The sequence below is a fragment of the Colius striatus genome, chromosome 21 (assembly GCF_028858725.1).
Source record: "Colius striatus isolate bColStr4 chromosome 21, bColStr4.1.hap1, whole genome shotgun sequence".
In the NCBI taxonomy this organism is placed as follows: Eukaryota; Metazoa; Chordata; class Aves; order Coliiformes; family Coliidae; genus Colius; species Colius striatus.
In genome coordinates this window covers 5,795,668-5,866,529 of record NC_084779.1, presented here as the reverse complement: position 1 = coordinate 5,866,529, position 70,862 = coordinate 5,795,668, and the positions used below count along the sequence as shown (strand labels likewise).

At 46.4% G+C, this 70,862-nt stretch overlaps 3 protein-coding genes across 3 annotated transcripts; 1 reads left to right on the top strand and 2 right to left on the bottom strand.

Moving 5' to 3' along the window:
• Positions 1-31,374: 31,374 nt before the first annotated feature.
• On the top strand, positions 31,375-37,088 carry TARDBP (TAR DNA binding protein). The gene is made up of 6 exons (XM_062013010.1): positions 31,375-31,679; positions 32,116-32,368; positions 32,983-33,146; positions 33,783-33,923; positions 34,605-34,775; positions 35,156-37,088. Exons 2-6 carry the CDS (start codon positions 32,131-32,133, stop codon positions 35,684-35,686), a joined length of 1,245 nt encoding a protein of 414 aa, XP_061868994.1. The 5' UTR covers positions 31,375-31,679; positions 32,116-32,130; the 3' UTR covers positions 35,687-37,088.
• Positions 37,089-47,428: 10,340 nt separating this feature from the next.
• Positions 47,429-49,769, bottom strand: MASP2 (MBL associated serine protease 2). The gene is made up of 4 exons (XM_010210686.2): positions 49,765-49,769; positions 49,274-49,493; positions 47,824-48,001; positions 47,429-47,613 (listed from the first exon to the last, which is right to left on the bottom strand). Exons 1-4 carry the CDS (start codon positions 49,767-49,769, stop codon positions 47,429-47,431), a joined length of 588 nt encoding a protein of 195 aa, XP_010208988.2.
• Positions 49,770-65,286: 15,517 nt separating this feature from the next.
• CORT (cortistatin) lies at positions 65,287-70,056 on the bottom strand. The gene is made up of 3 exons (XM_062013152.1): positions 69,997-70,056; positions 68,670-68,795; positions 65,287-65,496 (listed from the first exon to the last, which is right to left on the bottom strand). Exons 2-3 carry the CDS (start codon positions 68,769-68,771, stop codon positions 65,287-65,289), a joined length of 312 nt encoding a protein of 103 aa, XP_061869136.1. The 5' UTR covers positions 68,772-68,795; positions 69,997-70,056.
• Positions 70,057-70,862: the final 806 nt, after the last annotated feature.

Below are 70,862 nucleotides of genomic sequence, written 5' to 3'. Positions count from 1 at the left end.
GCCTGCCAGGCTCTTAATGGATTGGCAACGTTCTTCAGGGACTGGAATTGACACAGAAACCCATGTAAAGTATCCCCTCTTTGAAGGGGTTTGATCATGGAGCACTGACATGATGGCAGATCACACTGCCTACGCAGAGGCCACACACGACAGGGCAAGCAGCAGCAAAACATCACTCATTAAAATTAATTCCTTTCTCATTTTCATCTTAAAAGGAATGCTCAGATTTAGTGGTCTCAGCTGAGTCTCTGATGTATAGAGGTCTGCATTAACAGAGCCCAACATACCCAGTTAGGCTTGGTTTGTGCTCTGCAGAATGGATTAATTTGGTGACTTTTCCAGGAATAAGAAGCAGCAGAACAGCCCAAAACTAGAGGAGAACATTAGAAAAGACTTTGTGAGTCATTCTGAAGTTCCTATTTCCATATATGTCCACATTGTATCATCTCCTTGTTAAACCTAAAGTGAAGCTATAGGATCTCAGGGAACATGCAGCCTCAAGGAATGTTCATCATCTGAAACGTCTGAGACCTCTCAGTTTGACAAGGAACTCAAGCAGCAATAGCACCTGGATGTCAAAATCTGAAGCCTTAATCAAAATCAGGGAATCGCAGTACTGAAAACAGTAAAAATGTACATCTCCCTTTCTAACATGTTTGCAACCCTAAAGAAACAAATGGTGCTACGTGGAGAGAAAAAAGGGAAAAGGCATTTCATAAGTGTAATGCACAGAACAAGTGATGTGCCTGAGATACATAAAGCTTCAACAGTTTACAATCAAGACTGGATGGCACATGTGCCAGCACATTGCCTTAAGCACGAGATCCTGGTTCTGAACTCCAAATATACCTTTGGTAAGAGATGCAGTATAAAGGGCTCTGAGGAGCATTCAGCACCCAACATTACACTAAGCTTTTGGTAAAAATAGTCAGGTCTTAGGCATGTTGTAACTTCTATCAGTGTGACCTTCTGTGTTTAAGGACAGGATAGTTTAGATGCCTTGGGAGAGTACAACAGACTGAAATGTCACTGGTCTTACCCAGGTACAGCAGTTCCACATTTCCCATGAGATCTCATTCCCAGAAATGCTGAACACCATCTTGGAAACTCTGCACACAAGAGATGTCTAATGCTGGCATTATTTCTAACACTAACAACTCGTTAAGTTTTTCCACTGTGCATCTGTATCAATATTTTAACACAACTGTTACAAGGAAAATTGCTTTTTTTGTGTGTCTCTGTCTCCTCCCTCCCCTACTCTCTCATTAAATCAGCATGACAGATTTTAGCCTATTCCATAACTAAGTGAATATCTCGGAAATTTAAAATCCCCAAAGCACAGTGACGGGTTCTGAAAGCTTTCCAGCGGTGCAGAATATGAACAAACTCGATGGGCTTCGATCATTCCCTCCCCTTATTGTAATTACATGCAGGCTGCTGTGAGAGAGGTAAAAAAAAAAGGGATCAACTCAAATCTCAGTAGGAAATAGAGAACCCAAGGCACAACTTTCAACCACGAGATTCCGCATTATGACCACAACAGGACTAATTTCTCAGGTAAGATTATCTACATCAGTAGATATTATTACATCAGTGTAATACCATCACCAAGTTTGATCTGATAATTTACAGCTGGCTCAACTTGGGCTAAGAGGCAACAAAAGGAATGGGGCAAGGGGGGATACATTACACTAAAATGGAAGTCAGACATCAGGATATGGATTGTACAATCTATAGATGGAAAAGGATTAAAAAGGTCCCATCCAGATCAGTTCCCAATATGTACAGACCAGCCATTTACTGGAGATATGACTAAATTGCATTAATGAAAGATAATTACCTCAGAAGATCAGCATAGACAAAATGGTCTGTAGTGGGGGCAACAAGCAAAGTATTCTCAGAGCCAAGGAAAAAAAAAAATGCTAAGAAAATTCCAAGAAGAAATCAGAGGTTTTTGATGTGGAATATTCACCAGCATTTTTAAGGAGGGGGTGGTGAAGAAAGTGCTATCACCAAGGAAAAAAACCCAAACCCTCTTTTCCAGTAAATCGATGTATTTTGCTCTAATTTTATTAGGAATATAAAAGGAGCCTTTAGAAAAGTGCTTAGAGAGCAGAAAGAAAAAAAAGAAGAGATAGGGAAGGCTAGCAGTGGAAACATTAGTCTGTCTGTATTAGGAATCCCATACTCACATTTTATTGTTACTGTCAGGATGCAAAAGGCAGCGCTTAAAACAAAATAATACATAATGTATTACAGGGGCATAAACATCAGCAGTCATTTTTATTTTAAAAAGAAAATGCAAAAAAAAAAAAGATATAGCTTGCAAGTGAGGGATCCAAGGCACAGCATTTATATCTGTGTCCACTGAGATAATCAAAAAGGTATTAAAGCAGCAATGGAACAGGGTACCACAAAGGACTCCTCAGCAGTTTACCACTGTTCTCATTACAAGGTGGCTGTGGAACCTTGTTCAAAGAAACCATGGGGTCAATTTTTTGGTTGGGTGGGAACTTACTCCAACCCAAAAGATGAGATATTTAGGGAAATACACTCCATACTTTCGAATGACTAGTAAAGAAAGTGGGTTTTGTGTATTTGTGCATATTTTAGGAGCGAAAGGGTAGGCAGAAAGAGACAAGAAAGATGCAGAAATAAGGAGTCATTTTTTTTTCCAGCCAGCCCTCTTTAACTGTTACTTTTTTGTTGTCTTATCTATGTTGACTTCTGCTTTTACAGAGTTAGCTCTCAGTCTCTGAATAGCATATCTAAACCTTGGAGCCTAAATCCAGCATCTTTTGTCAGTGCCAAAATATAAATAAATAAGCTTTACAATAACTGTCTGGCACAGAAGTAAGCAATGCACATGCCATCTGTCCTGCGTGATGGGACTACTTGGGAAAAAGAGGGGTCTTGCTGCAGCAAGGACTCTCCCACGGACTCCACATGTCAAATACCTTTTTCTTATATTTTGGGTGTTTGAATCAGTCCTACTGTTTCCTTCACATATCTATCAACTCACAGTGCTTACATTTTAAGTTCAGCTTCGAACAGAACCTATCCCATATACAACGGGTTGCTTTCCTGCCTCACGTTAGCTACTCTCCATTGCTTTCCATCCAGATAGCTTCACTGACAGGGCTCAATCCTGCCACTGCTTGGTCTCCTGTGCCACACAAACTGCACAGCTGGCCCCTCCTGCCTTGTTCAGCTTCCCAATTACAACACTATCTGTTCACCAGGAAGAGGGAACTTTATTTCTCTTAGGAAGTTTCTAGAGCAGTCACTAAAGTCAGGAATGCAAAGAACACCAACGTGAGTAACAGTGGAAAGCACAAGTGAGATGCAATGAAGCAGCATTGCAAGGGGACTGCTTGGGGGAATTAAGAGAATTTTAAATACAGAAAATATCCCCTTTAAATATTTCAGCTGACAGCTGCATCTAACACCCCCTAGAACAGCTGGATCCTCCTCTGGAAAAACAAACCAGAAAAACTCCAGCTTTTCCCTCTCATTCCCTGTGATTTTCTGAGGTACTTGATCCCCCTGTATCCTTATCTGGTTGTACTGGTTTTGTCACAACATATGCACACTAACATGGCACAGCCACAGATGGGATGATGTCAAGAGGATGTGACTGCAGGTGGCCTGAATGGGTAGTCATTTGGAGGACAGGGAAAAGACAGAGGGCTGGGAAGAGGCAGGTATGGAGTGAGACAGGCAGAAAATAAAATACAAGAAAGTTCAGGAATGGAGCAAGATTAGGAAAAATAAGAAGTAGAAATGCAATGATCTAGCTTTCAACTGCCTGTCACAGCAAGCCACAATGTATACATCTGCCACAGCTTGTCCCGTTTACTCTGCAAAAGTTGGGCAAATTATATCTACCACAGAGAAAAAACAGAGAAACAAACATGTTCAATTTGCTTATTTCAAATGATCTGGAAAACAATGACCTGATCCAGGAGCCACAAATTGACAAGCAACGTTTAGAAGGCCCTGATGGAAGTGATATGCAGCAGAAAATGGTGAACTAAGGAGTTCTACAGTTCTGGAGGACTTGCTCTTGAGAGTTGGAGAGGAGTTAATATCTAAAGCTGGCTTTCACCCCCAGCCATGTTACCTGCTTCACTTCTCAGCACTTGAGATCAGATACAGCACTTAATGGCTTCACCAAAATAAATATTTCTCTCAAAATGAGGACTCTGGAGATAATCAGCATTAGTGGGACTCAGCAGTATGTTTATCTTTCATACAATCACAGATACAGGGAATTTTCTGGTTCCAGGTAGCCTTAGAGGATACTACTTCCTAAAATGAAAATAATTGCATACATGCTAGAAGCCTCTGCTTGGGAGAGAACTGTAGGTGGTAAATCAGGGCAAAGATACATTAATTGAACTTGTTGCTGAACAAAACTGCTTTAGAAGAAACTGCTTCAGTCAGGTCTGAAGGGCACAGAGAGCTGTTCAGAGAAGGGCTCATGTGCACCTATTTATGGAGCCTTTTCAGTCTCTTTCCTCTCAGTAAAAATTATACTGTTTAAAGAAAAACAGAAAGAAAATCTCACAGAAGAAATTATTAATTGCACGGCTTGTGAAAATTCTGTCCACAGCCCAGAAGATAATCTTCCCCTTCTTCCCCTCATGCCAGATCGTCTCTGTGACATCTTTCCACTTCATAAATCTCTTCTTTGATTGAGAGACAGATCTGGGAAACAGCCCCTGGGGGAAACAGTTCCTGAAAAGCCTGCATACCAAGCCAGAGGCATCTTCTCATTGAGGTACAAAGCAAGTTAAAGGCCGCATACTCACTGCAACTGCACGAGGGTTCTTGGCACCATCTAGTGCTAAGAAAAGAGACTACGGAAATCATGCTTAAGAGGAGAGGTGCTTGAAGAAAACTTGGACAATCTGCTCAGGTAGCACCACAACGAGGCCAAAGTAAATGCTTGCCATCTCTATGTGCTCTTTGTACAGTGCTTTCTTCTTTGTAGCAAACTTTATATAGGGAAGGCATTACAGAATCTACCTGGAGGAGACTACCTGCTGTTTGGAGTGGCAGCTTTACTACTACAAGTAGGGCCATACTTGCCAGTGGGGTTCTTACCCTCCCTCCTGTCCTGCACACAGCAGTAGGATGGCCAACAATGGCTTCCAAAGCATATGTCAAAGTCTGAAACCCTCTCAGGAGTCCTGAAACCCTGAACCACAAATGAAGTTGCATTAAGGGAATATGGAAGATGACATAGGTAGTATCAAGGACACAGATTGTATGAAAATTGGCCTGACAAAGGGCGTAACTATCACTTTATAAGCAAAGTGAAGTCATTCATCAGGGAGCATTACTCACCCACTTCCCTCCTCTCCTGTACAGCAAGAATAGTAAACAGTTGCCCAAGTTACACAAAACAATCAGCATTTAAAACAAAACAATGCTTCTCGTTTTTCAAGTTTTCCTGGAGCCACCTCCCTTCCTGTCCAGGCATATCATCTTTCATTGCTCCTGAACACAGCCATCACCACCAGGCACATGGAACTGCAATGATAATGAGCCCTAATTCTGAACCTCCAAGAAAGCCAACACCTGGAAAAGGCTACTGGCTTGTGATGTTGACAAATTGGGGCATGTGTGATTTGGAAGACTACAAGCATCATTCCTGACTGCAGTCCTCAGAAAGCAAGGGAAGGAATCAATGAGCTATCCAGGAGTAATGTTCTCAAATCAACTCAGCTCTTCATCTTTCTAAGGGAAGCAAGCCAAGGACCATGCTGAAACCTTAACCACAGGGCCCAGCCACTCTGTGGACAATAAAGATGCCAGGGCAGTTTCCCAAAAAGCAAGTGTTAGCTTTGCCATCCTTGACCAAGATTTACATTCCTCCTTGCTGTTACAAAGCAGTTTTGCCATGCAGTTAAGAGCCAGATCCCCAAGGAAATGTAGGCACCTAATACGATTTCATTGGGAGTAAGATGCCTCTGTATCTCTGAACCTGGAGTAAAGTGCTTCAGAATCCCTGACAGGCAAATGCATATGGGAAAGTATAAAGCTTGTTTCTACTCTGTCTTGAAATTCATGTTATTGTTCATTGCATATAAAGCAGTTCTGAAAAGCTCCCAAGCCAAAACTCCCCGCTTGCACAACAGGGTGATGATTTACATTCACTTTGTTAGGGTGCAAATGATACCTTGTGGTTCAAGGAAGCAATATGGATCCAGACCTTGTGACAGTTCAATGGGAAATCACTACGATAGCAGTCGATCAGACAATGAGGGTACAATCCTGTTACCTGCAATGCTTAACGCTAGAAACATGCAGCATAGTGCAACAGCATCCATTCTGCAGTCCTTTCTCCTTTAAAGACACAGACACATGCAGTTTTAAAGTGCTTTAAGCAGCTAATTAGGGTGTCTTCCCCTCCTTTATCCCACAAGATGATAATTGTATTATAAAAATGAATATGTAACTAAGCAGAAACCACAGGAACGGTGATGGCAGAAAAGGAGATGGAACCAGCAGCAGCCTCACTCTACAGTCACAGGTGGAAGCCCTCACATTAGAGAGACCAGTGCTCCAGTGTGGTTTCTGTAGCTGTGGGGAGGAAAACCTCGAAAAAGCCCCACATCATTTAGAGTCACAAGAGTCAGCGAATGGTTTAGTGCTTAAACAATCGATGTCAGGAAGAGAGAAGATCCGTGAGAGTGTGTCCGCCTCTTGCTCTCCCTGCGTACATCTCCCCAGAATGTCTACAGTCATCAGGGTAATTTAGAGAGTGAAAAAAAAAAAAAGACAGACTTGGCTTGGCCTAACTGGGGCTATCACTGTAATTGTGGAAGGAAGTGAGAACATAGCAGCAAGGCTCCAGGGAGTAAAGAGCAAAGTGAGGGGAATGGAGACTGTGTTTGTGGGACTCTGCAAAGCTGAAGGAGTGTCAGAGAGCCGCACAGTGATGCCTGAGGGTGGAGTAGAGCTAAGACAGTTAGTTCCCCCTGAAACAGCAAAGTATCTGATTTGGGAGCACAGGCCCATAGCTAGCACACTCCTGGTCTCCCTCAGTAGCTAACATCATGGATGACCAGGTAACGAGGTACATCCTCTGCATATTTAAAAAGAAAGGTATCACTGTAAACAGGGGTGATAAATATCTTTATGCCTTCAGAGAGGAAAGGGGGGGACTCTTCCTACCACCAATTCTTCGCTGCCCCTTGCGGTGCACAGGCAGCCTCTGTTGTGCCAGTCCATTCTTCCACATCCAGTGCATTATTATGAACCCTCCAGCACACACAGCTAATTAGGGAAAATATCCTTTCTAGCAATTTAAATGATTTTGGCATTTTCAGGAGGGCACATGTAATATTCAAATTACTTCCACTCTGCGCTGCCTTGTCTTGCCTGGCTCATCTTCCCAGGTGAATTTGTAGTCTCTGAAATGCTCTAATTTCCCACACAAGCCATGTCAAATATAATTTTGGTGCAAAGTTGGTAATTATACGTAACATCAGTCTGATGTTAAAAACACTGAAAAATTTAGCAAGAAGAGACGAATGGAGAGACACAAGTCTGAGACCAACGAACGAAAGGCGTGCGGCCCCCTTAGTATTTGTGCTCGTTAATTAATAATAGCATGTTTTCAGGAACTGAAAGGATGTGTTTCCCGAACTGACTGGAATTCACTTATGTCCCAATTACATTGTCTCAGTGAAGAACTTCGGTCAGGTCTCGCTGAAGAGCCGCAGCTAAACCAAAAGCAAAATCTAGGCTCCCTACTGAAGTCCATCACAGTTGCAAGGGTATGTAAAGGAGGAGAAATCTCACCCTGGGGCTTAAACCCAGATAGATTGTATCCTCCTCTGCCACCCTCTGCTGCAAACTCCTCTGGAAGCAGTCAAACAGATTTGCATCAGTGAGTCACCTAGTGTATGGATATGTATTAGAATAAGTTTAATTATAACTGCTGGCCCAAAAATATTGGGCAAACATTTTAACATTCTTGTTCCTTGGCTCCAAAGAGAAGAATTAACATGAAGAGTGAATTATCTGACCCCATCATCAACTCTTCCCCAAGGATGCATAGTCTGTCTATTTCAAGGAGCATCTCAGCTCAGCTTGCTTTGACACCATTATCCCAGCACACTGGCTGACTGTCTTAAACAGTTGAGAATCCTCAAGTTAACCATTCCACCCTGAAATCCATGCCTGCATTAACTGCTGGGAACCACAGAGCCATTGGTTCTGAAACTGTTGTTCCTAGTAATCTACTCACGGTGTTAACAGATTATGGAAGGAAAAACCCAGGTATCTCATCACTGTTTGAACAGCAGTTTCTGGCTCATGTGAGAACTTGGACCACAGTTGGTAAAGAAGGCTTCCTTCATTGTGATCCTAAAGGCTTTAAGCCAATAGTTAAAAACTGTAATAAAAGGCTTGATCACATAAGTAAATTCAGTACATCCAAGCAATGATTTGACCCAAAAGATTAAATGAGAGTCGTTGAAGAAAAGCTATTATTTCAGAGGAATGAGGATTTAAAAACAGATGAAGCCTCAGATAAAGTAGAATTTTGCATATGCAAACCCCACTTTCAGCACATATTAGCCACTGTATGCTTGTATATGGGGTTTCAAGAGCTAGTCTTGAATTTCAGTCATAGTGTTTAGCATGTCACACCCCTTTCTATCTTCAATCCCACATTAGAGAAAAGGAAGAGACTCTTTGTTTTGTAGAACAAACACTCCCTGGCTTTGCAGCTCATTCCACCTACTCCCTTAAAATCATTTCTAACTTCTCACACCCTTTTTCACTGTCTTGAGTTTGTGGTGCTCATTTAACAGTGGCTGGCTGTGCATAAACAGAAAATCCATCCTGCTCAGACCACATGGGCCAGAGAAACCCAGAAACTTTTACCACAGCTTTATGTGCAGATATTTAAAGAGATCTATACAGCTCCAAGTAAAGAATAAGCAGGACAGAATTATGAATCCAGAAAGCATGACCCACTGCCCTGTTAAGGGCACTGCAGGTGGGTATCTGTTCCAGGGAGAGGGGGCAAGAGAGGAAAGGAAAGATTGGGAGGGGTCTACAGCAGATGAAAGTATATAACCTGAATATACATGGATGTTACCTAGTCAGGAATACATTAATCTTGAGGTTAAAACTACCAACATTGCTGTTGAAGCTTATTTGGGTTATAAATAGAGCAACAAAACCAGATAGACTTAGAAGGGAAAACTTTTTTCCCCAGACCTGCTAGGATCTCATCTCAAAGTCTTAACCCACTGGCTAGGAACCCATCAAGAGGATACTTTTGTACACTAATTAGATAATCACACATATGAATATAACTGATAAGCACGATACATTAACTTACTTGCCTTTTCTTGAAAATCTGGTCTCACGCCTTTTGATTCTTTTATGGGATCCCCATCTCACTGTCCAGTTGCTCATTACTCTGAGTTATCATGGGCTACTTTAGATACACTTACTGTCTACTGCTTGCTGACATCAAGAAGGCAGTTTTACTGAACATATTGTGGCCATGGCAATGTTCACATAGATCATTAAGTGCCTTCTATTGCTGTCTCAATTTTGCCAAAAAATTCTTTACGAGACCACAGTAAACCACATCAATAAATCCATCAGAAATAACTCTTTTCCCCAAAATGGGTTTACTTTTGCTTAGATAACCTGATTGGCCTGCCCAGTAGTCCTTCAAATATTTGAGGCAAACAACTATGAGGGTGGAATAGAGGGATGAAAAAGTAGTGCTTACTTAAGCTTTCCTTACTACTACGAAAGGGACCTGAAGCTTCAAGGAGAGCTGTTAGGAACACCTCAAAAGCTATACTCTAGCCTTCAGACTTTTAATGTAACTGTGATGACTGACACCTCATATTAATAGATTCTAAAATCTGGAGGTTTACACTGTAAATTCTTCAGAGCAAGTCCATGCTTTTATACTTTTGCATGCTACCTATGGATAAACTAGTGTGAGATTGTGCTTTATGAGGCCCTCAAGACCCTCAAATAAAAGCAGCTTTCTAAATGTAAATAGTGACTCTGCACAGCTTTTCCATCTCAGTCTGAAATGATAATGTGCAAGAGGCAGAATAGGAAAAAATGACATTTGACCTCCAATTTCCTGAGTGGTAACTAGCTTTCCTTGCCATTTTGAATCAGGTCCCCCTTTGTCTCCAATGGAAGGTCAGGATGCAGCGAGGTAGCTAAACAAATAAATAGTTCCTTTGCTGCCATGGCAATGGTGCAAACAGAGCGGAGCATATGCCAAAGGAAGTTGTCATAAATCACAAGCTGGTCAATCCTGTTTAGTTTCCAAACAAGGATTATGCACACTGCTTGGAAAGTGCCTGACCAAGGAGATAATTTTCATTTTCTTCAGGAAGGTAAAATGTTTTCTCTTTAGTGCACTGCTTTGCAGATTTAGTCTTCTCTCAACTTGAGACCCTGTTCCTCCACAGGCCCAAAAGTCTCCTCATTTCAGAAACATACCCTGTCTCCAGTATAACTCAAACTCTGCCGGGGTATTTGAAACAAAGTGTAAGACCTCATCTCCATGTTCATATGTTTTTTAATCTGTGCCTCAATACAGAGTCAGTTAGATCCAGTACAGAGAAACTTGCTTACCTTAAGGGGTAATCCTTATCAAGGGTACTGCAAGGTGAGCAAAGAGTGTGTAATACACATTTTCAGAGGCGACCCCCTCCTGTCCCATAGCGCCTTCTAGCAAGGAAACAGTCTTTACAGATCTGCAGCACTTCCTACTGTCACACTGATGCACCAGGACAGTATTCTCTGTTGCAAACAGGAATTTCTGTGACTCTTATACCTGTAAACTCATTCCTTTTGGGACTGAGACAAACCAGGAACTCTCTGCCCTTCACATTGGAGAACGAAACTTCTATGCTGAACATTACGTATCACAAGCAGCAAAATGAAATCCAGCTTGTTCTTTGACAGCTATTTTGGTTTTGTGGGCTACAGTCATTGAAGTGTCTGGGAAAGGGGGAGGAGGAGATTCTGCACCATCATTTGAGAAGCTGTACCCTCATCCTGCTTTATAAGGTACCCAATTGGCAACAGTCTCCCATGCGTGGCTCTGTTAGTGCTTGGGGTGGCCAGCTAGCAAAACTCCACTGCAGACCTTGCTGGGTCCTGTCAACACTGCATCTCATCTGGGCTAATGTAAACCAGAAACTCACCCTCCATCCCCGGGAGGGGTCAGATTTAGTTGTAAAGCATGAGAGTGCTGACAGGGTCTCCAGCAACATGCTCCTGTTGTATCATTAGGTCCATATTTGCTGCACCTCAGATGACTCCTGGATGATACCTAAGTTCATTCTGATGCCAGAGACATTCTGCCAGCAGACACAGTTCATCCAATTCCAGTCTGACCAATTCTTCCCCCTAAATTTCACATTTACACCCATGCTAAGAGGGTATAAACCTCTACAAACAGCAGAGCATTTGTCTTTCAAATGCCTGATGTTTAGATGGCACAAAACAAGAAAGGATTTTTGCTTCTGTCTTTTCTTACTGATAAGTCCCTGATGATTTGCCAGCCCTTCCAGCTGGTGGGGCAGATATAACAGGACAGAATTATTTGCTAGGCTAAGCAATATCTCCTGTCCCAAAATCTACAAAAATAAGCAGAAAGAGTGATGCATTTCAGTGGACATTGACTAGGTGGAGGCACACTGAGAACAGAAGAGCAACAGCTTCACTAGCAAAAATAGTCATAATTAACAGATGAAATCTGACAATAGTATTTGCATAAGGGTAAGCAGACCCCTAAGGAGCAGAAGAAGGCCTCTATGGTTCCTTGTGAAACACACTGATCTTCTGCAGGCTCCTCCTCACCTAGGGTAATTCACCAACTGTTCCATCTAAGGCAGCAGCAGGGAAATAAACAGCTGGAAAATGTTACCTTTTTGTTACACGTGTCCTCTGTCCTGGCAAAAAATAAAGGACACACTGTCTTCAAGGCCTTTGAAAGAATTTAGTGCTAATTGAAGTTAATTCTGGACTCCTTGTTTAGACAGAGAGGATGAAGGAAGACATAGAATGAGTGTGCCAGGGGAGAAACTGATTTCCTATCATTTCATTTCATTATTACCAGAACCAAACAAGCAAAAAACTCATGCATCAGGCTTTTATAATCATAAGATCTGAAAATGAATACATACATTAGGTTACTTCATACTGACTTGATTTCAGAGCTTTTACAGTGATGGAATTTAAGACTTCTTTTGGAGACTACTGATGTCAGGACTTGCCTTTGACTCACTCAAGTAGGAGAAAAATCTTACCTAATCATAGGACCCCACAGCTAGGTCTTTAGGCAAAATGTCCCCACAGTTCAGTTCTACGCTCATCACTGTCTCCTGAGGTTTGAAAATTAATTACCTTAAGGAGGGGTCAGAATTAGACACAGAAGAGCTAAGCTAAAATTCAGCCACACAGCATGGTGGTATTGGTGTTGGTACTTAAAATGGACATCACAGCACATATCACCATAATTCTATACTTTAATTCTCCCCCCATTTCCCTATCAAATTATTTCATGAAGTGGGCTGAATAGAAATAAAACCTTTAGTCAGCAGTGTTTGATCACAAGAAAGACTATAGCCTATAGATGTGGTTAACTCAAGAAGTGTGGCTGTGAAGGTCCCAGATCAAAGTCTTGCTGATGAAGCAGGGGATGAGCCAGCTAAAATTTGGGCTACATTCATGGTTTTGACTATGTAGTGATAGAATGGTCTCCTATAATTGTGTTGAAACCCCACTGTCCTGTTACCAGCATGATATAATCCAGCAGCATCTAATCAGCTGCTGCCACCCTCTGCCGTCCCCCACCTTCAGCACTGGCGGATATGTCAAAGCAAAAACATCTCTGCATTTCTGATCTCCCTGGGGTCACATCTGGTTTGAGTCAGGCTTCTCATTTGGTTCCAATCCACCGATTTCCTGCTACTGTCCATGAAAAAGAGAGTGCGACTCTGTGGCTTCCCCTGGGTGTAATGGTCTAATCTGTACCTTGTTGTGCACTGTAGAGGGGAGGGGGAATCAGTGCTACTTGGGAGCAGATTCCTCTTCCCTTATGATTGCATCCTGTTCTTATGCAAAGCACCTTTATTCTTGCTAGCAGTGGCAGCGCCAGATGTCCTGGTGCCCTTCTTGTATCATCCACATTTCTCTGGCCTCATAATTGAATCCTTCCCTCACTGGACAGGCTTTCCTCATTATAGTGAACTGGATCCAATTCTTGATCTCCTAGTCTTTCCTTGTGAACACAGGGCAGGCCTCACAGAGCTTCTGTGGATCGATGACCACACCAGTGAACTGTTCTTGCAGCTACTGTAATCTTGCTCACAAGGTTAACAGAGTAGGAAAGCCCTAGACAGGTACAAGGCAGCAAAGGCATCTTCTCTACCAAGCATCTGGCAGCATCAAGATGCAGTTTAGTTCTGAGAAGTAATGCCTAGTTCTTTTAACTGTTCACCTAAAATATCAGGGGTTTGTAGCCACTGAAGTAGCCTAAGAGTTCTCACACAAGCAATGGTAGAGTTGAATAGCTCTCAGATCCTCATCCCATAGGATTCTCTCTGTAGGAGATCAGCATCCATGAACAATGTTTCACTCATGCTCTGAACAAGGCAGGACAATATAAACAGAACAAATTCTCTTTTCTCACTCACTCGTCCACTGAAAATCTCAGTATTGGGGAAAAGATATTGGTCCCCTTACTGTATTTATCCTTTGGCCTCTTCATCTGAGATATTACCCTACATTGCATCACACTACACACATTTTCTGTGAATGTTCTCATTCTAGAAGTAGAAGCGCTATAGCACTATTATCACACTTAAAAAGACTACCACAAGTTACATCCTATTAGTCCAGGCAGAGCATCACACTTCACATTGGTTTTGGTATCTTAACTGGCTTGTTCAGAGATCATTAGCTTCTGATTACATGGACTGCATTAAGACACGCAGGTACAGTCAGGCTTATATCAAGGCAAGTAAAATCAGTTAAATTGAGGCACAAATAAATACATCAGCTGCACTGACTTTGAGGCAAGTCCTCAAAAGTGTTGGAAAGAGAACCAGTACTGTAGATTTCCCAAGTGTAACACCACTCTTCTCCTGCTTTAAGTACATCTGGATCTCATTAAAGCCTGGATATTATTTTTAAAAACAATCAAATCTTTAGAAAACAAAGCACCCTCCTGCAAAAAAACACCAGAACAAAATCTCTGACCTAGAGGTTTTCCAGCATCCTAGGGAACAAGAGATGCTAATATTGTTACTAGAAAGGCTCTAAAGGCACTCCTACAAGGAACGATCTACGGGGCGCTTGTATGTTTGTTATGAAATAATTTGAATCCACAGAGGAATTCCATATGTGGCTTCCCCTCTGGTGACTAGAGGTTCCCACCTTGGCAGTGATCCTGGAGCCCCATGCCTACAGGCTCAGCAGCATGGAAGGGGAGGGTGGACGCTGGAGGAGTAATGGGATCATCAGCCGCTGAGGCTGCTGCTTGGCACGCCGACAATGTTTGTTTGCACCTCTTTGAAGATGAGAGATGAAAGTGGCGCCCACATGGGCTGCCTTTGATTAGCTTCTTATTTTTAACATTGCAGCTGCGATTATTTTTCTTTTTCTTGAAGCATTTCTTCCCCAGCACCAGAAACTCTGAGGTTCCCTTCTCTAGGGAAGTTCAACTTCAAGGAAACATAACAAAGAGAAGTGTGAATGTAAAGGAGACTGGACAACTCGAGGCCAGTGGGGAATTATGTCATTTTATTTTTAATTTTACTTCCATTTTTCCCCCAATCCCCCATCCTCAGCGGGTCTCAAAAAGAAAATACTTGTTTACTTCTTTTTTAATAGGGAAAATAAATGAGTCCTGGGATTGTACAGAGCTGTCATGAAGAGGAAAATATCTAATGGTTCAATTCCCAGCTCTGTCACTGAACCACTCTGGGACTTGGGGAAAAGTCAGTTCGCCCATCTGTAAAATGGGATTTATAATGCGTTGCTTCTCAGGGGTATTGAAGGAGTATGAGTAGCACTGATGGAATGCTTCGTGCACCTTGGATAGAAGGGGCAATAGCCCTGTGAAGTGCTGTCCTTAATAGATACTTAGAGGAGTTTCCTTCAGTGTGGTACTTATCTGACCACAGCAGCCAAGTGTCTCACAGCTACTGATGGATTTCCCCCCCCTATTACCTCTGTGCATCATAGAATTGTTGCACAGGAAAGAAAGGCAAATAGCAAATTGAATGAAATGGACCTAGTCACATAGAAAAGATGTGGTAAAGTCAGAACTAATCCTTTATTTCTTAAGTTTCTGCCACATCCATTAGATTTTCCTTCTAGTCATATCATTTTTGTGATCTGAAGGCATGAGGGAAAGACATCATCCCTTCTTCCTACTTTGGTCAGTCACATTATGTCTGTCTTCCTACTGCATAAGGAGCAAGTGGTCTGAAAACGGAGCCAATATTTGTTGTGCATTAGTCTATTTCCTATCATAATATTTTGGTTTTGTTTCTTTCACCTGACAGAGTAGTTTTCAGTCAAGAATTTGGTCAGATGTTTATCTGGTTATCCACGGTGAATGCTCCAGCTTTAAGGAGATGATGTCAGGAAAAAGTCTAACCTGCTGTTCTTTATTTTCAGGACCAATTTACAGAGGTGGTAGAGCCATACATACAAGTGATACCAGAGGGAACTGCTGGCAATTGGTTCTTCCAAAAATGTAGGCCTAAGCTTAACTTCTGTCAGAGTGCTTTAAAAAATACTACGCAGAACCTGATACCAACAATGTCAATTAATAAGATGGAAGAACCTGGAGTGTGGATATGAGGAACAGTCAAGGAAAAATAACAACCAAGTTCAATACTCAAGCTCTTCAAAAGAAAACTAAAACTACATATGTTTATATTTCTTTCTTTATCTATCACAACATTTACCAGCCAAAGAGACATGGAGGCACATAGGTTAAGAAATTGTAGCATACTTACACAAATTCAACCAAATCTGAGAGCAAAATCTGTTTCCAACAAATAAAGTACCTGCTAAATCCTCTAAAAGACACTTCAGTCTTGACATGAAGTTTACACTAATCCAGCCAAAGCATGTAATTTACACAAGTTTCCTTGTCTTTATGGCATTTCACCTGCTCCTAGGAAGAAAGGCAGTCCAGGGCACTGCTTTAGTAATCCCACTGTCCTAACACCATCCTGGTCAACCCAGCTCCTTGTGAAAAAATAAACCAGACTTATAGGCTCTTCTCAAGAATATTATACAGAGTTATATTGTACAGGATAGTTTATAATATATTTACCTTAGATTCGCTCCAGAGAAACAACATACTCCAGCCCAACTCCATCCAGTCACACAGACTCCAGGACATTAAATTAACCCCCTGCCAAATTTACTGCAAGCCATCTGACCATACCATTTAGCCACAGTAAAGACAAAATCTATACCTAACTACAGTCAGGAAAGCAGGCAACTCTGTTGAAAACCTATTTATATCATTCAAGGAGATCAATGGAGAGCCCAGGCCTCGAGGCCAGTGACCTTGGATTGACACAAAACTTAAAGCAAAAAATTAACGATGCCAACTCAAGAGACCACAGTTGTTAATTCAGAAGATTCAAAAGCCATCCCTGCAGCTTACTGATCAAGGAAAAAGTGATTAAGTGGGGTTACAATTTTTCTGAAATAGAGCAAATACTTACCTGTTGCTGGTGCAGGAGCACTTCGTCAGGACACCTTAATGGCTGCCGGTCTCCTCAAATCTGTCCTCAGTGTCACTAGGTGTGGTACGACTCCAGCAGGGCTGTTTCAGGAAAAGTCTCTCCTCAGGCTGTCCAAAGCAATACTGTGGTGAGTTTTCCACAGGTTGTTTCCATAGGTACTCCCTCAGGGACCTTCTGCCCAAAAAAAGTTGGAGACTTGTGAGGAAAAGTTGCAGCAGGAACAAGATATCCGTTGTCTGAAGGGTCCAGAGGCCACACACACTGATAAGATGAATTCTGAGGCTGAGATTTCTCAGTTCTGCCTCAGCTCTTCCTCAACTGCCTCAGCCCACCGCAGCAACAGTCCCCGAGGAGTCACTCAGGGGGCTCCCACGGCCACAAAATGGCGGCCAGGGCAGGGACGGGGCAGAGGGTGCCCACTATCAACTTACTGAGGCATCGGCATGGCACCATGTAGATGATAAGGCCAAGTACTACTGCACAGACAGTGAGGCAAGGCACCCACAGCAAGAAATTGATGATTGCTTGTGCTGTGGCACAAGCAGCTGCCTGATGGAGTGGCAAAAATGGAGAGAAAATGGCTACCTAGACGTCCCTCTGAAGAGGCGCCTCAGCCACACACACAGGTCCTTGTCAGCAGCCAAATTTCCTCAAATCTGTCCTCAGTGTTGCCAGATGTGGTATGACACCAACAGTGATGTTTCTGGAAGAGTCTCTCCTCAGGTTGTCCAAAGCAATACTGTGGTGAGCTTTCCACAGGCTGTTTCCAGAAGGTACTCCCTCAGGGGCCTTCCACCCCAAAAAAAGTTGGGAGACTTGTGAGGAAAAATTGCAGCAGGAACAAGATATCCGTTGTCTGAAGGGTCCAGAGGCCACACACACTGATAAGATGAATTTTCAGGCTAAGATTTCTCAGTTCTGCCTCAGCTCTTCCTCAACTGCCTCAGCCCACAGCAGCAACAGTCCCCGAGGAGTCGCTCAGGGGGCTCCCACGGCCACAAAATGGCGGCCAGGGCAGGGACGGGGCAGAGGGTGCCCACTATCAACTTACTGAGGCATCAGCATGGCACCATGTAGATAAGGTCAAGTTGTACTGCACAGACAACAAGGCACAGCACCCACGGCAAGAAACTGACTGCAACTGACAAAGACTGAGGCAGCTACCTGTCAGAGTGGCAAAAATGAAGGGAAAACGGCTGTCTAGACACCTCCCGCAAGAGCTGCCCCACCCACAAGCCCTGACCCAGGAGGCAGCTCACTAGCTGGTGAAAATCATCTCTTCAGGGTAAACTTCAGCCATCCTGCGGTAACACTGCCAGGAAGAGCCTCTGAAGGTCGAAGAAAAGCCCTCACCCTATCACAGCTGGCCCCAATTTAGACAGCACAGCTGAACACAGGATCGACCCCACTTGACATAGCTGTCTGGCAAACCTTGGGCAAAGGTAACTGATTTCTGAGGGGGGTTCTTCGTTTATTTTTCAAGTTAAATTACAAAAATGAGGCCCTAGAAACATTACAGAGACAGTGGTGTTCAGGGGAAGTTATGCAAAGACAGGTTTGGTTTGTGTATTTTGAGTAGCCACTGTCTGCTTGTGCAGTGCTGGACATACTGGTGTGCCTCTGCTGCCCTTACTACCTCTTAACTGGTTTTAGGCAAGAACATTTTTTTGGGTGTACAGATCTGTGTACAGCAGGGCTGTGCTCTGTGATGTGACCATGTGGGCTACCGGGTTACATGTCAGAGTAAAGATTATGTGCTGATCTTTAACTTGCTCAGAGACTTTTTTTTTTCATTACTATTATTTTTATATATTTTTTGCACTGGATGAGAAAGCCAGGAGGCCCCAATTTGGGACCAGTAGCTCCCATTTGATGTCCAACACCACCCCATCCAGCTCTTGCTGTGGAGCTGGCTGCCACATTGTGGCCTGTTCCCCTAAACGTCACATCTGGCTGATGTAAAACACACATGTTTTGACTGAAGCTTTTTCTTTAAAATGCCAACATTAAAGGAAGGTTTGCTTTGTAAAACTGAAACTGTAAAACTCTTCTGAAACCCAATCTGGGGGATTAAAAGAACCACATGAAAAGGGATAAATATGACCTGGACATTTACTTCCTGTGCAGAAGTTCACCGAACATGTGCCTCCCAGCCTGTCAGTGTAAAACAAGACCTTCTGCTCTTATTTTCAGTAGGGGAGGGGAAAAAAAAGAAGAAGAGAGGAAGACAGGAAATTTTGTAAACTGACAACTCTTTTCTATTTCATGGATAATGTCAGAGACATTGGTTTCTTTACAGTGGCATCTTATACACCTTAAAACCAGGAAGATACACAACTAGTAATAAGAAATTTAGTATTAATAGACAAACTATTCTTATTCATACTGTATGGTAAAATTGGTCTTGATCCATCTTTAACTGGGATTCAGTGGCAGAACTCCTTTGGATTTCAGTGGGAGTAAGATCAGACCTAAAGATACAATGGACTGAGTCCAAGGATTGTCTGATTGTACAGAAGAAACACGTGGATAGACAAACAGATCTTCAGTTAGTCAGAAAAAGGCTTTCTTGCATTCAAATGAATGCAAGATGTTCATATCAGTGCCCATTTCAAGTATTAAAACTCATAGTTGGGTTCAAAAAAAACCAACTTAAATATTATGAGACTTGGGGGAAAAAGTAATCGCTTATGGATTCTTTGTAGTTGTTTCCTTAGTTCTGAATCTTTAAGAAGATAATAGTGAACTACTAGAAGCTTGATTTTTTTTTAAATCCAAAGCTGACATTGTGATTTCAGAGGATGACAGAGGGGAAAAAAACATATAAGAGCAGCAATAGATTAAAGTCACTATTGTTCTCAAAATAACTTTCTGATCTCAGGTCCCAATATAAGAATTGCAGAGGACAACCTGCAGTATAATATAGAATTTGGCATTGCCATTCTGTTTTGGAAAAACAACAAAAAAAGTTCCTTTATACCAGTCAAGTTCCCTAGAAGCCAGTTATACACTAATTTGGAGTGATATTCCCTCCCTACCATGGATGACGCTGTTAAATTACACTGAAAATTATATTAGTTGCCCAACATTCATAATTTGGAGAAACACAATGAAAATGGATAAGGTGCACAGCCCTGAATCTAAAGGCAGACTTCCAACAGAGAACGCTGGACTCTGCATGTGAAATGTTGTGGGGCACCTTCTTGCACCACTGGCTTGTAACTGCTGCAATAGCTGCTCCCGTGGATGCACATGCAGGATCCACCTTGGATCAGGGCTTGAAATTCTCTGTAGTTTGAGGTGCTTGAGGCTGGAGTTTGTCAGTTCAGATCCATTGTCACTTGAGTTTTTTGATGGTTTTGTTTGTTTCAATTTTAGAGTGATTAAGTCTGGGTTGCTATTGATATTCCTGGATAATACTCCATGTCCCCCATGTGAGATACAGACACCCAATAACCCTACACCATAGTATGTTTTTTTCCAAGTATTCTCTAAACTAGTTTTGATCTTTGAGATGGAAAGTTCATCTATTCCACTTGCAGCTTTGGTTTCCTAATTGCCATTGAAGCTTTTCACAACCTCTGCTGTTGTATAGGGCTGGTAACAAAAAATAAAGACATTCTTTTTGTCTAGTCCTGGCCAAATCCTAAAACCACTTTTATAGTTTCCAGTCAGAATCAAGGGGAGGAGAAAAAAAAGGAATGTTTCAAAGTCATTGTTCATTGTCCATTGTTCAATGGAGAAAGCACCAGTTCCAAAGTCCTTTCCAAATCAGAAGTGGACAGTTCCTCAGTGATTTCTAAGCCGGAAAGAGGCCATTTTATGAACCAGAAAGCATCCATTTTCTGCATCAGTCCTTAGCCTGAGAGGCTACTGCCTGAGTCAGTTCCAGGGGGAAAATGTCTGGCACTTTTCCAAGCTTGGGAGTGTTGCTATCACAGCAATTGTTTGGTGATGCCACCCCAATAAAGCTTCGTTATGGTGTTCCTCTTTCTATAAAAACTTCAGTGCCCTCCAGTGTCCCCAGCAATCACTTATCTAATATTAGGATATTAAAAAATATGGAAAGATTTTAAAGAGACTTATTAAAATGCAATTAGCAGCGTGTACAACTTAAGCACTGAGATTATTTTAAAAAATGACTTGATTGTGTGGAATGCCACACACCTTACAGAGACAATAAAGCTGCCAATCAAGTCCATTTTCAAATTAGGAAATTTTCATTCTTTTTTTACAGCCCCCTAAGTGAATATTAAAACTGATTATTAACCTCGGAGCGTAGCAGCAGCCCCTAAGCCTGCAAGCTCTAAAGGGGAGGCTTCAGAACTGCTGTAGCCTGGGCTTCGTTCCTCATTTGGACTGAGTTCTCTGTGCTTATTTAAAGGGAAATCGCTCACCCTTTGAATAAGGAAATCTGAAAAGCCTGGATGGGTCCCTTGTGTCGAAAGGGGCAAAGCTCCAGATCTTGACATTGCAACATGGGAGGCCCGCAGTGACCCTGCCTCGCTATCACGCAGCAGAGCTTTGCCATCGATAACCTGCAGGTACGACTGCCCTCTCCTGTCCAAGCAGCGAATCTCACCCACCGTTGAACTCCCTGGCACGCAACCTTCCTTTTGTCCCAGCAAAAATGTGAAGATTAAACGAATGTTTATGTGGGAACACATCCCTTTGTCATACCCGTGTTGCTGTGCACAGATTCTCTGTGTGTATTGTTACCGTGCTGGCTTTATGTTATCATTTTCCTTGCTGAATGTAAAACCATGTCATTTACCTTGCCTGCTGCTTATTTATTTTGTGTCCTACTGACAGACAGTCAAGTGTGACACTTCCTGCTGTTTGACCTTGCTAGCATTTTTATTTCATCTATAAAAAGGGTCTTTCTCTGAGAAATTAAGTCACATTACCCTGACAGGTTACTCCTTTTGCAGCTCTTTACTCGGCTGTCACAGTGGATTTATTGGTGGTTCCTGGATTTCTCCCCTCAAGCTTGCAGACTGGAAATGATGAATTCTCTGGAAAGCAGTAAGCTAATTCTCGACTTGAATGCTTTATTTTGGGATAAATGCAAAGATTCAAAGGGAGGAGATCAGGAGGGGGTAGTCACTGACTCTGACTCCAAAACAAGAGTATATTTTAGCACATACTTAACTTTTAAGTCTATGCTTAAATTGACCTTTGCTGCTCTTTTTGGTACCATGCACAGGCCTGAAGGTATGTGCTTAGGCACTTTACCATATTAGTGTCAGGCTGCTTTGCAGGAATGAAAGTCCAGACAATATCTAAACAAGGAGGATGTCACTGATTTTCAAAGCATCTAGAAGTTACTTTACCAGCAGATGTATCTCATGACTGTAGCTCCCTCTGGAATCTAGCTGTGGCACCTGGATCTACTTAACGATTCGCATGGAAGCTATCTACACATCTTTTCAAAGTAAATAATCTGCCTGGGTTGGATAATGGGGGTTAGGAGGATGACAAATTGGGTTAATAAAATGTCAGCAAGAGCCAGGTTTGAAGTCTGGAGTGAGTCACACGCGAAACAAGTTTAGTGGCCAGGGTTCACCCTTGATCTTGAATTGGCATTTGTCTACATCACTGAGTAACCACAAGTGATCCAGCATAATTCAGCAGAACTGGCAATCCAAGGTCAGCAATATTGCTGGAGTGGAGGAGGAGCAAAGATGTCACTGCATCTTAGACTTGTGCCATAGTTAGTGAGAAGTGATGAAGTATTAGCCATAGGGTTGGCATTAGGCTTCCCAGGCCTCTGGGTTGAAAAGCAGCACCTCCAGTGCTCTGAAAGTCTTGTACTGCTACTCAGGTTGGCAACATGCCTCCTCTGCTCCTCAGGCTGAAGCAAGTGTTTTCATGGCTGGCCCATTAAGGTGGTTTAGGTGGGGAATGTGTGGAGTTTTCTGTGCTCATTAGGATTAACTGAATATTGGGACTATTTCAGGAGCCTGAAGGCTAGAAGGGAAAGATATGCAGTCAGTCAGTATTGAGATACACCCAAGAAGATGTATGGGGACTCAGAGAGGTGTACTGCATGCGAATTAGGAGAATTGCATGTAAGAGTTGTGAATATAACTGTTGATTGTTGGGGAGAGGTGGTTTTTTGTGTTTTTTTTCATTTCCATAAACAACTATTCAGTGCTAAGCAAAGTTTATGATGATTGGCACCACACTGGCAATGACAAAGAATTAAGGAGATGTAATGGACATATAATCTTTGGGCTCATGAGATGCTATATGTATGGTAATGCCAGCACAGTAAATAACTCAGTTATTAACATATTCTAAAATTAGAACAAGCAAAAAAACAGCATTCACAAATACTGAGACAATTCCTGGCAGAGAAGACAGATTACTGAAAAGGTTTGAGTAAGTGCTATGAATGGGCGATTGCCAGGCTGGAAAGCAAACTTCCAAAAGCATGAAGACTGTCCCAGAAGCTGCCTTGCATTCCTTGATTAGAATCAGCTTCAAGAACAGCCTCACCGTGGGTGCTGGCAGAGCTAGACATGAAAAGAACAATCTCTGCCTAATGCCAAATCTTCCAGCTGCAGCTTTGACAGTAGGAATTGCCCTGCAAGTCTGTACTCCAGAAGCTCACAGCATGGAGTTACCCAAATGGTAAAGCAGCAGGAAGTCTGATATGCAACATTTCAAATACATTAGACTAACCAACTGAAAAAATAACCTTGCATTATTTGTCACAGCTTATTGAGCAAGATAAGTTTGGGTCCAAATATTCCTGAACAATGAAAAATTAATAACTAGGTGGCACAGAGTTTGTTTCTGTGTTCTTCTCCACTCCTCAAAAGAGATGTGGAAAATCTGAAATGGAAATCTGGATTTTTCTTCATTGTTGGAAAAGAGGAAAGGGAAGAATATCCAAAACACCTTTCACTAAAAACGAGCAGTGTCTCTGGGATCTTGCCATCCCCTCTGAGCATTCCCAGCCCCAGCTGTGTTGCAGAATCCCTGTCTAACTCCTGGCTGCACCTCGGCAGCTCCCTCCAGGTGTCAGCCTTGCACTTCGACTGAGATTTTCTTCCCCTCAGACACATCTGGAGCAAAGTGCTGGATTCAGTGGAGATTCCTGACAAGAGACCATCTTAAAATATGAAATGTGTTCCCTAATTTCATTTCATGAAAAATACTGAAACGTCAAAACACCATCAGGTCTCCCTCAGACCTGTAAAACCGATGCCATTGCATGAGAGGGGCTCTACATGGGCCTATTAGATTTCTACAGCACCTGCCAAGAGAACTGTGAACATCTGCCAGCCCAGAAACAGTTCAGGAGCCAGGACTTCCACTTAAGTTTTCTTTTTTTAGGATGTAATTGACATGCCTGTCTTTTCTTTGGCCTTAATTCCTAACTACTTCCCAAGATACTAAAAGCTTCTGTTCCCCTCCGCACTTCTGCACATAAATCAGACCTACAGGGAGATTTTCTCAATTGGATCTCATTGTGGTAAAGCCTCTGGATGCTCGAATGAAGACACACACATGCAGGCCCACCACATCATCTAATCCTGCTCTGATTTCAGGGTTGAGATTGTTGCCAGTGCTGCTCTTTGGTTTAGGACTAGCATAGTGGGAAAGACAGCAAATAGAGATAAATGGGCCTTGTCAGACACACTTGTAGCTATAGGATTGGACAGATAGCCTGGATGTCAGGAGTAAGATTCCCCTCAGGATGTTGCTGTAGTTTATGGCATTGCTCAGAATTGCTACAAATCTTCAGGCAGGTCAAATTTGGGATGTATTCTTAAAATTACATGCATGAGCAATAATACTAATGCATGAATTTGTGAAAACAGTGAAATCCTTTGACAGAGGTGGGGAGGGAGTTGTGTCAAGACCAGGATGCAGTGTAAGGGGGGGAGGTTTGCAAAAAACACAGTGTTTGGTTCAAACTTAACTGCCTTTCAATTTCATGAGTAGAAACTGGAACCTCAGCAGAGTCTGTTGACATCGTAGGTTTTGAGATTACAGAACCCAGCTGAGTCCAGGTGTTTAATTCTTGTAGCATAGGCCTCTGAAGATCTATTGAGTAGCAACAATTTTCTGAAAGGACTGAGATAAGATGGCTTCAAATACTGACTACTGATGGGTCCAAAGGTCTGTAACCCATTAACTGTCATAAGACAACGAGCAAACGTGATAATGAGTGCAGTTTTCCACAAGGTCTTACAAAAAGTGTGAGTATTTCAAGACTTTTATAGCTGTTAGGAGAAAGTCTGCCAGGAAAGCACAATTCTGAGTGTCAGGTGTCACCAGGTTTTCAGTGTGGACTTTCAGAATGACCTTGGGGAACTTCCCAATACCTCAGCTTTCCAAACGGTTGCCTACAACGTTAACTGCCCAGAGTTGGATTAATTGCATTATAAATATAAGGGCACTAAAAAGACATGAAAAAATTCAAAAAGAGAAAGATGGAAGTCTATCACCTCTGGCAGTTTCAACTGCACAAAAAGTCCATTTGGTCACATCTGGCTGATCAGTAGCACTCACCACTCTCATCAAGAATGACTTTCTGTTCTCCGAGCATTAGTTCTCCCCTTTCCACAGCTGACAACTATTTCTCATGTAAAGGTCTTGCTCCTCTTTCAAAATTACCTGTATTAAGGCAAATTATGTGTTCTCTTCCTTTCCTTGTTGAAAGTCATTTACATGAAGAATCACAGAACTGAGATTATAGATTCTGGGGGAGGGAATGCAGAAATATAGCTAAGACTGGAAATTTGGGTGGGCCTCAATTTATGGTGGACAGCCAAAGAACAAATGTCTGATGTCACAGTAAATCATTTATATTGCAAATGATTTAAAATAATGAAAACCCATATGCATTAAATTTTGCCCTGTACATCCATTTGACATATTTTAAGTAGACAAAAGATAGATTTTACATAAATCTTCAGTAAATGTACCTCAGAAAAAATATCACCAGGCAGTAAAACCTGACCATTTTAAAAACAGTCTTTGTCTTATACTTGAGCTCCTGCTTCAGTGTGTATCATTCAGAAGCAGCAAAAAACTCCACCAGGCTGTCTGCCCACTCCTTGAAAGGAAAAAAAAAGCACATAAAGAAAGAAGGAAAAGGAGACAAAACAGCTTCCGAACAGATCCTGTCAAAGCTGTCCTTCACACTACTACAGGTCTTACAGGAATACTTGCTACATCCTACCCAGGCCACCTGTGGCTTTGCCTTTGAAGGAGTCTATTTCCAAACTCTGCTGTAAATATTAATGTTTTATTGAATATTTAGTATCTGTCACACACCAACACTTGCCATTTTAGAGACTCTCTAGCACAGTTCCCAGTCTGTGGATTTCATCCTTTGGTTTATGACAATCTGTGCTGATCAAGTTCATGTTCTTCTATCCTGGGAGTTACTTCACAACCCAGAAAAAAAAGAGAAAGGAAGTCTCTAATCCCAGCTTTAGTACACTGTAAGAGGCAATGAATTCCTTTGGAAGATGCTTGGCACATCTTCACCAGGAACTTAGCTCTGGGAACTGAATAGATACCTCTGAGAATCACAGGCAGAAATTCTTCCCAGGCTCTGCTGTGGATGGTCCAGAAAGGCAAGGGAGGTGACTTGCAGATGGCTTGATGTGACCCTGCCAAACAAAACAGAATCAGGTTAATTTTGCATTCTCTGTGTACGAGATGCAAACATTTGACAGTTCCCACAGGTACCAATCAGACAAGAGGGTGGGGATGTCAGATCCTACCCACTGGTCTGCTTTGAACCCTGGTTCACAGCCCAGAAACAAAGGTAGCAGCCAGCACCCCATTGCCAGCAGGAGCTACGGAGCTCAGCAGGGCCTTTTGGCACCACTGTTGGGTTTCCAATCACTACATAACATTTTTAGTTTCCAACAGAGCTCCCACCCAGGCCCATCCTTTTGTATGATGGGGCTGGGTTTGTGGAGAAGCAGAGGGGACACCGTCACGATGGATGGCTGACCCCAGCTGTTGTAAAGACATATGATCTCATCAGCAAAGTTAATTGCCTATCTGATTGCTTCTTGTCCCACTAAGACTCATCATCTGCCTGGAAGTAAAACAAGTAGCAGCAGTGACTCTTTGCAGTGTGTCAGGGCAATATGACCAAAGGTGGCTGTTTTTTTCTCAGAACCTGTACTAGGTGTGAAAGAACTAGGTGGGCACTGAGTCCTTCTGAGTCTTTACAAGAGCCAAGTATGTCAGAAATCTGACTTTGATTGTGCTCCCCCAAGAGATTAAAAACCACACATTACCCATTGTAACGAGTTTTGAAAGAGTTAAGTAAATCAGAACATAAACCAGAAAGAACACAGAAACTCTGCCCCTTTAAGAAAAAGGACTAAACCATCTCAGGTGGATTAAAAATGAAGTAATTGAAATCATGGCTTTACAGGATCATGGGACAATTGTCTGAAATATTGCAGGCATTATAATGAAGTCTTGGATGCTGTTTCAACCAAGGGGATTAGGAGGCATGTTACTGTGAGAACCATGGACTAAGTGATCTCTCCAGGTACTTTACATGAGTGGATGCTGCTTGTTTTTCTCCGGTAGGTGTTCCTAGGCTGCCAGATATTAGTCAGTTTTCATGTTGATAACTTGCTTGTGTACAGAAAGATCAAGTGACAGTATTTCTGGGGAGAGGAAGAAGTAATTACTGCAAATGTCCCTGCAGTTGTGGTGAAAGTTCCCTTAAAGAAAAAGGAGGGGGGGGAAGTATTGTAAAGTGCTACTTTTGTTGTGTGTGAGTGGATTTTCAATTGTAGCTAGGAAAAAAAGAACTACTACTGATCTTGTTCCTTCAAGGGACCAGCATCTATTCTAAGATCCAGCATCTGCTTAATTAGAGGCTCAAGTGGCTTTAAATTACAAAGAGGAATAAACTGAAGGGGTGTCCTCCTCCAGGCAACTACATTCAAGGTGGGCTTTATTTGGTGTACATGGTAGAGGAGATTGTGCTCAGGTATCAAAGAATGATCAAAAGGCTGATCAAAAGGATACAGACTACTTAAGGGTACAGTGATAACAAGCTGCTTTCTGCCTGTTTTTTTTTTTTTCCTTGCTAAGTATATTGAGAATGAGAACCAAACCCAAGAATCCCAACATTCCTGCTTGCTCTGACTTTTCTGTAGAGAGCACTTGTTTCATGTCTGGAGAGGGGAAGCTGTGTTCAACCTGCTTACACCCACAATAAAGCAGGAGAAACTTGAAATGGGGACAAAAAAAAGCTTCTCCTGAGTAAGAGTTGGGGGTAGGATTTATTCAGTATTGACAAAATCAGGCCGGCTTCTGACTGGATTGATATGCCACCGTTCAGTAAACCCTCTATGATTAGAAATAAGCCCAAGAACTCCAAGTTTTGCTCAGTACTCACAGTTGTGTAGTGGTTTCTTTTTATCGTGAGGTTACATTTAGATGCCCATTGATGCTGTTTTTCATCTCAAGTGCTTCTGGGAGGGTGAACAGCTGATCATTACACTGAGTTTGCTAGTACCCATGAGCACACTTAACCTAGAGCAGCACATAGTTATTGTATTGCATTTTGTTTTGTGCCTGTGGGCACACTTAAGTCAATATACATGATGGCTAGTACCACCATATTGCATTTGTCTACACCCATGGGCACTCCCAATTGCCAGTGTGAGGGAGCTGGTGAATTAACTAGCTGTATGCCCACTGGTGCAGTTACTTCAAGAGCAATACTAGTGTTAATTGCTTAACTTAAATCTGATCATAATGTACAATAACAGAAGGAAAGTGCTGCAAGAATCCAGTTCTCACAGAAAATGGACAGTAACATTTCTTTAAGCTTGTTTGATGCCCAAACTGAGGAAAAAGCCCTTGCAGCACAAGTCTCTGTTGTGAGTAATTGTCTTTCTTTCCCTGTTTTACAGCCAGCAAGCTGCATCCAGCTCACTGCTCTCCCTAAGCTTTCACCTGCATGAAATCTAGTTCAGGGCTGATGCTTACTCTGCTCATTAGTGAAATTACCACCAGATGCTTTGTTAGATAGAGGTCACTCTGGCTGAATGCCATGACAACCTCTTCAAATAGCGTGATTGCTAAACTATAGCTTTGACTCCAAATGGTGCAGGAGGTAATGTTGACATGCTGCAATTACCACTCAGTCCTCACAGCATGTTCAAACAACGCTGAGTACCTCAGTGCTGACTTGGCAACACCAGAAGTGGATTTGGGGTGTATATTGTGGATGAGTAGAAGATGTAGGCGTTCTCCTGAAATTCCTACATGGAGCATTAGCTTATCTCATTAGCCTGTGTCTAGTCAGGTCCTCTCAGAACTCTGGTGAAAAATGGTAATTAAATGATAAGGCAGAGTCTGAAGTTATGTGGGCATAGATGGGCTTGGTTTCAGTGCTGCTGGGAGCCAAATTTTGCAACTGAATAAATCTCACTTGAGAGTCTTAAGTGCTCAGCAGAAGACATTAACACCAGGGAATGGATTAGCCTTTCCTACTAGTAGGGTTGTCTTTCCTTACTAATAAGACTTATTTTTACTAGATGGGCACTGTGAATGTGGTTCACATGTGGACTGGATGAGCACCACAGAGGGACAGATGAGGAGAAAGGAGGGGGAAGAAAGTAGGAAAATCGCTTTCCTTACAACAGCATGGTACAGTCCCCTGGTGAAGTCAGAGATAAGCGAGTTTGAGAAAGCTCTGCAGCCAACTTCTCTCTATGGTGATGGCAGGCAGGACTTCACAGCTCTGCTAGTGACAACCCTGTGTGGCCTCTTGCTCAGATATCTTGTAATGGAAATTGAATGTGTTACACATGTCTCTGCTATGACTTGCAGCTAAAGTGACTGTGAGTGATGGATCAGATAAGCTCATTATTAAAATATCAGAATAAAGTAACTTGGAGATGTGGAATGGCAATTATCCAGATACAAAATGACTGATTAAAACTGTAGAACAATTAGTAAGTTATAGCTTACAGTATTATCACTGCAAAGTAAAAAAAAAGTGTTTCTCTAGAGGGTTAAGCTACTAACAGCAAGTGATTAGCCTTGTAAAGGAACCAGCCCAGGTGGGAAACACCATGTTCCTGCCACTGTTGCTTTTCTCCTCCACGTGGTTCTTTCACACACAGACTCAGGTAAGCTACCTGAGCAGAGAAGGCTCAGTGTGGCAGCTTGTGGTTGGAGCTTCAGGAAATGTACATAGACAAGCTCTTCTGCACTTCTTTAAAAGAGAGTCAGAAAAGTGGCATCAATAACAGGAGTGTCCCTTAGCCATAATGGAGAGACAACCATGAAGTCATTCCATTAAGCAAGGGAGGACTGGACCTAGTGAGGAGGATAAGCCATGTTTTATAGCAAGCACCTACTTAGAGGTGTTAGAGGACAAGATCAGAACTAGTAGGGTTTTTTTAACTTTTAGCAACCCTACAAAACTGTTTCAGACAAGGTCAGAGCAGGGCAGTGAATGAGAGGCAAAAAGCCACCCCTAGACACCTGGAGGAATTCATGAAGACATCAGTTCTGAGTGATGAACCACTAGTTGGGGAAGTGCGGGAGGTGTCAAACTAAGACACTAAATAGGAGATACAGAACTGAGCTGCCACAAAACTCTGTTACTCAGCCTGGTTACTGTAGCTCTTCCCAAGACCCACTGGGGATGCCTGCAGATCTGCAGCCACAGGCATGTCAGATCAGCCCTCCCTGACAAGTGCAGGATGCTGCTACTCAAGTGGCAACATGCCTCAGCCAGTAAAGCTCATTCATGTCTTGTGGTCAGAGGGTTTGCCTCCTACACTGACGTTACAGAGAACCTGAAACGCCAGCACTTCCAGGCTGATGCTCAGATACCGCAGTGATCGCCACACTTGGCATCTCCAACGTTATCATTGTCCGTGGAAAAGGGATCTTGGAGATGCATCCAGGCTCTTCTGCCTGAGAGCTCTTGGTACACCCGAGGTCGTGCCCGGCAAACTCCTCCCCAGTGACAGCGACCCCTCACCTTCCCTGAACAACCTGCTCCGTTGGTTAGCGCTGTCAGAAAGAGCAAGGGGCTTCTGGCGGGGGCTTTGTTTTTAATCGTCTTTTTTTGGACATGTGTGCTCATTCTTGTAACGGGCGTGGGAGGGTGAGCCATCACAGCCCTTGACAGAGTTTCCTCCACACTGCTCTTTCCCCGCACATCCCTCGGCAGCCGCTTCCCAGGGCCGCCCGTCCCGGGGCTGCCCGGCAGGCGCCGGCTCCGCCGGGAGCGCCGCTGGCACAAGGCCCCGCGTCCCCGCTCCTGGCCGGCCCCGTGAGCCACCCGCGCCCGGCGGCCCCTCACAACCTGCCGCCTTCACCCCAGCGACGGCCGCTCCCGGCAAAGCGGCGCCTTACACGGCCCGCGGCTTGCGCTCGAGGCTGTGCCGGTAGCGCTGTGCTGGGCCGCGCACAGCCGCCCGTCCCGTCCCGCCGCGGTGGCGCTGCCGAGCCCCGAGCCCCTCGCCGCCTCCCGCCCTGCCCCGCCGCCCCTTCCCGGCAGCCCCCGCGCTGCCAGCGCCCCTCGCGCAGGCGCGGCCGGGGCCGTACCACCGGCCCCGCGGCGGGGGGGAGGCGCGGCACAAGGAGCGGTGCCTCGGCGGGCTGTTACAGCCCCTGTCCCGAGAGCAGAGCCCGCGGCTGCGTCCAGGCGACGCGTCGCCGGAGACCGGCCGAGCCTCGCCGTGCCCGGGCGCGCTCTGCTGCCGCTCTCCCCGCCGCTGGGAATGGTTCGCCCCGCGGCCCGGCCCGGCCTCTGAGGGGGGCCGCGGCCGCCATTTTGTGCGGCGCCAGCGGAGGGCAGCGGGCCGGCGAGCGGCGGCGGCGGCGAGGGGCTCCGGGACACGCCGCTTCCTTCCCTGGCCGGTGAGCGCGGCGCGGCGGGCGCGCTGGAGGCCTCTCGGGCCGGGGCCACGGGCCGCGCCGGCTGCGGGGAGCTGTCCCGCGCCCGGAGGCCGCAGGCCTGGGCGGGCCTTGGCAGGCGATGAGGCCGAGGGGTGATGTGTCCCCCGGCCCCTCACGGGACCGGCTCCGCCGGGAGAGCCCGCGGCGGCCCTGGGAAATCGCTCCGTGCCTCGGGGAGCCGCCGCTGTCCGTCCCGGAGCCTGCAGAGGTGTTGGTCCATGTGTCCGCCGGCACGGCAGGGCCCGAGGCACTAATGTCACGAATAACGCGTTTCGGTGTGCCACGTCGTGTAGTAAATACAGACGGGCTTGTGCCTTAAGACCAGAGACGAAACCCAGGTCGAGGGAAACGAGGTGATGGCTTATACCCGCTTTTCCCCCCCCCTCCTGTACTTCAGTAACTTCCCGCGAAGATGTCGGAGTATATCCGGGTGACGGAGGACGAGAACGATGAGCCCATCGAGATCCCCTCGGAGGACGATGGCACGGTGCTGCTGTCCACGGTGACGGCACAGTTCCCCGGGGCGTGCGGGCTGCGCTACAGGAACCCGGTGTCGCAGTGCATGCGGGGGGTCCGGCTGGTGGAGGGCATCCTGCACGCGCCCGAAGCTGGATGGGGAAACCTGGTCTATGTCGTTAATTACCCCAAAGGTTCGTTTGTCTTCCTGCCTTCGGCTTTTTCACGCAAGTTTGCCAGAGGTCTGTGTGAGTCACGGCTAATGGAACGTGGCAATGGTAGAACCGTTGAACCCTTTTGACTTACAGGCATTCAGAGACTTTATTGCTGTAGCTGTCCGGGAGAGTAGATCTGACCCCACTGAGCTTTCAGATACGCTGCCAGATTTTTAACTCTACCCAGACAAGCACGTTCATGACAAAGTCCTTGGAGGGATCACAGCCTTACATAGACCTTCAGAGACTGAGGTGTAATGAGATCTGTGGGTACTCACAGATGCTTCTCTCAAAGCCACGGTTTGGTCACGAGGTACCATATAAAAAAAAGAGGAGCCTGGCCACCCTGTCCCACCTCACCCCTGAAAAAAAGGGGAAGTAAATTGCTAGTGAACTGTTGTTGAAAATTCCTGTCTTCCCGACATCCTTATAGGACTGCAAACTTACACTCCTAGGATGTGTATTTAATAATAAGCTCCTAGCAGCTGGCACCTTTTTCTCTTCACGGTCCACAGTTTTATACCATGCAGCTTATAGTCAATGGAAGCAATTTCCAGTTGAGGATGGTGTCTAATGTGCTTCTTTACATTCAGATAATAAGAGAAAAATGGATGAAACAGATGCATCATCAGCTGTGAAAGTGAAACGAGCAGTACAGAAGACCTCGGATTTAATAGTTTTGGGTCTTCCCTGGAAAACCACTGAGCAAGATTTAAAGGAGTATTTCAGTACATTTGGAGAAGTTCTGATGGTGCAGGTAAAACCCTTTTGCAGCTCCAAGGAGGGGCATTAGGTAGAAAACAATCTGCTGGTGAAGCCAGTAGAAACAAACAGCCGTATGAACCTGAAGAAGATCTGAAGCTGCCTGTCTCTTCCTAGGTTGTGTTTTGCTCCATGAGCTTTGTAGCTGCAGGGTTGTGCAGGTACAGATGGCCAGGAGTATTTGGGATTGGGAACTCCTGCAGATCAGCGAAATAGATGCATTTTTAAGCATTTTTAAGAGCTTTTTAATTCATATTACAGTTACTAATTGTTGTAGCTGAATATGTGTGTGTTTATGTATCTGTGTGATGCTGTTACCCTCCTGGGAGAGGATCTTCCCTGAGCCTGATGCAGTTGTCTTGCACATCTCCTGCCTGCAGCTGCACACGTTGGCCCCTTTGGTGGTCACACTGCTCATGGAGCTGCTCTGGCTCTGCCATCACTACACTACAGAGCATTTAGATCCCATTTTTGGTCACACTTGGGCTCAAGGCAAGCTAACAGTTTAATTTGTCGGTGTCACAGGCCCCTGCTTTGACGCTGTTATGGTAATTTGTGTAAGAAAAGGTAAGAATATACAGCAGGATGATCAAAACTTTTTAAGAGCCTGCTTACTTTTTTTTTGTCCTAGGTTAAGAAGGATATTAAAACCGGCCACTCAAAAGGGTTTGGTTTTGTTCGGTTTACGGACTATGAGACCCAGGTGAAGGTCATGTCTCAGCGGCACATGATAGATGGAAGGTGGTGTGACTGCAAACTTCCCAATTCTAAGGTACTTTCCTATTTAGTTTGGTTTCTGCCAAACACTCAAAGTGCTCTTCTCTAGCAGCTGTGTTCAGTGTGCAGGTGAACAGATCCCTGACCCACCTTGGGCTGTGGCTTTTCAGTCTGTGAGTGGATGGGACAAGGGAGAGGAAGGAAGGAAAACAGGAGACGGGTGAGCAGGAAGTGAAGGGGAAGTGCTGGGAGAAGAGCTAGCCACGTGGTGGAATGAAGTGCAGATGGAAAGCTGAAAATGGTGTGATTTCATGCTTAGCAGTAGCTGCTGAACTTGTGTGCTACATGAATAAATGGCAAATAAAGCAGGCAGAGTAGCTCACCTAGGGAAGGACGGAATGAGTCTTTGGTTGAATTCAAAACTGAACCTTCTGCCTGTTTCCCATGTGTATATATGGAGCTATTACCAAAAACATCCTGCAGTGGCCTCTCCCTGTTCTGGTGTATTGCTCCTCTCGTCGTTCTCCCGTGACTTTACTTCACCTGTACCAGGCAGGTGCAGGCAGGTTCTCTCAGCTGAACTTTTCACATGTTTTAGTCTTCAGCTCGGAGTCTCAGACTTCCTTGCGCTCTAGTCCTCAGAACACGCTCGACTGAAAGGGGCCTTTATCGTAACCTAGCTCAGTTCTCAGGGACAGTTGTGATTCATTTTGCTTTTCTCTTCAACTCCCTCCAGCAAAGTCCTGACGAGCCTTTGCGTAGCAGGAAAGTGTTTGTTGGGCGCTGCACCGAGGACATGACGGCAGATGAACTCCGACAGTTCTTTGCCCAGTATGGAGAAGTGGTAGATGTCTTCATTCCTAAACCCTTCCGAGCTTTTGCCTTTGTTACGTTTGCAGATGATCAGGTATGTCTTAGAATAGTCTTCAGTTCACATTTCGACAGCCTGCCTTGCAGTAGCTTGATAGAGCATTATTTCTGGAGCTCCACATGAACACTTACTTGTCCACTGTCTGGAGAATGCCAGTGGTACGGGCTCGATCTGTCCATGGGACTGTCCACGGTTACACTCTCCAGGTTCTGCTGTACAGCTGGGGCTTTGCACTGTGGTTACTGTAGTAGCGAACGCAGAGATAAAACACTTGGCCCTGGATGAAGAATGTGCGTGTGCTTCCTTTGCAGGCTAAATATCTGCTTGGAATCACGTGGGGTGTTTTGTCTTATGCTGCTAATATTTTTAAAACGTTAGTCATAACATCCTTTTAATCAATCCCTTGTTTTTTATAGGTTGCCCAGTCTCTTTGTGGAGAGGACTTGATCATTAAAGGAATCAGCGTACATATATCCAATGCTGAGCCTAAGCACAATAGCAATAGGCAGTTAGAGAGAGGTGGAAGATTTGGTGGTAATCCAGGAGGCTTTGGGAACCAAGGGGGGTTTGGCAACAGCAGAGGCGGTGGGGGAGGGCTGGGTAACAACCAGGGCAGCAACATGGGGGGCGGGATGAACTTCGGAGCCTTCAGCATCAACCCTGCCATGATGGCAGCGGCGCAGGCAGCGCTGCAGAGCAGCTGGGGCATGATGGGCATGCTGGCTAGTCAGCAGAACCAGTCGGGGCCCTCGGGCAACAACCAGCCTCAAGGCAACATGCAGCGGGAGCAGAACCAGGGCTTTAGCTCAGGCAATAACTCCTACGGCGGCTCCAACTCGGGGGCAGCCATAGGCTGGGGGTCGGCGTCCAACGCGGGCTCCAGCAGCGGGTTTAACGGAGGCTTTGGTTCGAGCATGGATTCCAAATCCTCGGGCTGGGGAATGTAGTGGCAGTGGGCTCTCGGTGCTCGCTGGTGGGAAAGCAGATTTTTCTAACTGCTGGTAAGTATACTGTAAATGCCATCTACAGCGGGATTTGCAGCTCCCTCTGGTCCGTGTGCAGGATAGTCAGTATTTTTGACATTTTTCTTTTTTACAAAAACAAAAAAATCGACAAAAAAGAAAAAGGAAAAAAAAGGAAAAAGAAAAGAAAAAGGTAAAAGGAGTTTTCTAAGTTTTGTTACCGATCTGGTTGGCGTTGGGAATGTTTGAAGCGGCCTGCTGTGTGCCCGACAGGGGAACTAACACTACAGCCCATAGGAAGGGTTTCTCCTGTAATCCTTTACCTGAATTCTTTGCATGTCCAAGTGGAAACCACTGGTCAGAAACAGCATTCTCTCCCTGTTGTTTTTAATTTGATCCCACCGTGAGCCTGTCCCAGTGCCCCAGCTGGAGAACACGATGTCCTTTCTGTTCTGTTTGTGGTTTGTGTTTTGGTTTTTCTTTTAACGCTGTCTCCCCTCCATACTAAAGTACGATATGAAGGCTTCATTTAATCTCCGCAGTTCATCTCATTTCAAATGTGTATGGAAGAAGCACTTCATTGAAAAGCAGTGCTGTAAATATTCTGCCTTAGGAGTACTTCTGTCTACATGCTTTCTCATCCAAGAATACTTCATCACACCGCACATGCTGCGTCTTAGACGGTGGGTGTTCCATTTTTATCCGCTACTCTTTATTTCATGGAGTCGTATCAACGCTGTGAACGCAAGGCTGTGAGATGGAACCAGAAGGCTGTTTGAACTTTTGAAACCTTGTGTGGGATTGATGGTGGTGCCGAGGCATGAGAGGGCTGGTATGTGCGAGATACAGGAGCGAGCGCGTGCAGAGACCGGTGGTGCATTAGGGGGTTTTATTTTACTTGGCGAGTTGTCTCTCGATCCTGTGGCTTTGGTGAGAGAGTGTGCGGAGAGCAATGATAGCAACTAAAGTACGAGTGTTTATTGCATTCAAAGGACATCCATACGTGGAAGACTTTAAGTGAGTTTTATACCTAGTTAATCAATTAGTTGAATGTGTTACGTGAAATGAATATTTGTATTTTTTTTCCCTTTGTCAACTGCTGTGAATGCTGTATGGTGTGTGTTTTTTTTTCTGTTAATGATCTGTAAGTGTGGTAAATGTGACCTGAAGATGATGGGGGTCTGTGATGAGAACATTGAGCTTGTGGTGTGCTTTGCAGTACTCTTGCGGCAGAGGTCGCTCGCGAGCTCAGTGTGCCTCCTCAGGGTGGAAGCTCCACTGTCTGTAAGATACCCATAAGAATGCTGTTTGCTGCAGTTTCGTGTTTGGATGCTTTTTATAAGATTTGTCACTGTAGGAAATTCTTAAATAAAACTGATTTAAGTAATATGTGTCTTTGTTTTGCAGCCCTGAATGCAAAGAATTCATAGCAGTTAATTAATTTTACCCTTTTGAGATGAACTCCTGTAAAGCTCTTGTGCAGCAATCAGTTTGTTTCAGATAAGCATGCTCTAAAAGTTGGCAAGTCAAGCGGAGCCACGGCTCATCCTGTATCGATCCCCGACACCCAACTTTAACCCACAGTCTTTTTGCACTGGGCACTGACACGTATAGATCTAGAGTCCAGTTCCCACCCGTTTGGGTGCCCGCACCTAGAATGGTAAGCAGATCCCTCCAGATTGCCTCTGTACCAAGAGAAGTTACTTGCTTATTCTTTTAGGAGCAGGTTCAGGGGGACAGACACTTGCTCTCATGATGTATTTCTATCCACAACATCTCCTCTGGGGGAATATGTGTGTTAAACTTGCCTGTAGGCCGGCCCACTCAGGGGAAGCAGTGTTCTGCAACACCTCCAGCCCAGGAGAAAGCCATAAACTCATGTTTAGAACTAGACACAGGAAAGACTGTCAGATGAAAAAAGCATTAGCAAAAGTACCAAGACTGACAAGAAGTCATAATCTAAAGAGCTTCATTACAGGGGCAGAAGTGGCAACTAAGAAGCAGCTTCTGAACAAAGAGCAGGGTGTTTCAGCAGAATCTGGGGAAGAAGCCTGAGGAATTGTTTAGTCTACCTGAACTTGAAAGCTACTGAAGCGTGACTCAGTTTTTACTACTACTCTGTAGCTGGGAACATTCAGAATAGGGAGATTGACAGCCTTTATTCAAGACAGATCTTCATTACTGCATGTCAGATGAAGCTTGTGACTAGCAGACCACCTACATAGTGGATGAAACTGTAATACTGTGGATTTTCCACTTGCAGTATCAGAAAATCAGCAGGGCCTCAGTGTCCAGAGTAAGGGTTTGGAACAGCCCAGCCAGGCAGCCTGTGGTCCCACCACTCTGCTGTTCGTATCCCACTGCAAAAAGTCGCTTAGGTTTACGTTATTTTTCCTTGCACCCAAGTCAGAATCATCTCCAGACTGTCCCATCTGTGAATTTTGCATTTTAGCATTTGCACTATTACCAGCTACTTCTGCTGAGTAACACTTATAAATGGTATTCTTGGACCTCCAAAGCGTAACAGTGACCCCCTGCAAGGAGCTTCATGGTAAGTTTTTTGTAATTAGCATGGCTTTAATTTTGTTGAAATTGTCCAGGTTTAGGTTTTAACAGGCTGGCTGACAGCACTGAGCAGTCTCTGCTGCTCATTTTAGCTGCCTTCGCCCCCAAACAAAATCCCTGGACATTTCAGAGTCATTTCCAAGTTCTAGTAGCATTTTCTGTCTGCTGTGTATACTCCAGTGTTTGTAAGTGAGCAAATAAACTTCTGTTGAAAATAGCCTGAAGTGTTTGGAGTCTTTTTTAAGGCTATTTCCTTTTCAGTTCCATTATTCTAGACAGCAAAATACTCATTCTGACTGTGAGATGCGAGAAAGAGGAAGTTTAGGTGATGCTAAGACACTTTGTATCTAAGGGGATACAGAATGTGGTTAAAACTTTCGGTAACATTGCTGCTAATTAGTTCTGGTGTTGCTGGAATTCTTCACTTACCACTGTCCCTGGGGAGAGGCGAGTGAATGCTCTGCTCCTTCTGGATGGGTGCTCATTGAATAGAATCCACACTGCTCTTTAAAAGAAAACAAAAGAAACTTTACTGAGTGCAGAGTCAAGGCTGCTGTAGGTGGGTGGCAATTTGTAAATGTACAGGTCTCTTCACAGTTGCTGGAACAAAACCCCTAAATTTGTATTGTCTGGATACTTGGGGTTTGTCTCCTTTGTTTAAACAGAACTGTTAAGCCTAATACACCTTCATTTGGTGGTGCTGTCTTAAGTATAAACAAGCTCTTACTGTAATCAGAGTGACAGCTGGAATTACCACCTCAGTTTTTGACAGAGTAGTGAGGACGCTGCTTTCAGGGCAAGGACAGTGCTGGGTGACCCCTGTCTGGAGCCACAGTGCCTAGAACAGTCCCAGCCCTCAGCTGTAATCCCAACAGCCTGAGCCCCTGGGGTCCTGCTCTGCCCCCCTCAGCTCCAACACAGCCCAACCTGTTCCCACGAGGGGCTTCCAGGCTGGGAATCATCTGCACACACATCTGTCCACTTTGGGGCTGTGACTTGGCCCAGTGCACAGCAGGAAAAGAGAAAAGCTCCTCTCTCAGCTCTTCCCCACCTCCACGTTTGCTTTTGTTTGCAATCTGTCCTCTTTTCCTGGTAAGCCAACGTGTGTGAGCCGCTGTGCTCCAGCCCCGCCGCTGCAGTGGCACTGGCAAAGCTCACCACTTTTTTGTAACCTTTAAGAATTAACCCCCCACCCCCCCTTCTGCCCGGGCTTCCTCACAGTAAAAACAGCATCTGCTCAAAATCTCCAATTAATCTTTGCATGTACGCCCTCAGCAGCCGTCAGGACGCGGCTGTCACACAGCAACGAGCCCCCTCCCACTCCCGCCTGCCCTGTAATTACCGTCACTCACCGGGGAAAGGCTCCGGGCTGGGCTCGCCCTCCCCGCCCCGCCCGCCGCCAACTGCAAAAGGCAGCAGCGGCTGTTAACACTGAGATCTGGACACTGAATTATTACGTTTGTGTGGATTAAATGTAACTTAATGATTCTAAATGTAATTCCTAGAGTGTTTTGGAAGGGTAAAATTGCTTGCAAATGAACGTTTGATTTAGAGTACAATTTTCATTAGTCAGTGTTACACACATCCTCTGCAAAGGTTCTGTAATCAAGGCAGAGACAGCTTTGCTCAGGATCTGGGCACAGAGGACTGAGTGTATTTGTTCTGAATGTAAATTAAGGTAATTGGAATATATGGATATTCTAATCTAAAAGATAAGAGGAACAATTACTCTTTTTCATTTACAATGTTTCTCCCAAAACTCAGTGTGGGATCTGCAGTACTTTCACAGAGTAGCTAATTGAGCAGTTCAGACATTAAAGAAAACCAACGCCAAGCAATTTAAAAGCAGCAGTCCTGTTATTTCTGACACTGCATTCTCCAAAACTGAGCTGGAACAAACTAAAGGTTCATTTTTTTCTCTCTCTTCAAGGGGAACTGACCTGAGTTTCTGGCACTGTTCTGCCATGCAAAGCAGCATCAGGGAGCTCGGGCAAGAGCAAGGCACAGGAGAAGAGTGAGCAACTGAACAGGTACATGTAAGGCCAGAAACTGCAGGGAGTGCCCACTGTGTGGTTATTGTAACGTTTCTAGTTTTGCTGCTCCTTCTCCCTGTCCACCAGCAATTGCAGCCCTCACTGTTCTGAAGTGTGACCCCTGAAATGAGTGACCCTGGGCCAAAAGCAGCTGGTGCTACCCCAGAGCAGGTTACTGACAGGAAACCAGCATCAGTGACATGTTTATCTGCTCACTCAGAAAGGAAAAACAACCACCAGACTTGCTTAAAATCTCTTTGCTGCTTTGCTGTCCTGCTTTCAGAGTGAGAAAAGGTTCTGGTATCATTGTCATATGTATCTAAATGTGGGTGATAACAGAGGCCAGTGGATGAGTTAACCTGGAGAGTCATCTGCCTTTGTTGTGCAGCAGTTAGTTAAGGGTGGCACACAGTGCTAGTGAGAGCATTTCAAGGGCCTCTGAGAACACAGCCTTCATTGCTGTTTCCATACACACACAGCTTTCCCTCTATTTACATTGAACACTAACCTTCACATCAGTTCAGTCCTGGGTTTCTACACAAACAGTAAACGTGCAACTATCAGATCAGATACACTATAAACAACTACAGGCTATAAAATAACTGCTGAGGTAAGCCTGGGCCTTCCTACAGCACAATCACCGGACTGTGACTGTAAAGCCTTGCTGGAAGCATATATGAGCTACAACTTCTCCTGAAACTGCCTCCTGGGAAGTTGGGTGTTCCTAAATGAGTCTGAAATGCAGCATTGAGCAGGAATGACCAACTATTTCAGTTTTAACTTCCCAGGAGAGATGTAGCAACAAATGACAGAACATTAAAGATTCTCACTGCACTGATCTTGTGAAACCTTTGGTAAAATCATCCCGTTCTTCCAACACTAACTACAAGCAACTCTCTAAGCAGCAGCGCTCAAAGAGCACCAGCATGGCCACACACACACACAGAGGATGTGTGGAACAGGACAGCGGCTGACAAACACAGTGTACTGAGCAACGCAAGTTGTTCATGAGAAGAGGCACCTACGTGCTGATGAGAAAGGCGGTGCAAGAGGGCTGCCAGTGTCCCGGCGGGCACCCGGAGCGCCCCGCGCCTGCAGCGCTGCCGTGTGACCGGGCGATGGAGCTTCAGCACCGCGACACGGCAAAGCTGCACCCAGCCGGGAGCGCACACTGCCCCCAGCAGCCAGCTCCCGCCTGACCGATCAAGGCTCTTACGGGGGAGAAACCAGCCTTTCTCTACACTGTTTGGCTCGCGTGGACACAGAATTACAGCTACCGAGAACAGGACACACGGTGCAGGAGTTCCTGCGGTGCCACGCTGGCAGGACTGGCCCAGCACTGCTGCTGCCTAAACGAGAGCCTCAGAGCTCTTGATGACTCGACAAAACTGTTCCCCAGCATAAAATCATGTGCCCTGACCCGAGCTGAAGTGTAAGATCAGCTGGAATTCTGGAGATTTGCTTCATAAGTACAGTACCTGGTGGCTCCATCGTTTGCTGGGTACACTCCTGGAAAGCCAGCGTGAAGCTGCCACCTGGGCACCACTCAGGCCTTTCCAGGGTGGAGTTCTGGGAAAGGCTTGGACTGGAGAACTAAACAGGGGGGCTCATTTGCCTCCCACCTTGTTCTCCTGAGATATCAGTCCTAGAGGTAATATTCACAGCACCAGCCTGTGTGACAGTTTCTACAAGCAAAGCCTTCCCACAGAACAGGCCCAGTTGCTTTTTGAGTGTTTTAACCTGAAAAGAAGGAGAGAAGGCAAACAAACTGCCCTTACTTCTTCCCCCATGAGGCTTACAGAAGAACAAACACATTTTAACACAAACTGCTTTTAATCCCCTGAACTGGAATGGTCCTTTCTTGCACAGGCAGGTGGTTTGAGTGATGGCTCATCACTCTGGTAACTTGCAGCTGCCTCTTCCCCAAGCACCAGGAGTGCTATGGAATTCCTGGGAAGGGATCACTGGATCCATTTCATAGATAAGCAAACTGCACTCCCCCAGCAGCCCTGATCTGTGATAAGGGCAGAGGTTGTGATGAAATCTATCAAGTCCTCACACATGTGAGCTTGGTTTTGATGAACATCCCAGAAGAGGAAGGTGTTGAAACAAAAACAAAGCAAAACAATGTAACAGAAATGAAGGGAGGAGAAGCAGCAATGACCAGTGAGAAATACAGGGAGATGAAACTGCCCACACAGCAAAACACAGGTTGAAAAAGCAGTAAAAGAACTGGGCCTGCCACACAAAAGCTGTGATGAAATGCAACAAACCTCATCCTACCTCCCAGAGGCACAACGTTGCTGGGTATGTCTCTGCACGCAAGATCTCCGTGAACTCCAGAGTGATGAGGATACCTGGATATCAGCTGCAGGAGCTGAGCCTGGGAGGTGCTGTTGGAAAGTCAGGGCTGGGGGTTTCTCCAATTGTTTCAGCAAAAACTCGATTCTTGACAGTGGGCTGGGGGAAAAAGACAAGAGACATGAGGGTCAGGGCTGTATTAACTCAGCTGGGTCATAGGATCCTCTCTATCCCTTTGGGAAAGCTTCAGAGCCATGTATCTACCTAGCTGGTAGATGAAGCTGGTCTGACATATTTCACCTGGGGGGCATTTGTCACTGCTGAGAAAACTGCCCTTTGTGTTGTGGCAGGAGCAGGAGCTTGGTCCAGCACTTCTGCCTGAGAGCAGTGCAGGGAAGGACATGAGAAAGCACCACTCAGGACAGTGGCAGGGCTGGAGGTCAGGAGTAAGGGTGGTAGCTGGAAGCTCCTCAGAAACACTCCCAGGTGTTAAATTTGCAGCTTGACTGTGTGTGTAGAGTGGTAGGATTAACTATCAGCTCCTGAATTCCAGAAGCCTCTGAATGCAGCCCTTTCTTTTTAATGCCTTTGTTGTCAGACATTCAGAATGTAATTGTTCTCTCTGAGCAAAACCAGCTGTGCCTCTCCTGCCACAGTTGGAGCCACAAATGCTCCCTGCTGAAGAGAAGCAAGAAGGAACAGCCACAAGTGCCCGGAGGATCTCTGCTTGTTGACAGCATCTGATCACTGTGAAGTGGTGCTTTGATCAGCTGGGAACAAAGGCTTTATGATGTGCTGCAAAAGCTGTATGAGCAATCCTTTAATTGATGAGGAATGCTGGACTGGCTGATAACTGGCTGATAATGGTGCATCTCTTCGCACCATTGTGACACCGAATTAACTGTAAGAGGGAAGCTGTTTGGCTTTGAAGTGTATCAAACACACCTCCAGTAACAGAAATGCCATTACCCAGTCATTAATTACAGATTATCACCAAGCAGACCAGACAGTTTAAGGTTTGAATGGAAAGGGACTGAGTTGTGAATGAGAAAATGAACATTCTTGTCCTTTAACTAACCAAGGATTTCATTAGCCAAGATTCTAACCTTTTTACTTCAGGGAATGCAACTGGCTCCCACCCCACACCTGTGCAACAGCCCTGCTTGCTGCTGCAGCAAGTATTTGGGTAAAAGCATTTGCTTGGAAGGGGTGAAAGGAGAATCTTTTTGGTTTATGTTCATGTAGCTCTTAGCACAGCGACAATACCACAACAGAAGGAATGATGCACTTGGGTACCAAGTGTTTCCTTTAGCACAAGCAGTAAATTCAGAACAATCTTTCTCTGCCATCTTCCCTCAAAGTTATGAGCAGCTGCTTTTATTTGACATGAACCTCTCCATCACCACAGTGACTGAGCATCTGTGTGTGCTCTGCTCTGAATTCATCACCCTAGGTTTCTAAACACAGATGACAGATACACAGACTGAAACAGTTAATAAATACCTAGACATGCTTTTTCTGTTAAAGCTGAGCACTCTCCTAGTTTTTAAATCCTATTTGCAACACCTCTTTTGGTCCAAGGCAGCAGAGAGAGCTTGACTAATTCACCTGGAGCTTCTGGCTGCCTCTGAATCCAGCCTAAGGCTGCCTTCCATCGGCAGGAATCAGCTGAGCTACAACGGGAGCTGAAGCTTTTCCTTTCATGTCACACTGCAGAGGATTATCAGCAAGTGGGGTTTCTCCTTAGTTGTTATTATCTTGTCCTTCCCAGCTAAATACACGTTTCTGTAACTCCACTGATTGCACCTCAAACTACTGAAGCATTTGATGGCTGGGTAAGAATAAAGCACGTTTTGTTTTTCAGCACCTCTCCGGAGCTGCTGCAGGTGCTGCTTCAAATACTGCCAGTGACACAGAGATCACTGCCTCTCCCCAGGCTTTAAGGTCCCACTGTAACGCTTCCTCCCACCTGCTGCAAGCCCAGGTTAAGGAACACTCCAAAGCCCAAATGAAATGCAGCTTTGGCAGGATGCTGCTCCCAGCCATGGAAATGCAAAAAATAGCTCTTCTCTTAAAAACTCAAATCTCCTCATGCTGCTAATATCTGTCCCAGCTCTACAGCCCCTACAGGAGCAGTCTGGAGGCAATTATAGGCAGAGATAGGAATGAATATATGAAATCCTTGGGTGTGAAAAAGACTCAGCATGAAGCCTTGCCCTAAGCATACAAGCCACAATTATAATAAGCACTATTTTTACACCATTAACTCCCTACTGAAATCATTGGGAAGTCAGACTCTGCAACCTTCTGCTAGTTCTGCATCAGAATCTTTTCCTATTACCTACAAAATCATTTGTTCCATGAGGCATGGGATCTACTGTGTGGAGAAGGGATACTCAGGTCGATAAGGTTAAATTCTCTCACAAGAACCTCCGAGGCAGCAGCACCTCGGCTTCTATTCACCATATGATCACATCATCTTCTAAAAGTATGTTCAAAGGAGTGTTAGTAAAGCTCAGCATAACAACATTAAAGAGAGAAATGGTGGGGAAAAGACCATGTGGTAAAACACACACACACAGACATCTATATGCATGTAGAGAAATAAAATCCCTGCACAGACACCAACCACCAGTTTCTGCAGGCTGTTTACTTTCTCCACTAGTAAAAGGGCAAAGGGACACATGACATTAAAAGGCTGAAAGCCACAGGTCTAACATAAAACCAGGATGATGAAATAGCATCTGATTAATGTGTGAAACATGCTGTTATATGAAAATTAAGACAAACTTTTATACAGCTGTGCCATAAGTCTGGTCTAGGGGCTCTTAAGGGCAGTGATTTTTCTGTGTTCATGTAGCAAAAACCAGCACCACCCCTCTGCACAGAGCTGGGGTCCCCAGTACAAATCAGAACAGTGTCCCATTAACACCCCACTAACTCAGAAAACTGCCCTTCACCTTGTTTTGAAGGACTAAAGGAGAAGAAAAGATGGAGACCAATAACTCTCCATGCCTCATTACATCTGTCTCCTTTCAGCCCAGTTTCCTGGTTTTGATGTGAGATTTTCATAATGCAGTTTGGAAAAATGTGACTCATCTTACCCAATAAACTCTCCTGACCTGAGTTCACATGAGCTCAGCCAAAACAGCTGACCCAACAGAACACACTTTGCTACTTCAATTTGCAGCTTGAAGCTGAAAAGGCTTAGACTGGACCTTGCTTTTCTCCCAGTATCTCCTGGCTGTGGCTGCTGGGAGTTCCCTGTGTCAGGGCAGTATTTTTCCCATAAGTCTGCAAGGCAGAAAGTCATAAACCAACCAGCACAAAAAGGATGGAATTATATTTTAACATCTGCCAGCAGAAATGCTGTCCCCTGGCTTCTCAGTCCCAGCTTTAGAGCTGTCCAGAGAGTGATCAATTACACATAGCCCATATTTTTATTAGAATCACAGTGAGCTGTTTGCCAGAGGCTTGAACTCTGAACAACCACCCCCTCAAAACCTGCGAGTCCATCGTGGTTGGCTCATTAGGTCTCCAATGGAAGGTGGGTTGTAAATTCTATCACCAAGCCATGACAAAATTTCAAGCTGCTTTGATCACAATTCACTGTGACCATGAAACAGCTTCTGAACAAGATTAAATAGAGCAGGAGTAAGCCTTGGTAAGTGCTTGCACAGCCTCTCTATCCCCAAACCAGTTCTCTGCAGCACCTACCTTCTTCAGCACTGACCTGATGTTGCAGGTGGGATGTTGGAAGCTGCTATCAAGTGACTTGCCCAAGATAAGACAGAAATGTGCAAATGCAGTGACCTGTCTGCAAGACTCTGTCCCTCCCATGCTCACTTTGAAAAGGGTTCCTGCCCTGTTCACTCCAGGCACTAAGGAGCAGAGATGGGGGTGGAGAAACTCAGCCCCATCCACTACAATGAAAAGCAACTCCTGATGAATTGCAGAAATAAGGACATGCTGATCAACTAATGCTCCTTAATCCCTCAAGCTTTTTAAACACAACCTTGTTTTGTCTTCAGCAGTTCACCTTCAGCTGCTCAGCTCTGACTTGTTAACCTCTTGGATAATCATCGTGTTTCCTCCAGATTCAAACCTTCGCAAACAGTGAACAGGCTCTGAATATAAACAGCTTCAACCTACAAGTCTGGGTGCAGACAAGAGCATATCTAAGAAGAACACTAGGGAAGAAACATGAGGTTCATAGTCTTGTTGCAGTTTAAGAGCTATGGAAGGTCAAGGAAGAGCTGAACAAGAAATTCAAGAGTCTTCAGGTAGCTCAGGGGCCTTTCACAGCAGTTTCTCTCTTAACAGCTCCTGCCTTATCTACCTTCTTTTTCTTCCCTAGTGACACATGGGAAATGCAGGAAAATGAATGTTCCAGAGGCTGCCATCAGCTTTCAACAAGGAACAGCCTCTTTATTGTCTGCAGGAGGCAGGTCTGAAAGGCAAGGAACCAAGACATACAAGTCACAGAGGAAGAGAAGCCTGCAGCCCTTGGGCAGACTGCAACAGGCAGGTGAGGAGGGAGGGCAAACCAGCTCTTCCCAGCACATCTGTCTCCATCTCTGCCTAAGCCAGGAGAAGTTTCATTATCTCACGCTGGAAAATAAAGGAGAAAAGAAAAAAGAGCCTGTCAAAATCAGCCTGCTTAGACAAAAAAATCTAAGGGGCAGCTTTTGGCCTCATCCCAGGAAGGTGGTGCACAGAGACTTTTGTACAGGGGCCTCCCTGTACCTTCTTCCAGCTGCACCAGACACGCAGGGAATACTGAAAACAACAAAAGCCCACAGCTTTCACCTCAGTGCTAGTGCCAGGACTACAGGGGATGCTGTAGGTAGGGGAGTATCCCCTGAACTAGCAAGAGCTCACCTGTGCACGTCCTCTTGTTTTCATGCAGCGTGTAGCCAACCCGACAGCTGCAATAGTAGCCCCCCAGGTAGTTGTGACAGTGATGACTGCAGAGGGGTTCACCATCAAACAGCTGTTTGCACTCATCGATATCTAATGGGTGAAGCACAGAACCAGGCAACCAACACCCTTCACTACCACTTCCTCAGGGTTTTGTGGAGCTGGCTTGTTTGCCTTTGACTGCTGTGCCCATCTGCTTCTGCACAACAAGATCACACTCTGCCACCTGACACCAGCAGCCACAGGGCAGCACCAGCCCCACCACAGCTGTGTCTCCCACCTACAAGAGGAGCTGTCTCTTACCTTCAGCAGCATAAAAGGCCTCAAAGCCCGTGAAGGGTTTCTCGTTGGAGTAATCAGACCGAAACACTACCGTGAGGTGGTTGTCAGTGGAGATGTACGTCCTGTTGCCTGGAGCCTCCTCAGTGTCTGTACTGTCCTTCCCACACAGCGAGGCCAAGGTCTTCCCACCAGAGCTCAGCTGCAAAACAGGCAGACAAATCTACCAGGTGAACAGAGCTTTGCTCTTCCTAACCTGCAGCCATGGCTTGGAAAGCATGTGTTGAATGATGTGAGAAAGGAGGCTTGGATGCTCTCCAAAGATGCTTCTGGAGGTCAGTCCACATCCAGAGTCAGGTGAAAGAGGTTTCTCCTACTCTCTGTGATGTAAGCCCATACTTTTGTCTCCATTTTCCCTTTCAGATGGCCCACATAAAGCTGTGATGCCAACCTGAGCTACCAGCACACTTTGGTTTATAATGCTCCTGTTAACTTGGCACCTCCCGTGACAATCAGACCTTGGTGAGCTCAGAGACAACTGGGGTGAAAAGCTTTCACACCTGGCAAATTCAAAAGTAGAGAAAAAGCTCTCTTTGGGGGCTCACTTGCTCTATGATTCACTGTTATAGGTACAGCTCTTCCTTTGTCTGTGTTTTTAGTACAAGAGGAACGTTCTGATCTGTGGGGTTCGTGCTGTACATGGGTAGTGGTAGAGCTGTGTGCTACAGGCCTCCCAGAAACGAGCACTGTCCTGCCCCAAGCAAATGACACAAAGAACACCACAGGTCTGGGGAACAGGAGCAAACGTGAAACCACGGAAATGAGATCTTCCTAAGTGGCAACGAGGCTGCCCAACTCGGTTCCCTCAGACTCCGTCAGACTTTGCAGGCTCCCCATGCACACAGCTCCCGCTTCAAGGCACATCAGGCCCACGCACGGCCCTGAATCAGCCACAGGGCCACTTACACCAGAGCCTGGGGAGTACAAACCTTTCAAGGACACCACTGATCACCCAAACCCTTCCCCAGGACAGTATCTTTGTTTCCTTTGCTGAGGTTGTTTCTCACATCAGCTGGCAGACACGGCACAGGTTTAGGCAGGCTGACAGGGCCGTGTTCAGGCCGTACCGCTCACACCTTCACACTCTGTAAAGCGCTTGTTCATTTAAACACACGGTGTAGCTTCAGCAAAACGAAGCTCAAAGGTTGTTTTGGGCAGAATTTCAAACCTTTTTGCTTCACAAGAGGGGACCAGCAGGATTTTCTGAGCACAAACAACTCAAGTATCAGATGTTCCAACATGACAACCAGTTCTACTTCCCGGCCTGTGGGCCTCAATAAACACATCATTTAGAAATCAGCTGAGCCTGAAGTTTAGTGGCAGACTAGAGTCAGGTGCTTACAGCAGTAACGTTGGTCCTGCACGTGTCCAGGGTCACATCTCCACAGTTTTGAATGAGCCAGCCCTCACATACCTTCACATAATCGTAGCCACAGCGGTAGGACGGCTCCAGGTTGAAATGGGTGAAGTAGATGCGGACACAGTAGCCCTTGGCAACAGTAATATTCCAGATTCTCTCCTTGTGGTTTGGGTAAACATTTGGGAAGTTGGGGGATGTGATCCTCCCATACATTTTCTGCAGCACGATGCTGCTGCTCACCCCAGTGTACAGCGTAGCCAGTAAGGCAACCAGCCTGTGCCAGAGGAACAGAGACCAACGGTGAGCGTCACCCCAGAGCACAGCCCCGAAGCCACACAGCCAAGCCTCCGCAGCACTGCAGGTGTTCCAGCCCTTGCCCACACCACCTTCATGCCCAACAGCATTCCCACTTGACAGTGGAAGAGATCAGGAGGCAGTGAAGTTGTCCTGTAGCAACAGCGTGTAGAACCACGCTCATGCCCTCTGAGGCTTGCACAGAGCCAAGTGGTCACAGGAGCCCAGGCGGCTCCTGCAGCTGCACTCACCTCATCACGTTGCTGTCCTGCCCCAGCCTGCTCTGCCCTGAGCCCCCAGGAAGGAATCTCTCCTGATGTATTTGCATTTGGGGGTGGATGTATTTATTGTGTGTGCTCTGTGTGTTTGTCTGGATGTTGAACTCTGATGTTTATCTCCCTTCCACCCCCTTCAGCCTGCTGAGTTCTGGGAACAGCAATTGCTAAAAACCAGTGCGTGAGGCCTCTGTCACTGACAGGGAGAGGGAGTCAGAGATGGAGAGGATGGGCTAGGAATGCTGCAGGCTCTTGGAGAGAGCCATAGCACAGCAGCTCTGCAGGAAGGCAGGCAGTGGGAGGAGGTACAGAGTGGCTCCAGACATGGTCTGCATGGGGGAGCAAGGGGAGCTGGGCAATGCTCTTTCTCTCAACCAACTGATCCACAGTTACTAGTAATGCAAACAGCATGTTACTGGGAGTAGCTTCTTCCCTTGTTAGAGAACAAAGGTGTTGAAAACAAAGAATGAGGCACACTACAGGGTTTCAGAATAGTGAGTGAGTCTGGTAGATGGTTGTGTGCAGTGGGACAGGAACACTCAGGTGACAGAACACTACAGCACACACAGGAACAAGTAAGAGATGACAAAGTCTTCCAGTCCTCAGCTCTACATTTTAATCCCATGCAAGCTTGCTGACTGGAACCTGCTCCATGCCTTATACACATGCATTGCTTTTTATCCCATCCACCCTGGAACATCAATAAAATAAAGGGCATACTTAATCAATTGTGTCTTTTGAATCTGGCTTGCTACAGAAACAGGACAAACATCCTCTGTGCTCATACCTGCCTGTATAATTCACTGTAACAGCTTTCAGTGGTCAATTTCTATCAAATCTGGCCCAAGAGAAGCAGTTCCAAGGGCATCAGTGCAATGGAGACAGGCAGGTGGATTAAACCCATGAATTCCTATTAGTGGAGATTTTCTGAGGGGAAAAACCCTGAAAAACAAACTCAACTTTCTTTTAAACATTTGTGGATCCAACAGGGATTTCACACCAGTGTGAGGGAACTCAGCCAGGAGAGACAACACTCCAGGACACAAAGCTTGTGTCATTCCACTGCTTGCAGGCTGCTTCCTTCCAACTCAGCATTTGGGTTTCCCACAAAACTCCATAAATGTATAGGGGGTGAAAAGCCAGATCTGTTGCTGCTGGACCTAGATCTCACCTCTTCCTGACAGAAATGGACAGAGAGCAGGAAAACTGATTTGCAGCAGGGAACAGACCATCTCTCTGCACACACAGGACATTTATACTGAGATGGTCTGTAATTAAATGGACACCTTTTGATACTTGTATTTGAACAGCCAAAGAATCCTTACCCCAGGCAGTGAAGTTGGTGCTGGCAGGAAAGCAGCAGTTATTACATGAGCAAAACTAAAGCCAACAAACCATTTAGCAGACTGCAAACAGAAAACACCACTTAATAGAAGTGAAGGAGAAACCAGCAGCAGTACTAATGAATTGTGTAGCAGCAATCCCTACAAGCATGGTTACCAGACAGCAACTCAGAGGGGACTAGCTTTCCTCAGGGCACAGGAGTTGCTGCCACTGTCCTACCACAGCATGCACGATTTGGAATTGATACTGTCTGCAAACAAGGGAAGGAAAAGAAAGTCTCAATCTGTGCCTAACTGGTTCTGATTCTCTGCTCAGTTCAGTAGCAGAGGCATGGAAAGTCTGTTCTGCTCTTGGGTCTGAGGAGTTTCTCACAAGCCCAGGCTTTGGTGCACCCCTGAAGCTGATGGTTGCCACCCAGCACTGAAATAACAAAGTGGGCTGAATAAACTGTAAATCCAGACTGAGAAACTTAACACTTGGTGCTGCACATTACTGACTTTCCTCTGGCATGGTCTGTGGAGAGCCAAGACTGCTGTGATTTGTGGTCCACCTGACCCAAATAAAGTCCAAACCCTGGTCCCTGTTTCTTTGCCCAGAAACCTTCCACCTCCAAAAGGCTACTGGACACCAGCTAGGCAGGTGCAGCAGCACCTTGAGAGCACTGTGCTAACTAACCTCAGGCCCCACAGATGCTTCTCTAGCCCACAATCTCCCTTTTGGCTGCACAGGACCAAGGCAGCCTGAAGGCTGAGTGGATTTGGTCCATGTCACTGCAGTTTCCCAGTGCTCTGTAACTTGCTGAGTTACTGATCCACTTTAGGAAGTCTGGGTGATATCTGAAACGACAGATGCTCCTTGAGAAGTCTACTCAGCTGTCATCTCGTGCCTCTGTCTCCTTCCATGCTTGGAGGCTCAGGTAGCACTGAGGCAAGCATTCACTTTCAAGAGAACCACTAACATGTGTGAAAGTCAAGGTTCAGAGAAAGGATTCCCCCCTGGGAAAAAAAACACAGATCTTCTGTGGAATGGAGGAATGTGGAATGGCACAGAGACACTGGAGAGACCTCACATGAGCCCTCAGACCCTGCACAGCCTCTCAAATGTGCTTTTCCTACTTGACACTGAGGTCTACCAAGGAAGGTTTCAAATCCTTCCTGTGGCAACAACCAAGTGCAGACAGCTAAGCCAAACATGAATAAATCAGCAATTGCAGAGCTGTTCAGCCAACACAGTGCCCCTCGGGCTGGCAGCACTAAGATCCAGAGGCCTGATCTCACTCTGCAAAAGCAGAGAACAGCAGGAGCCAAGTGAAAAAATGAGAAGGCTGGAAACCATCTGTGCAGTTAAGGCCTTCACCTATGGCTGTGTGAGATCCAGGCCAAGTCCTGGGCTAGCTCTTCAGTTCAGATTTCCCTCTGACCACAGTGTTTCAACTAATGTTACCTGAGGTAACATCTGCCAAAGAATTCTGCTCCTGCAGAACGAGCTTCAGCTGTGATCAACACTGAGCTTCACTGAAACCAATACAGTCCTGTGTCCACTGCATCAAAAAAGTCCCAGACAGCTTTATTCTCAAATGGACAAGGCAAAACCTCACACTGCCTCACAAAACCAGCTTGTGCTGGGGGAGGAAACCATCCCTGAGCCTTTGAAAGGCAGCTCCTGCTTTCTGACAGCGAGTCCACAAAAAGCGCTGCAGTGACTGCTCACAGTCAGGAGCAGCTTCAGGTGTAACAAACAGAACAGTCAGCAACCCAATGTGCCTTCAGATCTGAAACACAGGTACAGTACCAAAGCAAGAGGCTGGTTAATGAATGGAAGAAAAGCATGCACAGGCCTTTCCAGCTTCTGAGGGAGTGCAGCCATCTGACACAGCAGTGCTTATTCTTGCGTCACAAAGCAGGGAAGCAGAGGAGCGTGAGAGCTGCTGGCTGTGACCCCAGAGACATTGCTCCCACTGCCCCTTACTTCTCAAATGCCAGCTGCCTCTGCAGAGCCCTAAGAGATTGCCTGAATGCTTGCTGTTCCGTGGCTAAACACAATCCTCCTGCACTGAGGGGTTCAGAGGACTGAGGGGATGCTGCAGCAGAGGAAAAGGCGTTCTGTGTCCTCACTGTGAATCAAACAGCGTGACTGACAAAGACAAGCACACAGATAGAGTGAGCAGAGCACAGAGTGGGGCTGGGGAAGAGCCTGGCTGCTGGGAAACAGGACAACAGTTGTCTTGTCAGGACAAAAATAGCAGGCAGAGAAAGCTCATGCAATGGGGCAAGACGCTTTCTCCCTTCAACTAGGGTGTGCTTTCCTCACTCTCACACTCTGCTGCTACCTGACTGGTTTATACTGTTTGCAAAGGTGGGCTCCAGCTGCTACAGAGTGCTAAGCTACATTTCTCCAGCAGTGAAACAAATCACTTGTCCTCTCTGCTCTGCACTGATTGACTTCCAAAGGACAGGCAGTGTCAACCTCACATGAAAGCACTGAGATCTGAGTTCAAATGGTCCAGGAAGATCAATAGAGACTCCAGGGAAAGATACTGGTTGACATCCTCTGGCATGAAGAGAGCTCCCAAAACAAGAGAGCTCTCAAAACAAGGGTAACCATCATCTGTGTGAGGCTGTGAAAAAACCTCTCCAGGAGCAGCACACAGCTCAGAGGGCACAGCATGGCCCTGAACACGTGTGTCTGTGCAGGGGTGTGTTACACACCACCACACACTATTGATACACTATGTATGTGTTCACAGTCACAATGATCATGTGCAAAATACCTGTGTAACTTCTGCCCAACTGCACAGCTGCAGAATCCAACAGCACACAACTCCCATGCATGCCAGCCCATTTCAACCAGGGCACAGATGTGTGTGTGTTTGTATTCATGCACATGAGTACAAACTCCAGGGCAAAGCCCTGCACTGCACACACTCATCCCCTTGGGGAAAGAATATGACAAGTAACAGATGCTGGTCAAATTACTCTGTCTTCTCCTGGAAAAGAAAGAAAAAGCACTCTGCCATGGGGAAGACAGCCTGAGAACTGCACAGGCCAGAATCTCTGTTCCCCTTGCCTGCCTCCCCAGTTCCATTAGCCTGCCTCTCAAAAGTTGAAACTAGCTCAGAAAGCTACTGTCTCGCTCCCACCCACATCCTTGGTAGCTGCAGCATGTCTGCTGGGCTGGCTCCAAGTCTGTGACTTCACTGGAGCAGCTGTTTGTGCTGGGAAGAGACTTTGCTTACAATATAGATAGAGCTAGAGCCAAAGCTACGAAACACAGAGCTGTCCTCTCTCCAAGCAAAGCTGCTATGCATGTTACAGGCACAGCCCACACACTTTCCTCAGCTAAGCCTGCCTCCAAACAGCTGAGAGCAAAGGGGATGGGTGAATAACACATGCCTAAGGTGTATCTCCAGTCCAGCATGAAGTCCCAAAGCAGAGAAGAGCAACTGGAGGCAACAACAAAGAAAAGCAGGAAAAACACAACAAATCTCTGTACTGGAGGACACAAAGACTAACCAAGGCTGGAACTCCCCATTGTGAACAGCAAGCAGCTTGGCCTCACAACGTAATTAGGAGACTTTTCAGCTCCCACAACAACATCCAGGAATGACAATCTCATTTGGAGGGGGAAGTTTGAGGTTACACACCTGCCACAACGACTGGAAGGCCTGGCAAGTCCCTTGCCAGCTTAAAAAAGGCTGTTAGCACGTGCCATTGCCTCCAGCTCAGTCTCCAACACCAGCATCCACCTGAGCAGTAGCTTCTCTCCAACATCATGCTTCCTCAAGAGAGAACTGAAAAGCAAGCTTGGCTAAAGAACCATATCAATCTGCTGCTGGAGTTGCTATATAACCCCCACTGTTACATCCCTTCTTAAACACAGCTTAAACCTTTTCCTATCTGCTGAACCAGTCTCAGCACAGTACAGCCATCACTGAGCCTGGGTGAAGCCCTTGTTTTTCAAAGGAGAACCCACACCTTGTCTTCCACACCAAGCAGACAAGTTGCTTTCAGCAGAGAGCACAAGGTCTGCCTTTGGGAGTCAGAGCTTGGCTGCTTGTCTCTATTTCCATCTCTCTTTCATTTCTTCCTCCTCCTTTGTGACTGCCCTTCCTCTACATGCAGTAATTAACACTGTGAAGAACTATATTCACCTTCCAAATGATAACTGCCTGAGGCTGGGGGATACAGTAAAGTCCTGAGGCTCCCCCCTGCTTAGGAAGAGGGAGAAGCTGAGAAAGGTGCTGAAGAATAGGCTTCAACAGCATTAGGACTGGCAAATTCATTAAACCCACTTGCAACAGGCTCCCTGTCCACACATACATCCAAACACATTTTCTACTCACCCTTGTTCACCTCAAAGACATTTGTCACCATTTCTCTGCCTCTGCAATTGTCCATAACCTCAATTTTTTTCTCACAAAGAGGCTATTACCCCACTAATCTAGATAAACAGTAAAGCCAGCTCAAAGCACTCCCCAAATAAGAGCTGTTGCTCAGCCATTAAGGAGTTAGTATGATACATTGAAATGGACAAATCTTCCCTCTGGCTAAATCCCCTTCTGAATACACAGCACCTCATTCCTGCCTTGCAGAAAATAGATTGAAGGCCACGTCAGAGCCAACAGCCACATCAATCAGAACCTGTGTATTAAAATGCCTGTAGCACCACAGGGCAAAAAGCCAAACAAACAACCCCAAACCTACCAAGCAAGTGGCTGTGCTCAGCTTCTGCTTACACCCTACCTGGTGAATCCCCAGTTGTCTTCCTCCCTTTGGAGGAGAAATTAGGGATAAACGAGGTACCTTCCAGATGCAATGCCTCACACAAAGCCTGGCCTGATCCACCTTCAGGCAGGAACACCAAATCTGCCTTTGGCCAAAAGAACTGCAAGTGTTCAAACTGAGCAGTGTGTTTCAGCCTAGCCCTAAGCCCACTCTTGCCAGAGTTGCACCCTAAAGCTCTTTTTTCTTGCCTCTGGGGAAAAAAAAAACCCCAAAACAACTGTAAAGCCACCAAAATGCAGGGCAAGAGTTCTGTGTTGCATGGACACTTTACTCCTCAGGTTCTTTGCTTGGTTTTGCTTCTCTCAGAGATCTTCACAAAGTGAGAAGCAAAACACCCCTTGCTCCTGTGGCCTTTTGTTTTGGGCAACATCAAACACTTGGATTTGAGGTGACATTGCTATTGTTTCACAGAGAAACTCCACTTTGCCTCTTAAATGCACAAGACACTTGCCTGGGCTTCCTTCTCCTGGCTTTTCAACACTGTTAGTGAAATACTCAACACTGAAGTTTGAGCAGGAGCCACGACTGAAGCCTGAACAACAGAGGGAATCTGCAACAAGAAATGGCAGCTTTTAAACTCAGTTTTCAACACGACACAATTAAACAGCAGCACTGCAAAGGGGGAGTGAGCTCATGCCAACAGAGCACTGTATTCTGCCTCAGCAAAGGCTGCTTTTCAGAGATTAGCAATGCTATAACCTGGCACAGAGTCTGTGAAAGAATATCCCAAATTGCCTCAGCCACGATGCCTGACAGTGACTTGTGCTAGTCACCAAACAGCTGCGAGAGTTCACTTTGCTCCAGCAACACTCAGCTCCACTGGAAAGGCAAAAGCATTTGGCTACATGGCAGAGTTAACCTTGGACCTAACCTGGATTCTAAGCTGAATACCAAGGCACTCACAGCACAGAGAACTTAATGTTTTCCAGTCAAGCTCCAAGCCTTTCCAGCCAAAAACTAAACCTAAATGAAGAAATGCTGGGGGGTACTTCAGGTACATCTCTGTGGGACAGGCAAAAGGGAAACAGTCTTCCTATAGCATGTGCTCTTCTGAAGTGGCAAGAGCAATGCAGAACCACCAAGCAGCCAGCAAATTAAAAGATCATTGCATGTAATTTAAGTGTTTGGCTGAGATCCCCCGAGGCCCAGCAGGAAGAATCTCTGAGGAGAGCGAGATACTTTGTCTGATGTGTGTTAGCAAGGAGGAAACTGAGCCAGAGCGTTGGCACAGCTGGAAGAATTACTCTTGCTGAAGTCAGATTACTCTAACTTGTCTGCTGGCCTCTGCTGAGCAGCACTGTAATGACCCAAAATTGCAGCTGACAGATTGGTGCTGAGAGTTTGCCTCACTGAGGCCACCGCATGCGGCTCAGCCATTATTCTTTCCATTTTGCTCTCTGATGCCTGTTAACATACATTAGGCTTTTCCATATGGTGCTTTTTAGCCTGGTGTCCAGGGCAGCTGCCTGGGCCTCTGTCCCCACCCACACGCTCAGGCCCCCTCTAATGAAAATGGATGATGGCCCCAGCTCAGTAATGGGACACAGATGGACCAAATGGGTTTTTGCTTTGAAACATATTTTCATTTAAGAAAGTCTCCAAAGACTGTGAGGTTTTTATCCTTGTGTCACTGTGCTGCTCCCCCCTAACACACTGCAATCTTCACATAGGTGAGGAATTAAAGTTGCAGACTCGGTGTAACTGGGCTTGGAAGTCTGCAGACCAATGTCCTGTCCCAGCACTGCTATCCTGCTGATGGCCTTGGCAGTCCCCTGCATGTCCTCTCACCTTCCTCCTCTCCTATCCCACCTCTTCCACTCATACTGAAAGACCTTCAGCACGAGAAGCAGCATTTTTGGGGGCAGATCTAGATCTATTAACAGGATGCCTGACGAGGTGTTGAATCAGCCTCAGCTGAGGGACTGTACAGCCCCCTGCAATAGCCATGATAAATTAACCAGCTGGTTTGTTTTTATGAAAGCCAGGCTCAGACACGGCAAAAGGAGCCTCCAGAGCCAGCCATCAGAACACAGGCCTGAGAGAACTGTGCCATGGGCATGGCAATCATGTCCCAGCAGGACTGCTCATTCTTCTTGTTGTTATTAATATTTCTTTTCCAAGAACAAACAGGCACAAGCAGAGTCCAAATGCCAGGGGAGAGTCAAACACTTCCACATAATTTGTGGGAAAACAAAGCTCATCTTTTAGATGACACCAGGGTGGTACCAAACACCCACCAACAAACACACAGAGTTGAGGTAGGCAGTAGGCAAACATCTGCTGCAAGCTGAGAGCCATCTGGGTCTTGGGCCAAGTGTCCTGTGGCAGAAGTTGTCACTGCAAGCCTATAGCCCAGCACTGGTTTGCAAACAGCGTTCCACACACCTCTTACACTAACCTGCTCTTGATGGTCAGCCTGGAGCATCTCAGCTCCATGCAGGCCAGACAGCACTCAGTTGTAGCCTGCACTGCCAGAGTGACCTGGGAAGCCCCTCAGCCTGAGCTGCCCTCTTCTGATCACTTTGTGACCTGCTGCTGCCTCCCCAACATGGACTTTGTGTGTTGTTGTCTGTACCCTGCACTGGGAAGCTCCCAAGGGCTCAGCAAACTGTCCCAGACTTTCCAGGGTGCTCCGTGTTATTTATGGTTTCTGCCCTTGTGCTGAGTCTTTTCAAATAATGTGGAAATCATGCCCCTAATGGCAGGGCAGTGATTTGCCAGGACAGCTCATCACCAGGCAGTGTCTCTCAGCAGCCAGGTTGTTTCTGAGGGACAGAGCACGCTGTACGTGCTGCGTGTGAAAACGGGACGGGACCGGGGAAAACAATCCTCTTGGAACCTCTCAACTTTCATTATAGTTCTTAAATGCCAGCTCTGATTTATAGCCTGTCACTCAGAGGCTACCAAGGCCTGCAGCCAGAACTGACCAGCTGTCAGAACAGGGCTTACAGAAACGGGAAATATATTAACCTGTCTCTCTGCCTGCCTAGATCCTGCACCTGATACAGGAGCTGACGAAGGGCTGCTCTTGGCACACTGTGACTGTTCAAAGCCATTCCCCTAGTGCAGTACTTTGGACACAAGCAAATCTTTCACCTCAAAAAGAGGCTTCCTGGAGTGCAGCCCCCACTCTCCTCCTGGCTTCCTGCAGGACCTTTGCTGTATTGGTATTGATCATACCTGTCCACCAGAAGACAAACCATATTTGTTAGAACCCTGGCAAAGGTGGATTATCTCACAAAGTCTCCTTCAGGAAAGCTGCCAGTTAAAGAAAAAGAATATACAAATACAGACATGCACATCCACTTTCTCCTTCCAGCAATAACAGTAACTCCCCATTTACCACCAAACCACAGTGATAACACAAGCCTGGCAAAACACAAGCCTGTCTGTGACTGAATGGTTAAACAGAGGGAGGAGGTTCCCCAGCTGTACTGGGTTTTTGCACCCTCATGCACAGCTCCTGAGTCCCACCCTATGCAGACAGCTTTGCAACACAGAGATATTCAAGTTTTCATCCTGGAATGGAGCAAGAGGCCACTAGTGGCATTTGTTCTCAGCTATTCTGCTTCTATCCCACTCTGTTCCATGGAGTGACAAACTGCCTTCCAGCACTCAACGAGGTTCAGTTATCCTCTTCAGAAGAGCAATCATAAGGCACTTGCCAGACTGATGGCTCCCAGCAGTGGGTAAATTCAGCAGTTCAGATCGAGTTAAGCATTGTCTGCAAGCCAATATTCTACAGCACAAAGACTGCTGTTTGCTCCCTGTGGTTCTTGGCTCTTAAAGTGGTCCATCCATGGCTTTTTAGGCAGCTGCAGCTCCCTGCCTGTACACCTGCACCCAAGCTGGCAGGGCACCTCTCACCATGGGACTGATTTACCTCTGACTGGATCAGCAGCACAAGCCAAGGACAGGGGCAGAGATCTGCTTGGAGACATGTCCTGACCTCTGGGCTTCACTCCAAGCTGGGAATTCCCTGCACAGAGTCTTGTCCCAAGTGGAAGGGTTAAAATACTACCACAGAAATACTCTCTATTAGTTAAGCTGCTGCCTGGGGTGGGTTCACTAACACATCCAGTCATAAAGTCACTCTGAAATCAACCAGATTCCAACACTCTTCTATGCATCAGAGACCAAAGCTACAATGTGCCTAAAATAATGGACTCTAAAACCAGCATCTAAGGGACCTGAAGTCTCCTGGACCATTTCTGGAACGTACAAGCCAGGAGTGGGCAGTTTTCCACTGCCAGAAATCCGTGGTTTCTTCCTCTCTGTCAAGAAGAGACTAAAATACCCCAGCCAAGCATGCCCCAGAGAAATCTGAGACATTTATAACAGCAGATTCAGTCTTACAATAGGAAGCAGACCTGACCTCAAGCCAAATTCAACAAGGTCCCAGCTGAAAAGACTGTTTATAATTCCTTTCTTTACACTAAACATTAATTGGTTTAAAATAAGAGTCTTCCAGGTCCCCAAGGTACTGCTAGAACATAAATTCCTCATTCCCAGCTGAATGCTCTGAGCCCAGGGAAGCAGCATGCTCTCTCCTCTGGCACAGCTAATTATTCCCTTGTGTGCTGTGGTCCTGCTATGCAACAGCCCTTATCCAGCTCAGCCTACCACTTAAAACTAAGACACTCTCAGGGGAGGTGGAAGACATGGATTTGAATCGTTCAGATTTCCTTCACCTCCCAAATGCTTCCTCTGAGACTTTCTATGAGCCCTACATAACTTTAACAAGTGGGAAACAGACACCTGGAAGGTTTGAATCTAGGTTCAAACAGCTCTCTCCAAAGCTCATCCCCAGGGATTGAATGCTGGCTGTCTTTTTGTCCTCCTCAGGCTGCAAAGCAAGATCCAAATCTGAGCTCAGGCAGCTCCAAAGGTGCTGGAGTTAGCAAAGAGGAATGCACAGATCAGAAGTGCCTGTTAGAAAAAGGCTCACAGGCTCAGCACAGGTAGTTAAATGAACCTCCCTTTGCATGGGGTATGGCTGCTCCTCCAGCATCTGGAGTCTCTACTTGTATTTTCAGGCTTCTGCAAGGGGCTTATTCACAGGAGCTGACGAGCAGCAGTGTGCTGTTCTCCTGCCTCCCTTGGCAATTAAACACATTAACACTGCCTGTCCTTCCAACCAGGTCTGCAAAACCTGCAGTGCTCTGGCACCTCCCTGGCATCCTCCTCTCAAATCCCTGCAGGTCCCATCAGGGTCCAGCAGACACAGGAAAAATCCACTGTGTAAGACCCGCCCTCAGCTCCCCAAGATGTCATCTGTACTCAGGATTTCCTATGGTGAAACTTCACGCGAAGCTGCTGTACATCCTGAATGGTCAAGGAAACAGCTCCTTTCACTGGGCAGCCTTCGTGGAGCATGAAATGCACTTACACAGCCTGCTGCTGCTGCTGCGGGCTCTGTGAATACAGGAGCTCAGAGAAGCAACTCAAGGTAAATCCTCAAAGCCCACTCCACAAGTAAGAGAGGCTTCCAGAGCTCAGCAAATAAGGTCACTGAGCAAAATACACTGAGTAAGAAATAGACAGTGAATAAATGCTTGATTTGCCCTGTGTTACTCTTCCACTCAGCAAACCCCAGAGTGGCAGGAAAGTCAGCAGGGACACAGGCAGAGGCACATGTGGCATCACAGTCAAAACAGGACACAGAGCAGTGTCTTGGTCAGTACCTTCCACTACCAAGCCCATGGCATAAGGCAACCCTCTTAGCACATACTACCCAGACAGAGAAATAAAAGCAGTGCTTCCCTGTCTCATCAACGTTGTCAAGCTTGTTGTTATCCAAATCACCAATTTAGACACTTGGTGAGCCACCACATTGATCTGTGCCACCAGAACTCACTCAGCTCAGTGGAGAAAAGATTCCCCTTTAGTGCAGTTACTCTTTCCCCAGTTTGTATCTGACTGCCCATAACAGTCCCACCTGGTTGTTTATATGCCACCAACCTCAAAACAGATCTTCTTTCTAGAAAAAGCAGCAGACTCGTTGCTTTTCAAACACATCTTGAGTCTTTCTGAGCAGAGACAAATATGATAACAACATAAGACAGCCTGTGCAAGCTTATGCTTCCCTCTCCCTGCAGGTTAGGTTTAACCATCATTTTCTGGAGCTGTAATCAATGCCAAAGGCACCTCAGAGGCCATGCATTGTTTGAGAATGACAGGCACAGGACCACCAGCCCAGGCAGTACTGATGTGTTCCTGCTCAATTTAACTCCATTTGGCAGCTACCTGCAGACAGTCAGTATCTTTGTGAAGTCTGCTCAGACTGCAGCTCTCTCCTTTGTCTGAGGCTGAGAGTGCACACAGCGAAGCATCGATTCCCTGCTGGCTGACCCCACAGCAGACATTAAAACAAGGCCTTCACAAGCACATACAAACAAGTCACCACAGAAGGTACATTTCAAACAAACACCTCCCTAGTTCCTCTGTCCACATATGAACACGCTTTCACTCAGGGTAAGTGAGACTTACTCTGTTCTCATGAAGGAACAAGCTACCTTGGACTACTTCACACTATCACAGGACAGGACACACACAGTTATCCCCTTGGGTGCTGAATACACTGGAGGTTCAGAGTTGAGCTGTCCCCATGATTTCCTCACTTGCCTGCAGCCTGCTGCATAAAGCTCGAGCTCAAAACAATAAAGATTAAAAAATTCAGTGCTGGGCCATGCATTGAATTCGTGGAAGAATCCCCTGGCCCATGCAGTGACTGAGGTGAGGTCAGCACTGTGTGTGCTAGCTGACTTTCAGAGTTTGCCATCTGCCTTCAGTTTCACTTCTGAGTGTGTCTTTTTTCACTGTTTAATAAGATCTGCAGATAGCTGATTATTCTGGGACAGGACTCTCAGATGGCTACTGCATCTAAAAAAGAAATGGCATCCTCTTGCTCCCTTCTGCTTGACACACCTCACAAATGTTTTGTGAAATCAAACAGTAGAAAATGCTCATATATGACCCTTCTTTATATACATATATATATATATATATATCTCCTCTTCACAGATGACCCCTACTTCTAACCCTCTGTTTAATCCCTCCCCCTGATTCTAACTTCCCATGCTACACTCCCTAACATTAAATGCCATCATTAGGCAGGATCTCACGTTTCAGCTTCAGCACACTGACTCCCAAGGAAACTGCAGCACTCAATCCAACCCAAACACTGATTTCAGCGCTGATGAAAGGAGCTGCCTCGACTGTGCTGGCCTCTATCCACAGCACGTGCACTGGCGACACAGGCTTCCTGCCTGGAGCTGGGCCAGCGTGCCACAGCCTGCCTTAGCAGGAACCATCTGCAGGGATGAAAGAAGAGCTCCACTTCCAAATCTACTTCCGATCTTGAGAGTAGCTGGACTACCCTCTCCTCCAGGAGCCACTAAATAACAGGCAGCACACACAATTTGCTCCACAGGCAGCCTGTGTCAAGGGCAATCCCTCTGTTTTGTTCTCAGTTGCACTACACATTGTCTTGGGTGTGATCACAGGCAAGATTTAATGATGGATAATAAGACAACTCTTAGGAGGACACTGCTAAGGTACTGGCATGCAGGTTGGTCTCATACACAGCTCTTAGTAACAGCTACAGCTAGCTCTTACACAGCATCTGTCACCCACATATCTTAAGAAGAATTATTAAAAGAGGCAAGAGCTATCACCCCATTTTACAGACAGGGAAACTGATGCATTGAAAGGAAGGAGACAAGAGCTATCATCAGGGAAACTGATGAACTGAAAGGGAGGTGATGATAAAACCTGAATGTCAGCTGCAAAGTGAGGCATAAAACCAGGTCTCCCACGTCCTAGCTGGGTGCTCCAGGCAACACAGCTGGAAAGCTCCATATCCCATTACCCATACACTGGGTCGCTGAGCTCCCCCAGCAAGGATCTGACTTTTCATCACGGACTGTAAAATACAACAAGCCACAGGGCTCTGACTCCTCCTGCAAGGCAGGGACAGCCAGCCAGAAAGGGCCACGGCAAACAGCACGTGAAATGCAGCCTGACAGGGCGCAAAGTGGCAGCGGCGAGCCAGCCCAGGGACGTGCTGCAGCCGTTACATCACTCCTCACTCGGGGAGCAGGGGGGGGATTGGAAGCATTTACTTCAGCTGCAAGAAAACAGGCTGGCTGCTGATTAATCCAAAACGCTGCTGGTGAGATGGGCGACCTCAAGGTCACTGGCCTCCAAAAACAAAATGTAAAGGTTCAAAAGCGAGTCACTACAAATAACCGTGAGCGGCCGGTCGGGATTTGGAGGCAGCTCTGTAACACCCAGCTGGAGCCTGACAGTTTCTGTGGTCATTCCCAGCGATGTAATACAGCCCCAAACCTCAACTTGTTAATATTACCAACTAAAGCAAACAGGACCAATGAATTTCATGCCTATTCTTTTGCCAGTAAGCAAGACAGAGGCCTCAGCAGTCTCCTTTGGAGAGAAATATCCGGGCCAAACCCAACGTGTCTACCTTTCCTATCTCTACACCTCTTGTAGTTCTAAAAATAACGTTCAAAAAGCTCCTCAGCAAGCCAGAAGAAATAAAACAACAGGTTCTACTCCTCTCCAGACAGCAAACAGCACCCACAATGAGACATGAGGTATTTAATCTTTTGGGGTTTTTACCCACGATGACAAGACACTGAGAATCCCTGAGAACTGGCACTGGGATGGAAGACCTGAGTTGGTGGCAGACGCAGAGCCCAGCTTTTCAGATGGACTGTGGGAGCAGCTCTGGAGATACCTGTTGGCAAAGCAGACGTGGGCCAGGGCCAGCCTCTGGGTACATCTCCCCCTCCCACCCCTCCAGCAGCGCCCAGACGGTGCCCCTGCACCCCTACCCGCACAGCACTGCCTGGGGAAACTCAACCGCCCTCATCAGAGACAGCCAGCCCGGGAAGGAGCACGGGAAGCCGCTCTCCCACTTACCTGGCACCACACCATCCTCTCCACGCCGTGGCATGGCACCTCGTCCCAACGACGGGCACCACGGGGGCTCTGCCTGCAGGGCACAGGCGCTGCCGGGCCTCACCTCACGCTGCACACACCTCAGGGCCCTCGCAGCAGCCCTGGTGAAGGCCGCGCCTCGGCCCCGCCACGCGCCACACCACGGCCAAGGCCCTGTCCGAAATGGCCGCCCCCCACCATGGCTGCCCGCCACCATGGCCGCCCGCCTCTCCCGCTGGGCCCTGGGCCCGCCCCACACCGCCCCGGCGCAGGCAGAGAGGCAGAGACCGGCCCCGAGGCGCCATGCTTTATTCGCAGGGGTGGAGGAGGAAAGGGAGGGGGCCGAGGGGCCGGAGGGGAGGGGAGGGGAGAGCGTGTGCGGGCAGGGGGCCGGCAGGGCCCGGCGGCATTAGCAGGAGGTGAAGGTTTTCCAGAAGAAGTTCTTGCAGGGAGCCTTGCGGTCCCTCTGCGAGAGCTGCGCCAGGCGCCCCAGCACCGCCCGCTCCTCCTCCAGCTTGCCCTCCGTGTCCGGGGAGCCCAGCTCCTGCCCCGCGTCCACGCTGTCCAGCAGCCCCGCCAGCATCTTCAGGATGGCGTCTTTCCTCACTGTGCTCTGTTCCTGCGGGCAGAGAGCGGGGGAGGTGACAGACGGAGGTGACAGACAGCGGCCCCGGCCCCCGAAGCAGGGCCGCCGTTTTGGGGTGCCGCCTCATTTCCCTGCCTCTCTGGGGCCCTGTGCTTGGGAGCGATGCTGCTCCCATCTGCAGAGCTGTGCTGAAGCTGAGGAATGTGTGGCTGCAGGTGGCTCGTCCCTCTTTCCATGCCCTGTCCAGCTCAGCTGGCTGGGGAAAGGCACCTGTGCTGTGTGGCAACTGGAAAAGCTCTGCTAACAAAGGACGGGAGCTGTCTGCAAAGTCCCTTGCTGTCAACAACAGTGAACACCCAGCCCCCTTCTCTCCTGCTACGCCTGTGCTCTCCAGCCCTTAAGATTCTGTGATTTCATGTGAATCTGTGATTCCCCTCCCTGCTCTGACTGCTGAGCATCCGAGGGAAGGCCAGGGAAGACACAGAGTGCTGAGCAATATAAAGTTGAGCATACTGGGGACTGCAGCCCTCCTAAAACGCTGAGAATGAAACGTAACAAAGGAGAGGGATGAGGCGGTGTGCAGAGAGGCACCCCAAGCGATTGAGTCAGGGAGGCAGCTTGTATTTGAAGAACAAGACCCTGTATTTCAACAGTCTGACCTGGGGGGAAGGCACAATGAGAGAAGAGCCGTTGAGCTGCATCCCTTTGCCACAGCAGTGTACAGGAGGGCTGGCTTAGCCTGTGGCTGGGGGCTTGAGGCATTCCCATCAGTAACAAGCTGTGAGTTTTCTCGTTTCTCTTAACTTTACATCCAGCAAAGGGGAGGAATTACCTCTTGCCTGAGCATTCCTGGTCTCTGTCACTCGTTAGCAGAAGCAGCTGGTGCTGGACAAGCTGGGATAGATGGTTTGACAGGCAGAGCTCCTGTTCCCATGCGGATGGGAATCGGGGCAGCGCGTTTCCACGTCGCTTCTCACTAATGCCATGTTTCTGCTGGCTCTGTTGTACCTGTCCACTGGCTCTGTCAGCACCAGCATTCACTGAGGACCACTTGGTGAGCAACTCAAAGGCAAATAAATCCTGGCAGCAGCAACTATTTGCAGTTTGTGTTGCTGAATGTTTATGGATATTTTTTAATCACTTTCTGGGCTCTAATAACCAACCTTGCTTCTGCGTGAGGGAAACTGAGGCACGGGAAAATTACATGCTGTGGTTGTAGCAGAGGAAAAAAGAAAAGCCAGTTTGTGCCCCTCCTGATTCCTCCTCCTGTGCTGCAATTACACAACAGGAGCCTTTGGGAGATGGACTGGGACGGGGGAACCCAGCTAAATGTGTCTCCTGGGTCATGTCTTCCTCATAAGCTTCTTTATTAGCTGTAAGTGCTATGTTTTCAAACAACCTGCTCCAAGCAGAGCCAGCAGCTTCAGACTCAGGAGTGGGGAAGGCAAGACTCAGCCTGCTGTTAGGGGATATTCCTTACACATGATCAGCCGTAGCTGTCAGTGAAATCAGGCAGCTCTTCCCCTCCACTAACCCACTGCTAATGTCCTTTCTGTTACAGCTGCTGCCGAGCTGCAAGACATCAAGGCTCTCTGGCAGCAGCCAAAGACCTTAGCTTGGATGTGTTGCAGCCCAGGTTTGGGTAGCACAGCTCACATCCCCCGTGCTCCATCCGCCAGTGCGTCGGAAGGCACAGACCTTGCTTTGGGGTTGCTCTGCACTTGATGGTGGCTGACATGCAAACCCCCAACATCCCTCATCTTTAAAACATTTGTCTGAGTTACAGCAGTGTAGGGATTGGCTCCTCTAACAGGTTCTCAGTTTGTAGAATGCTCTAAGGAGAGCCATTCTATCTGTTACAACGACACAGTTATTTTGTAAGCAGCAGCATGTGGAAGACTCTCATTACACACTTGGATTCATTTATACCAAAGCCTTATTTACTGATGTGTTCCCTACAACTTGTTTCTCTTTTCCCCTTTCTTTTCTGATGCATTTGCACCAGAGATTACTTTTCAAGCACTGGATTTGTTATTGTAAGAAGGTACAGCTGAAAGTTTACAGTTATCCCCAGAAGGGTTAATCCCAGCCAGCTGCAGAAGCCCTGATGTCTAACAGAACACTAGCCCTAGCACCTCACACTGTGTTCATTCCTTCCTTGCAGCCAGTTTGGTTGTTAATGGGATGTGAGCCCACTCCTGAGGCAGTAAGACACTGATGGATGAGCTGGAGCCAACACCAAGGCAGAAAAAATGACGTGGATAGGCACAAAGGAGAAGTCTGTGCCTTGGAAAGCAACGCTGGGATCTTTCACTTCTCTGGGCAGCTCCTTCTCAGGACTGAGGTTACAGCAGCCTTACGGATACAGCGTGAAGCAGCACGTGAGGACACTGCCCAGAGCTCAGAGGAAGCTCAGGGCTGACACGGAACACACAGGTGAGCAAACGGCGGGGCGAGGGCAAGCAGAACGCAGCACTTGCTTGGGCTTCTGTTATGCTATTGCATATTCCTACTCCTTTGGCCTCTCAGGGAGAGAGTCCAGCAAAGCAAAGTTATTATAGTGCTACAGCCATCACGATATTAGAGTTTTGCCAGTTGGTAGGATAATTATATTGCTCTAATAAGTTCTGCCACGGCATAGAGCTGTGCTGGTTCCGAGTGTAATCATTCCAGCAGAGCTCTGTCAGTGTAACTCCCCTGGTGAATTCTGCTCTGCAAAAAGCAATTCTATTCTGATATAATTACTTCATTTATTATTCCTCTGTTACTTTCCTACTGAACCCATCTTTTAAGCATTTGTCCTTCCCATGAGTCCTATTTAAAATATCATCTCCCTTGATCATTTTACCAATTACAGACCTTTTCTCTCCCTCTCTAGTGCTTTATTCTCTCCTGCTGCACTCTTTCAGCAACATTCTTTGCTCCTTTCTCCTCTCCCCTCTGTTCTTTTGCTTATCTCAGACTTCACTTTTGCAGTTCTCTGGCATCTGCCCTGGTACCTTTCCTAAATGAACTGTCTGGTAAGCTGTGCTAACAGCCTGTGCTTCAGCACTGCACAAAGCTGGAGTGCCTTGGGATACGGAGGGGTGGAAGAGTTGTTCGCATCAGGTGAAGCCTAACTGCCCTTCTTACCCCTTCCCTGGCTCCAGCCTGCTTCTGTGTGCTCCCACCTCCCCCAGCTCCTGCGTGGGGTGTGAGATACTCACCCGAGTGCTCTGTATTGCCAGTCTCTCTTCTCCAGGCAGGGCAGTGGCTCTCACGCTCCACACCAGCAGCAGGACGGACACCAGGCTGGCCACCAGCTGCATGATGTACAGGCTGTGACTCCTGTGCTGAATGAGGAAGACTGGGAGAGGGAGCTGTTTCTGGGCTCTCTTCTGCCTCAGACAATGGCTGCAGCCCCTTTTATAGCCCTCCCCCTAGCCCAGTGGGTGACGCAAACAATTAAGTCTATATCAAAGGCAAATTAGACTTTGGAGAGGTTGTTAACACTTGGCTGCTTGAGTGGGATACTTCAGTGCCTCTGGGCTTTCCATGTGCCAGACCTGTAGAGACTGAGGAAGCAAAGGTTTGGGACTCTCCAGTAACGTTCTGTTTCTTCACTCTGAGACATTGTGGGCACTATCTGTGCCTCTCCTAGTTACCTAAATTCTGCTGGGAAACATCATGTTGGATAGAATAGGCCACCAGCTTGCACAAACCTCTGGGTGATTCATAGGGAAGAGGTAAACTGCTGGCCACCAGTACCTAGATACGGGCTTGGACCCTCAGCCTGTGTATTTAAACAGCTTTAGGGGTGTTTGGATTTGGATCTCTGCATCTGGTGACGCATCTCAGTGTGGAATGCCAATATGCCTGGCTTTCCCTGCATGGTAACACAGGCTGCAGTAACATAAGCTGTCTTGCAGATATACAGAAGACTACCTGGAAGCCAGCTGGGGAGTTACTGGTTTTTGTTCCTGGTGGCACCATTTGGGTATGTCTTGAATCTGTCCCAGAAGTATAGGTCAACACAGTGAGTCCTGAGTTGAAGGTGTTTGGTTTAAATGGATTAAAGAGAAAAAGAAGCTGGTCAGAGCTGGAGCTGCTTTGCTCAGTGAGGCTTCAGGAAAAGGCTCATGGTATGCTGCACTGACTGCAGGCTGCTGGGAGTAAGTTCCTCTCACTTCTGACCTCTGCTTAGCAGCTGTTGATAATGCCACTCCCTTTGCCCTACAGGCTGTCCCACCAGTGAGATTGGTTTGTGGGACAGCAGAAGGGCAAAGCTATTAAGAAGCTTAATTAAGCACTGCTGTAGGCTTTGCATTGTCCTCATCAAGGGTGGTGGTGGCATCCACTGTCCCTTGAGATGCAGTGACAGAGCTAAGATCCCATCTCACCTCAGGGCAAACCCTCTTCTGACTCAGAAAGGCAAATTGTTACCCTAATTTAGCACATAAAAAGCCCCACGGGGAGGCAGCTTGGACAGGGGGATTCTGTGGCAGAATTAAGAACAGAAGGCAGAAAAACCTGTTCCCCACTTCTCCCACTTACCAGCACCTGGGAAACAGCAGGATGAAGCTTTGTGTGCAAAGCCTGCACTTCCTCAGGGCAGCTACACCACCCTGGATGCTCTTGAGAGGAAGGATGCCACCACTTCCACGTCTGTTTGAAAAGCAATGCTGGATTTCCTCACTGAAAGATAAAGAAGAAACCTTTTCCCGAGTCATTTGGACTTGTGGGGACAGGTGACAATCTAGCAACTTCTAGAGATGAACTTTCCTAAGAAAATGTAACCTCAGAGGTTCTCATCCCCCCTCCCTGTGACAGCTGGTTTCCATGTATCAGTTTCAGACAGAACATTATCTGTTTCCTTTTAAACTGATCTCACAGGTTTATCAGAATTGCTGTTAGCCCTTCATAATGGATTCTGTCAAACACTTCCCAGCCAGTCTGGGGCTTGAGACAGAGAGCAGTAAAGTACCAAGCTCCAGCAAGCAGACAAATCACAGGGACTTGCCAAATGACCTGCAGCAGATTTGCTCCAGGAGAGGTAAAAGTGGGAGAACAGCAAATGGAGAAAGCACACTTGGTTGCTCAAGAGGAACAAAGGGCAGGTAGCTGTGAGTATGAGATGTGCCTGGGCTGACAGGCAGGCAGAAGGTGAAGCCCATGCTGGTGGTTAAGAGGCAGGACTAAGCCTCGTGGGCCTACTACCCCACAAGCTAGACAGACAGCAGCAGCAGTGCAGCCAGGTCTCCATGCTGGGGGCCATCTGGTCTATTCTGACTGCTTGTTCTGATAAATATGGTTTTGTTTGCAGCTTTTCCTTATGAATGAGCTGTTTTCCTATAATGCTTCATTGAGTGAACAGGGGCACAAGTATGACAGTGCTCTTCTGCTCAAAAAGGGATGCTGTG

Bases quoted from the DNA above. Each gene is read 5' to 3' on its own strand.
- CORT (XM_062013152.1), bottom strand. From the start codon at position 68,771: ATGCAGCTGGTGGCCAGCCTGGTGTCCGTCCTGCTGCTGGTGTGGAGC. The intron at 65,497-68,669 runs GTGAGTATCTCA...CTCTGCCCGCAG, and splicing joins TGGCAATACAGAGCACTCGG to GAACAGAGCACAGTGAGGAA.
- TARDBP (XM_062013010.1), top strand. From the start codon at position 32,131: ATGTCGGAGTATATCCGGGTGACGGAGGACGAGAACGATGAGCCCATC. The intron at 33,924-34,604 runs GTACTTTCCTAT...AACTCCCTCCAG, and splicing joins GCAAACTTCCCAATTCTAAG to CAAAGTCCTGACGAGCCTTT. The intron at 34,776-35,155 runs GTATGTCTTAGA...TGTTTTTTATAG, and splicing joins TTACGTTTGCAGATGATCAG to GTTGCCCAGTCTCTTTGTGG.
- MASP2 (XM_010210686.2), bottom strand. The intron at 48,002-49,273 runs GTATGTGAGGGC...CCTGTTTTGCAG, and splicing joins GTGGCTACGATTATGTGAAG to CTGAGCTCTGGTGGGAAGAC. The intron at 47,614-47,823 runs GTAAGAGACAGC...TTCACCCATTAG, and splicing joins GGCCTTTTATGCTGCTGAAG to ATATCGATGAGTGCAAACAG.